The sequence below is a fragment of the Blennius ocellaris genome (assembly GCF_963422515.1).
Source record: "Blennius ocellaris genome assembly, chromosome: 20".
NCBI lineage: Eukaryota > Metazoa > Chordata > Actinopteri > Blenniiformes > Blenniidae > Blennius > Blennius ocellaris.
This window is the reverse complement of record NC_137669.1, coordinates 14748291-14820379: the sequence shown is the minus strand read 5'-3', so window position 1 is coordinate 14820379 and position 72089 is coordinate 14748291. Positions and strand designations below refer to the sequence as shown.

The window sequence follows — 72089 nt, the reverse complement described above, 5'->3', positions numbered from 1 at the left end:
ACCTTCGGCCAATTTAGAATCACTAATTAATCTCAAATGCATGTTTTTGGACTGTGATCAAAAAAACTGGAGTGCCTGGAGAAAATCCACATTTGCACAGGGAGAACATATAAACTCCAGACAGACAAGACCAGCCTGCACTTGAACCCCTTGACCTTCCTGCTACATGACGAACCATTCTGTAGTCCGAGATTATAGCTAATGTGTCATAATAATGGAGTTTGGAAACACTCGGACTGGGTTTCAGAACCATGGACAGCTCATTGGTCACTGCCTGCACTCAGGAGCCTTTTCACTGTCCATGGTTCTGAAGTGTACAGCTACAGTACACTACTGTGGATTAGCACAGCTGAGCTTTTCCTCTGCTTCACTTAACATGTGCACATTAGCCCATTACCTGTACTTCACCAGGGCAGGCAATACACATATTTTCATCCATGCCCCTTTGCACAAAGATTACTTTCTGCTTGCAGCACAGAGGTCCAAAAAACAGGCAATTATTGCAATAGTCTGCAACACATTTCATGTTATTGTTAAACAGGCGTGGGAAGAGAAGAGAATACGCTGCCAGGGGGTAACTGTTCTCCGCATGTGGGAAAAAAAATATGAAAGCCTTTCAAGTCATCAGCTGCAAACCTATTTCATAACAGAGGTATATACAGTTTGACCTCCGCAATTACATCACATGTGATTACAGTCAGTGCAAGGGTGTTGTTTTAAAAACAAGTGTGAATGAGAGCACAAATGGGGATGTAATGCATTTTCTTTATTTAAAATGAGAAAGGAAGTAACACTCGGATGGCCACAGGTGTGAATGATAGCAGCATAGTTCAACGTTTCCCATGCAATAGAAAAGAGCTTTGCGTGAATGATGAATTGTTCAAGTTGGTGTCCAAAATGTGACAAAATACGGGGATTTTTGATGTGGCATCTGGTGACAGCTGAAAGTAATTTTAATCATCTTGTAGAGGATAATGTCAGCATAGGCTGCAGTTTTAAATTAAACCAAGAATTGTATTTGGCCAGGGGAATACACTGTGTAGACCGTTCGTTATCAAAAAGAAGGCATTATACGTGAAAAGAAATATCAGCAGGGCAGACATCCCTGATCCCATTTTCATCTCGCCCTCCCGACAGAATCAATTTCCTTTATCTTGATGAGGGACTTAACGCATGAAGCTGCCATGGATGATATGGCAGAGCTGAACCTCATGGATTCTTAAAACACCGGTCATTCATCACAAGGACAAGCAGCTTCATGTGCACAACTCACAAAGGAATAGCTCCAGCCTCAAATGATCACTGGAGTATTTGTTTTGTTTTTTATTGTTTTGTCTGCCTCGCTGACAAGCACATTATTTAAAAGATTGTTTCCAAATCAGACATCTGGGAACGGAATATTTTCTGTGGATTAGTGGATTAGTGTCACAACTTGTGTCAATAAATATATATATATATATATATATATATATATAACATAATTACATTTTACATTAACAAGTGTCAATCAAGTGGCAAGTACAATGCGCAAGCATATACAGAAGAAGCTATTGAATAGTAGATAACATGTTGTCTGTTGTGTTCTATATATTAATTCACATGACCCTATTTCCATTCCCTTCTTGATAGTTATTCTTTTCTATTCAGAGAAGGCCAGATGAAGAAGTAGGTCAGGTTGTCATCCCATCTGTTTGTTTTGCACTAAACAACATCTTTCCCTGTTCAAAACATTTCTCCAATACCAAGGCAGCCTCAGATGACAAATGTGAGAGGGAAGATAATGGGTGTGAAGCAGAAGAAAACGTTCTGCAGCAAAGTTATAGGTGACAAAACTAGATTTGAGCTACAGAGGAAACACTGGCGAGACGTGTGCTTTATTTACAAAATATTGCATTTTCTTTCATAAGACTAACTACAAGCAATTATAGGTTTGATCCCATAAGGAGAATTTGATGTCAGCATCATTTGTTGTTTTATAAGGCTCAAAACTGACATTGTGTTCTGCTCATTTAGAATGTGTCTGGTTTATCCCTTCTGATGTTTCAAAAATAAAAATGTCCATTTCATTTCAGATTATGAAGTATTCATTAAGCCCTCAATCACTGTCTCACAACCTACATTCCTCACTAAACAACATGTCAGGCTAATATATAACCCCCAATTAGAACTTACTTGTGCAGTATGAAGACACAGTGAAATTAATGTTGATGAATGGATTCAATGACTTGTTGCAATTTATATAGCTTCTTTTCCACCTGCAAGTGTTTATTTGATAATATCGAACCTGTTTATTGCTTGCATTTTACAAGCCAAGAGAAACAAATAGAAAAATGAATTGATTTCATAGAATTATGCAGCCAAACACTGGATGCTCAGTGCACGCACACACACACACACAAGCACGCATGCACACACACACACACACACACACACACACACACACACACACACACACACACACACACACACACACACACACACACACACACACACACACACACACACACACACACACACACACACGGGAGGCTGACATTGTCCCTGTTTAATAGAGATTAATGGGGTGGCCTGAGGACATCCCTCACCAAAACTCAGACAATACGCCACAAGATGCCCTGTGAATTTTAAATGCCTGGTATTCAGAATAGAATAAATTATTCCAAAAAAAAAAACTTTTAAGATGCTGTTATATTTCAGACCTCAAATCTGTATACCAACCAAAGAAAGGCCTGTGGATATCCTTAGTGGCTTCTTTACAGAATAAAAAGGCAACTGAAAGGAATGATGGATAAATAATCAACTTGATTCATCGTTCACAGAAATGCTTCTCTAATCATCATGCTCCATCTCACCAGTCAACTGCTTTGGGTAATATCTCTGTCGCATGAGAAAGGAGGGAGGGCGAATTGATCCTATCATCATTTCACTATTGAGACCGAGCGTAACAATTTGTTTAGTCATTCTCTCAAGTAACCACGTTTCAGCTTCATCTGGAATCAGAGTCCAAGGACGTAAAAAGAACAGCATGACGAAGTCCCAGCGTTCTCTTCTCAGTACCAAAGGTGAGAGGTAGAACAGAACCCCATTCAGCCTAGATCAACACTGAGATTCAAAGTCATGTCACACATGACTGACCTTAAAATACCAGGCCAAGGACACAGGACTTCAACTTGAAACACACAAGTGACACCACCATACAGCAGGGTGCATTTCATTATGGATCTCTGAGATGTTTCTCTCCCTTGTTCTCGACACGCCTGCCCTGCCAGTTACAGTGGCAGCTATTTGAATAATTGCTTTCAGAATCTAGAGTCACAGACCTGCAAATTCCATGCATACCAACAAGTTAGAGGGCAATTCTTCAGCAGAGGCATGTTCCATGCAAGAAGGAGGAAAAATACATGCTTTATGACCGTGGAAAACATGAAAACACTGCAGACTGTCAACTAGAAAATACCCCAAGGAGAGAAGAAAGACCATTCACGTTGGCCATTATTGGACTTCTTGATGCAGAATCGACCTAATGACTTTTTTAATCATAACTTCTTCATGTCACATCTATGAACAGAGAGCAGTCTGCACTGGAATGACTGACTAAATGCTGAAAACATCTTTATCATATCCCTAAACACAGAGTGCAGATGGGCAGATATAAGAATTCTGATTACAATTTAAACATTAGACATTTGAATGTTTTTCAGGACAAATGTGGCAAGATCCTTGTTGTTATGTCATGTTATAAAAGCTTCAGTTTTGTTATTGTATTTAGTGCTGTTTCATGTCAAAACCTGAAATAATTTACCATTACCTGTACATTTCTCACGGTATTTGATTCAAACTCCATTGGAGCTATTGTATGTTATGTATGAGAACTAAATATCCCTATGAATGAACAGTCAACATCAGCTAGTTCTTTATCAAATCATCCAAAACACAAAGAATGGCACAGTTTTGCTGTTTGTTTCACTCTTGTCCCAGCAAAACAATTCAATTTAATTGAACGGAAACAATTATAGAAAAATTGCCTTTAACTGTGATTGTGAGTGATTCTCTGTGTGTCTGTGTCTCCATGTTGGCGACCTGTCCTGTCCCCCGCCTTGACCATTAATCAACTGGGATCAGCTCAAGCACCTTGTGATGCAAAGTTAGATAAACCAGTATAAAAGGTCGGTAGATAGAGGATAAAAGATAAACTGGCAGCAGGACACTGCCTGATTGACTGGGATTAGCATATTCAGTTAAAATCTATGTGTATCCACACAGCTGAAATCAATGATTATAGATTAAATCAATTGGTCCATATTCAAGGTGGATAAATAAGTATTTAAAAAAACAATAACTGTCACTTAATCCTGTGTGGAGTTCAGTTAAAGTAGAGTTGTAAAGGAACCAGAGTTACCTGGTTATAAAGGAATAAAAACAGTTTTACTAATTACTCCACCCTTGAGTTTCATGTCTGATAATGCAATGCAGAAATGGGTGCAAGTGTCAACAATTAATTATTAATTAAGGACAATCAATTCCATTTAATCTTTTAAAGATGTATTTACATGTTTACACTTTCTATGAGATGTCAATGCATTTTCTGCCATGAGTAAAGTTTGTCCAGGCCAACACAGTCAGGTGGGAGTTGCAACTCAAAGCCTGGTGGGATGTCGTCAGTACTTTGCATGTGTTAAATGCACAGACCTGTAAAGTAATGGTACAATAGCAGCCATTTGCCTTTTCAAACATTAACATTAATTATCTGCTCGCTCCACTAAGTGTCCATTAGGCTAATCTATTAAGGCAGCAAACACAATGCACAACACCAGGCTGCACTCAGTCATCATCACTTTTCAAAAACACATTTCCTCTATTTTGTATTTATCACCAAATATGCTTTAGGTTGGCTGAATTTCAGATTTTGGTTGGGATTTTTGTAGATGCAAAATAATGATACTACAGGTTCAGCTCTTTTAGCAAAAAAAAAAAAAAAAAACACTCCTCACGTCTACATTAGTGCAATTTGACTTGAAAAAGCATTTTATAACTACATATCTACACTAGAAGATATAAGTACAGAGTTGTAAAATGCAGACTTATAACAATAGACAATTAAATACATATAAGATGACGCAGCAAGCTTGCTTCAAATATGAAATGTTTTCTTTATTTGTAAATGCAGACAAATTGTCTTTTATGAAAAAGAATTTACACGCACATGTATCCTGTGTTACCTTTTCATTTACTTGTTTTTTTGTTTATCTGAATTTGATTGTCTTGGATAGTGTTCAAGACAATCAAACATTTAAAAAAAATTAATATTACTGCCTTTTAAAGATTGTGGACACATCTAATATTGCTGTTTCCATGTAGAGCTATGATGCTTTTGTTTTCAAATTATCTGATCTTTTCCTTTGTAAGATTCAGTGTCGAGAGTCTGCTCAGCTCCCATACATCTTTAAGACTCATGATATGTGTTCCATTGATCAATCTCTATTTATATACCCCCTTTCTGTAAAGTGATGAAAATGCTTCACAACTGATGCATGTTTATAGGTTCATCAGGTTGTTTCAGTTCAATATTGTTATAATTTAAAAAGAATCTGCACGTTTGTAACTACATTCTATCACAAAGACAGGTGTCATTTCAGGATTTTGTTTGTTTTCAAAGTTGAGGCTTGCTTTGTCAAAACAGTCGATGCAAAGTGAATATTTTTCATTCATTCCAAATAAATGAAATATCAGATACCGTCTACAAACCAGCGGTAGCTGTTGCTTTTGACCTACAGGGGTTTTCAGAGTGTGGCGGCTGTGTCGTTAAGGAAAATTCTCAGCTGTGTGACTCGAATATAATCCTCACAGCGAGAGTGTCAGAGGCAAAAACATGAGCAGCGAAAACTGTGGTGAGCTTCCTGACAGGCGGACAGATGATACTGTAGAAGAAAGAAGCTTCCATTCTGACATGGGCACAGCAGGGTGTTCCCTGTTGTGTGTGGATTCCTCTATGTGTCAGAACATAGAGGGGGGAAGAAAAAAAAAAACCCACGGAATGTTTTTTGATTCAAAGGTTGTCTTCTGCCGTGGACTATGAAGAGATAATCTTGAATGAGCACGCTGCTCTTGGCCTGGTCAAGAGGGGTTATCATAGCCTTTCTCATTCCATTCTGAAATTAAATCAAGAATATGAGAAGAGGCTGCACAAAGTAGGCCACTGCTTTCAAAAGAGCTGCAGTTGCGGCTGTGCTGTGGGAGGACACTATTTTGATTACTGTCAAGTCCTAGTAATAGCAAGAACTGTGTCTTACATAATCACACTTACAATGAACGTTTCCAACGTCATCTACAGCGTAGCTGCTCCACAGCAAGGCTGATCATTTTAACAGCAATTCCACACGCCTGTAGGATGAATGTAACAAGATTAAAAGTGAGAGGATGTTCAGATTGTGGATATCAAGCAAATATAATTTTCACAGATAAGAATAAATATTCCAAAAATGATATTTTTTTTATGTCACTGTGCACTGTTTATTGTTTGCCAAAAGAATACAAGTATAATATAAGCATTGTGTGTGAGTATATTGTATGTGTGATCTTTGCAACAGCCTGTGTTGAGATAAAACAGAAAAATGCCTACGCTTAGACAAGGGACACACCGAAAACACAGATCCACGAAATAGCTTCCTTTTGATGTATACTGTGTGTGATTTATAGTTAGTGCATCCTTTTTATGGTAATCTATGTCAGGGGAAAAAAAATGGAACGCCACTTTTATGGAGGAGGTAAAAATAGGCTGAAAGACGACATCCTCTGTAGAGTTCTGCACATGTATAATCTGATACGGTGAACGATGAAATACATATAAAGACTTGGACACAAGTTTTGTTTCCAGTTCATTTTAAATTCATGAGAAGACAATTTCATGATCTATGTGGTGTTATCAGACATGTTGGAGGAATAGATGGGGGGGAGCAAAGTATAACCTGGGGTTTCAAAGAGGGCCAGTCAGAAGTGACAATATGTCAATGTGTCATCTTTGTTTTAGTGGTCCGATGTCACATCATCGGCTCGATAATTAGGGCCGGAGGTGGCAAGAGAGCACAATAAACGAGCAAGTAAAAAAGCTGGAGACGCGCTATTGCATATTAGCCCTAAACTATTAATACAAACTGTCACTCTAATTAGTGGGTATGAAGAGCCACATGCACACAGAAGCTACCACTAGTCTACTGAGTTACACAAACATGCTCACAGGCTTACTCGCAGCCAAAAAGAGGAAGATCTCAGATGCACTCTCACGCATTCAGCAGATGCAGGGGCCCTGCCTCCGCACATGAAAGCTAAGCTCGAACTGTGATTCTCAAAGTGATTCTTTTCAGGAGGGTGAACGAGAGGAAGAGAGCATGGCAAGGAGAGTGAAAAGTTCAAATCAGGAACTGAGGGGAGTCTTAGATGGAGGACTGAAGAAAAAAAAGATGCATGGAAAAAGAATCTGGAGGCATTTCTCTGGGTAAAGTTAATGACAGATGTGGATGCATGTACACGTGCTGCCCTGCAGCGCACATGCTCAGAGACAGACAGGGCGGACGGCAGAGTTTTCAAGACCTCCCACCTCAACTTACCCCAACAGCATCAATTATACACAACCTCTTTCCATCTACAGAGACAAAGAGGCGTGCGCTCTAAAGAGGTTAAAAGCCATTGGATGATTTATATATGGGTGAGCTGATTGGTGTGGCTGTCTGTGATAAAGGTGGCTCAACGTTGGGAGTGAAAAGCACTTGGGGAAATTGTTTGGAGTTCTCTTTACTGGTGATGATATTAATGGATGCAAAAGATAGGCGAGCTCTCTGAGCACCGTGTATCCCGATCATTGATCGTTTGTGGATTGCAGGTTGACAGCTTCTTTAGTGATGTGAACTGCTAAATGCTGCGTTGTGTCTTCACGCACTCATGCAGAAGCACTGCTTCATCTCCGGAGTCCTGTATGTGTTTTCAAATGAAGCGCAGCCCTTCTGATCTGCACAGAGACAGCTTCCATCCAGAGGCACGCCTTCAAGACCTGCACTGAAATTTGGATTACCAGCAATATGCCACACATGACAAAATCTTCATGACAGCCAATTGGAAGCTTATTTTGAATCGAGCGCTCTCGCATTCCCACTTCATTCAGTATGTGTATAACAGTGGTCAGAAATATACAATGTATCCTTATCTGAAATAAATTTCCATTTGATGATTCAATAATCACATTCCACTTATGCAGACAAAAAAGCTCCAGGGTGGTTTCTTGATTATATCCCAAGTTATATTTATGCATGTTTGATTCTCTGTGGTGTTCTTATATGCACATATTGACAGCTTTATCTCAGGCATTACATAATAAGTATTCAGTGATGTTCTCTTTTTAAATGTAAGAGCTATAACTGGGTATGCAAACATGTTTAAATATAGAACACATACAAAATGTATGCATTCGTATCTCTGTGCTTTCATTTATGCATGAAAAATTATTAAAAGGCAAACAGACGATCATGTACATAAATACATGTGCATGCACACAATCGTACAAATGGAGATAGTATACACAACCAGACACCCACTGAAAATTTTTGAAAAGCACAAGATCACCCACAGATAAACACACTGTGAATTGCATTCACACTCTTAGCACCGTTTTGTGGATGGATGTATTATTCAGTCTTTACCATGATGTCACACAAACAGTGAAAATATTTTTTTAGATATGTATTATATTAATAAGAATAAGAAGAATAAAGACATATTCACAGAGATATTACATCTAAATACCTTGTGAAAGATTACGTTCTCGACACAGTGTAGCATATTCAGATTTTAATAGACTGCCTCCTCATGTTGGAGCACATTATTCACAACAGTAAGAAAAACATCCAAAAATATTTTTCCAGGCAAATAGCTTAACAAATGAAAGCCATGAAAGATAGATGAGGAAGTCGGTGCTTCATTCATATTTGATAGCTGGGCTTAAGATGCATTACCCAACCAACACAACGAGCCACATACTGACAGTCCCAGAAATAATGAGCTGGAAGGAGCATCTGGAATGCCAGAGGTGTGTGTGTGTGTGTGTGTGTGTGTGTGTGTGTGTGTGTGTGTGTGTGTGTGTGTGTGTGTGTGTGTGTGTGTGTGTGTGTGTGTGTGTGTGTGTGTGTGTGTGTGTGTGTGTGTGTGTGTGTGTGTGTGTGTGAAAAGAGGACTACCTTTTATCTGCAAGTTGAGACAAAAGTCCACCGACATGCAGCAGAGGACAGAGTTATTGTCAGACAGCTGTTGTCTCTTCCGCCCCGTCTTTTCATGTGCTGTAACAGCAGAGGTACAACACTAAAGACAAGAGAATCACACCTGTTTAGTGACAAATGGAAGTAAAGAGCGACAAAACAAAGTCTCTTTCTTTGTAAAGTTAAAGGGCTCAACATGCTGCCACAACAACTTCAATACGCCTCAGCATTGCAGTCTGTAAAACGCCACGTGAAAGATGAACAGGCCAAGTATCCGCACATTAGAGATCCAGTGATCTGGTGCTGCTGTTTCCACATAATTGTGTACCACAATAGGTTGTCACATCATGGAATTCGTCATCTGACTTCAAGTAATTTGACAGCTTCATGCACTGCAACCCTTATTTTTTTTGTCTATCTCTCTATGACAATGTTGATCTGAATGTAAGCAACAATTTCGTCACCTGAGGAAAATATAGTCTGATGTTTTTCTGACCTAAATACCACTGGACAGGGATTGTAATCATCCGATGTGTGCTTGTGACCAGTGACGTAGACACACACACACACACACACACACACACACACACACACACACACACACACACACACACACACACACACACACACACACACACACACACACACAGAGTTGAATATCCTGTCCTCTGCGTCGCAACAATGAACCATCATTTTGTCTTGTAATCCTGATGGAAAATCAGAATCAACCAGGAGTGCTCAGCATGTTTACACATCCCGCAAAGCATGATTGGATGTTAATTACTTCAGTGTATCATGTGGTGCACCTGTGAGGAAACACTCGCTCCTTTATTCAATTTTTTTTTTCACAAAATGAACTGCATGTGCACAAATGCTTGGCAGTATATTCCTCCATTACGTTAAGTCACAGTCATTTACATCACTACATATGCAACATTTCCCCTGGATTAGCATGTTTTACAAGGAAGGAGACACATAAATCCTGATGGTTCTGCGTGTGCGTGTGCGCGTGCGTGTGTGTGTGTGTGTGTGTGTGTGTGTGTGTGTGTGTGTGTGTGTGTGTGTGTGTGTGTGTGTGTGTGTGTGTGTGTGTGTGTGTGTGTGTGTGTGTGTGTGTGTGTGTGTGTGTGTGTGTGTGTGTGTGTGTGTGTGTGTGTTGCCCTGAGTGCCCTTTACGGGCTCCCCATTCTGCCAGTCAACCAGGCATCAGATCAGCTGATGTGGGCTGGATCGATAAAGCAGGCAGGCACACTCTTCATTAGGAGTCCCTTGGGCCAGGCCACCTGCCACTCATTCACTGACTCCTCTCTGGCAAGAGCTCCATGGTCTCCCTCTGGTCATTTCCGTTCAATACATGTTGTGTCCCCGCTTCTGTGTCTTTCATGGCATCTTATGAGTGTTTTCGTTTTGGGTTTTTTTCTTGAAAGGATCTTGATCGAGAAAGAAAACCACATGCTGCCTCTGCCAAAGCACTGACACCCATCAAGACTGCTGTTACAGTTTACAGGTGCCAAAGATGCAATAAGAGTCTGAATCCCTGCGGGAAATTGAACACACTGGATACCGTGACATTCAGACTCAAGAAGGCTCAGACAAGTGCTGATTAAAGCAAAGCAAAAAAGAGGGGGAGAGAGAGCAAAAAAAAATTTCAACAAAGAGACAACTGTGGACAACAGAAGTGTTGAGAATGCTGCAGGAGTGTCCACAGGTGGTGAGTAACTCGGTCCATTCAAAAGCACTGAAGAGGGAGATCTAAATTTGTACGTTCATGTGCCTTTACAAGCCGCTGACTCATGTGAGCAACTCTTCTCATTCATTTGATTCATCAGTAACAAAAGACATTTACCATTATAGCATTATGAAGCTCCACTGGAGTTAGACTTACAGATGAGCGGCCTTTTGCTTTGACATCTGTATGTCACGCCACATTTTTGGGGGGGTTGTATGGCAAAGCATATCTCAAGAAAATCATAGCATGAGAATGGACCACATTTACCAAGGCTACATGTTTGAGGCATCAAAATCCTTAAGGCTAATCATCATTTTGAGTATTTAATCAAAGAGCTGCTGTGGGAAGCAGTTTGGAAGTAACCTAGCCAACCACGCTGGCACATTCAACTTCCCCCCCTTCAATGTTGCACAAAGGTCTAATAGCTGTGGCACTTGAGCTTGATGAAAGCAGGCCGATGAAAGCAGAGTTAGGCAGTTTGAGGAGCTGGCCCCGCTCGCTGCCACTCCTCCACATGTCTGCAGGCTCATTACCAGCAAGCGGGCTCAAGAGCGCAGTCCTACATGTAACATTTCCATACCGTTACCCACTGAGCATTGCTCACCTGTCACTTTGGTGTACTGAACTGGGCATTTATACATGGCACTGGAACCACGGACGTTTTTCAAGAGTGAAAGGAAGTCTATCATATACGCTTCCTTCATGTAGCAGATGTTCTTATCAAAGGGGACTGATGTTTTTTATTTGGTTTCTTTCAGCAACACCCAATTATGCCACACTGCAATATTGACAATAAGTTTGTGAAAGTAGTATTATAGGATTCGCTTTTTAAATAGGTCTAAAGTGGCTAGTTGTTTCACAGCGATCTCCATGTGCTTACTGATTTTAGGGTTCCACAACTCAAAACAATGGCGGGCCGGGAGCATTGCAGTGTGCCACAGAGATTCACCCAGCAGGGGTAGATGAGGATAGCGACCACAAGTAATTAGCCACCATCTGACGGTGTGAGTCGTCTGACTGTTGTCTCTCTGCTGAGAGATTTCCGGAGCCCTGCAATGCAAATCCTTATTGATCACCTCACTGAAAAGGTCATTGACTTGGCTTTGTGCCGGAACACCACCCGTCTCCTGGTATTCTCTGGATCTCTGCAGTGCTCTGCTGCCCAGCCAGGGGGGCATTACACATGTAAGATACAGCATCCTGTATTATCCCATAACATTTGCCCCATTGAGGACTGACTTTTAAACCGAGGAGTAAGTCATTATAGATGACAATAAGCCCCAAACTTACAAACTATCACTTGGTGGGGGTAAGTAAGCAGAGATGTGGTTGTGACTTTATTGTTCTTCACTTGAGTTTCACTCTCCATCTGGAGTCGGCGACAACTCTGATTCACTTATATTTTAAAATAGATTGATTTATAACCTATGTAAAACCGTTTTATTCACTATTGGAATAATAGTATGTTTTGTTAACTACAGGAAGGAATTACATCTAAGGGAAAATAAGGGGAAATAAGGGAAAATAAGTAAGATTGGGGGCATATCTTTCCCACCCCTTCAAATTACCCCATAGATGAAGGATTACTTTTGCACGAGAGTTGATTTTTTTGTATGTATGTATGTATGTATGTATTCATTTTCTTTTTGATAATTTTCTAGTTTTTGTGCATCTCAATATTTATTAATGGTCCATTAAATCTGTGAAACTGTTTTATTATAAATCTGGATGCATGCAATTCAAATCAAGTTTGGCTAAACTAGTTGGGTAATTCCTGAAGGAGTTTCAGTCAGTATTGCTGAAAAAGCTTGATTGAGGATTTCCACCAAAACTTTTTTTGTTGACATAAAAGTACAAGCAGATTTTAAAAAAAATAAAGAAATAAACAAGTGAATAAGTGTTATACATTTTACAAAGTTGAGAAATAATTTAAAAAAAAGATCCCGTATGTCAAGACACATCCGCTGATGAATATGTTTTATCATGTCTGAGTAAGGCATCAGCTCAATGATTTACATGATTAACTGTGTGTGTGTGTGTGTGTGTGTGTGTGTGTGTGTGTGTGTGTGTGTGTGTGTGTGTGTGTGTGTGTGTGTGTGTGTGTGTGTGTGTGTGTGTGTGTGTGTGTGTGTCCGTGCGTGCGTGCGTGCGTGCGTGCGTGCGTGCGTGTGAGATGCATCAATCTAAGTTCAATTTCAATTGCCTGGGCAGTTGGTTGTCTCTCTGACCAAGCACATCATCACCACATCAGTAATGAATTATGCAGAGGCAGGAATAGCTTATTTTCTTTCCTCCCCTACCAGACCTGGCAACTGCTAAAGAACTCTGAGTGCCGCTTCTCTTTCAAATGAACATTAGCCAGTTCTCAGATGCTTAAGCGTGGAGCTTGACTGCTTCCTGCTATTTTATTTCTGCCTCTGCACCAACAGATTAGATTAATAGACTACAGTAAAGACTTCCCTGCTTGAAAAATATTTGCCAAACACTTTCATATTCTGAATGAGTCCAACATGCTACTGAACTGCATCTCCGCTATGCTGCTGAGTCAAATAAAAAGAGGCTGATAAAGCGTTTCGGTTGGTGTTTGTTATGCAAACAGTACACCCTTACATGCTTATGTGTACATTCTACACGCGGAAAACCATTGCAATTAACTTACACAGCTGACAAAGCCTCTGCAAAGTGATGAGGCATTTAATTCACACATAGCTAGACTCAAACAGCAAGGGATCTGTTCATTTAACCTGCATCACTGACCCCCCTTTAAGTGCAACAAAAGCCCCTCAAGAGAAGGCAAAATTCTATTTAATCATGCACTGTGAAAAGAAATGTCAATGCCTTTAGCACGCCAAATCAGTTGCATGTCAAGGTGTGGGACCTATTTTTACTCCTGGGAAATTGATGACAACACACATCAGGCACAAAGATCTCACTTCACTATTTCCGAGAAACTCAAGTGATTGCGAGTTCAGTAGTTTCTCTATTGCTTCTCACTTAGGTTGTGAATGGCCGGCCAAATAGGATGGATGGTGCAAGTCTTTCCACTGACTGTAGCTTTGCATTTCTATCCATTCATCCATTTGTCTTAATTTTCATCAGGTTACAGGAGCTGAACCCATCCTCCCCTGACAATGAGTGAAAGGCAGGTTTCACTCTGGAGAGGTCATCAGTCCATCTCGGCAGACTCAGAGAGGCAGGCAATCACATACACACCTGAAAGCCATTCAGAGACACCAATTAGCCTAAGATGCCTGTCTTTTGGATTGTGTGTGTGTGTGTGTGTGTGGGGGGGGGGGGGGGGGGGGGACATGGAAAATTCACAGAAATAACATGAAGACATGAAGAATTAAAAAGGGTTGTATATGTTTACTTTCCTAATTGTGAGCAGAAAAACCAGTGGTCTGTGCAGGTTTGTGCTAAGAAACTAACAGATAGTGGAGAGATGGATGAATAGCCCTGGCTCCATCTATCTTTTAGTTTAAGTATGGTTGGATGCAGGATTCTCCCTGGACACAGATCGACAGACCATACACTGACGTTTACACCTTGGGGGCAATTTTAGGGTCACAAATTCACCAAATGCAAGTTTTGAAAACGAGAGTACCTGGAGAAAGACCATACACACAAACTCTGCATAGAGATGCCCCAAGCACAAACACTAACTGGGGACATTCTTGCTGTGAGGCCAGAGCGCTAACCGCTACATTACGAGGTGGTCCAATGGTTCCCAATTTCATTATTCACCATTTGAAGCTCCGAAAAGGCTTTGGGCCAATATCTGGACCTGGCTATGAAATAGGTTGTTGGAACAAATTAATAATATCTCAAAAACCAGAGGTACACTTGGATGAACTGCGCTCAGACTGATCAAACACAGTATGTGAGAAAAAACCAAAAACAAATCAACACCATTTTATTTTGTCCAAAGGAGATACATACAGTTTATTTCCCTTGGGGGAGAGGCAGTCCATTTAGTAAGCAATCAAGTAATCTGATGAAGTGAAATGAATGGGAGTGCAGTGGAATGGTTAATCGCCTGTGGAAGCATTTTATCTCGTAGGAACACATTAAGAGGTGTTCTGTCAATGTAGGCTATGCTGGGGGAGGCTGTGAAAAATCATAGTCTGCCGGGGTGTGAATTGATGTGACTCTGGTGTTCTCTTTAGCAAAATATATCATTTCTGCCAAATATGATTTGCTCTTAGACAGGCTTCAACATTGCGTTTGACAGGGAGAAAACAGAGCAGGGAGAAATCACAGAAAACACATATCACAGTCTCCAGGGTCCAACTCCGGCACATAGGGAAATGTAAGCAAACCAAAGAATTCATAGTAGTGACTGTTATGTGCACTCCCATTTACATCAGAGTCCTTGTCACCAACAGATATTTCCAAGGTCCACCATGTCTGTTCGCTGTGGGAGCGAGTGGAGTGACAGACTCTCGTTTTCAGTGGACAAGTGTGATATGTGCTGTGACTGTTCTCCTCTCCCTCCCCGTGGAAATGCTTCTCATAATTAAATCCATCTGCAGTGTCACCATAAATATCACACAAGATCTGAATTACGCAACTCTGCTGTTTTACACAGCCAGTAAGAAAAGCTCTGAAATGGCCTTTCAGAACATAGATTTTGACCGCAAAATGTGCAATCATGCAATTGCAAAATGGTAGTGTAGATGTAGTCATAATGACAGTATTGGAACAAAAAGGACATACTTAAAATCACACATATTTCAATGATGTGTGGATTTACTTACAGTAATACTTAACAATAATAATCCTCAAATAAAGTGAATACTTTTTCCATGAGAGGATTTAAAGCCAAACTTCTTTTCTGAAATAATTGTTTCAGGTATATACTTGTTTTCGGTGAAACTCAAAGTGTATTATTCCTAAAAATGCTTTAAAAAAAAAAACTCCCAAGGAATTTTAGCAATAGGAACAAGGGCTAGTCACCTGGGATCAGGTCCTGTGTTGTTGGGTTTTTTTTATTGTATTGAAACTAGATCAGTTAGGTCAGTGGTAAAGATGGCACAATTTGACCTTATATCACTTTTTTTTTTTAAAGACCAAGGGTTAAATGTTTGGTTAAATGTTCCTGGTTATTTCAATACTTCTTATAATTAAATATTTCTGACACAGGTATAGTAACTATAGGCTAAACTGTACTTCACACTGAGAGGCCATACACTTGCAGGTAGAGTTTGGTAAATTTTCCAGGAAAGAGGTTACATTTGTCGGGCATTAAAATTCAGGCCCTGAGCGTCAATTTTGTGGCAATTAATTCATTTTTTTCCAATTCAGTTCCTGCTCAAAAGGCAACATGAGTCATCGCAGGGCACTTTGCATAAAGCTAATAATTCCAACAGAGGGAAGGCAAAATGGCCTCTTGAGTGAGCAAAACCAGTAAAAGAGGCCTTGATAAAGGCCTTGATAAGAGAGGGAAAGACACAAAAAGTGATTTTTGCCCCAATGACCCCAAATAAAATGTGTAAGGAGATATTTACCCTAAAATAACAAGATGCTTTGTGTGTGTGTGTGTGTGTGTGTGTGTGTGTGTGTGTGTGTGTGTGTGTGTGTGTGTGTGTGTGTGTGTGTGTGTGTGTGTGTGTGTGTGTGTGTGTGTGTGTGTGTGTGTGTGTGTGTGTGTGTGTGTGTGTGTGTGTGTGTGTGTGTGTGTGTGTATATACACATAAAAAAATTAAGTTTAGTGGGTTTCAAATGGCACATGCAGAGGTGTTTATATACACTGAGTTTAAAGTGTTTCATCCTTGAAATACCCTTCAATCTAATAATGCTACCCGTATTGAATTATCTCAAGTTTCCTTTTATATATAGAATTTCAGTAAGATTAGAGAAAGAAGAAAAGCAAAAGAGAGGAAAAGAAATAACACTTTAGATATTCCAGTCTTGAACAAAGCGATGGACCAGACATCTGTCGCCATCCCTGCATCCGCTCTGGCAGAGAGGAAAAGAACTCGAGTGTTAAAAGAATCAAGAACTGAAAGAATGTGAGCATGGTGGCTGATCCAGAACCACCTGTTGTCTTTTTCCGCCGGCAACTGAGCGCCTGTGGTCACAATCATCTGTGTAGCAAGTCTGAGTAAGTGACAAGTGACTCATTATCCAGGACTAGTCCATTGATGTCATTACAAAAGCTATGGCCTGTTAATTTGCAGCTTTATCCTGACCGCGGCAATAATTGAAAAACGGAGAAGATATTATCCACAATCACCCTCATTATTAAAGTCAAACATTCCCATCTACATGTTTTAATGATTCACACTTCTGTTCAAACAGTTCAGATTGAAAATGGGATCATAAGAATGTTTAATGAGATAATGAAAACTTGGGAAATTATCAATTAACTCAACTGATGTCTTGGCTGCACTGCAGGAAAAAGTCTCGTCTTCACAGTCGAAATCTGGGATGGGGGAACTTCCTTGACTGAGTTCCTGTTGAGGTCCAACTCCGTCGAAAAAACAGACGGGGGTGATTTCAGGCAAATAAGCAACAAGTAATCCGCCTTTGATGCTGTATTGGCTGGTTTCACAGACATGGATTAGATGAGCTTGATCGTACACTGAAGTAGGCTTTCTGCTGAAAAAAACGCTTTGAATCCAGGCACGCCTGTGTAACCAACCAAACCTCCCCTCCTAAACGCAGTCATTTCCAACAGGGACTCTGGGACCCCATTACAGTTACACATGCTGAATACAACCATAAGGAGACTCGGGGAAACTGACCCAAGAAAGTGTATAAGAAAGTGGGTGTGTCCACATTTGGTGAGAATTAGAGCTTGAAAAAGATGGCCATGCTTTGGTGTCATGGATAACACTCTCACTTCATTATGAGAAGGTCCCTGATGAGAGTTCAGATTGGGCTTCAGAGCCTTTCTGTGCAGTTTCCATCTTCTCTTTTATTTCTTCCCTCAGTCCAAAAACGAGCATTTCAGGTCTAAAATTGTTTGTAGGTGTGAATGTGAGTGTGTGTGATTGCCTATGCCTAAGTGCTGATCTGTGCAGAGTGAACCCTGTCTCTACCTCCAATACCCAATGTTGGACAAATCAGTATAGAAGATGCATGGAGAGATTTGTAAGAGGCATTTTTGAATTCCTGGAGAAAAAGATTGGGGGTTGGGGAATAAAACATTTGGACAAAAATCCTGAAACACTATTTCTTTTGTTAGTTATTGTGCTCAGGGAGTTACTGTGACATTTCTTTTTCCAAATCTTTGTTTGTCATCAAGCATCAAAGCCCTCAGATTTTAAATAAAGCATTAATTGGTTGCATATTCAATATCTGCACTGTTCATCGAGGATTTTGCAGGATTCTCCGGTAAAAACCAGCAAGGTTATTCAACTTGCCACAGAAAATATGCGCTCCATCAAATGCTAATGACATACAATCAAGCAAAAACCTGTAATTTTCTTCTGACATAACCAACTGCATTGTGAGAATGTTGGTTCTGGTCATTACCGATAAAACGACTGAGAGGCTTCTCGGAAACCTTGCTGCTCTCTTCGCCACACAATCTCCCTCATCAGATGCCAGGCGGTGACGGTGAATAAGAAATGTGATTCTATCTCTGTATCTAGGCCTCACATGTTTTCTGCACTGTCTGGAGTCCCTCCTGAAAGTAAAAGTGTGTCATGTAGTGCACGCAGCCAACAGCCATGGCTCTGGCGCTGTGTCCTGGGTATTGCCGATTACATAAACCGAACCGACATGCAGTGTGGAAATGGCTTCCAATCAGTGTGTGCGTGTGTTGCATGTGTTGGTGTGTTTTTGCTCCTCCTATGGTTCCTCTCACTCCCTGACAACTGAAGCCTGAGCATCTCCAAAGACTTGCACCGCAGGGAGCCTTGTTTTGTATTATCATTAAAGACACATATGGGGTGTGAAAGACTGTGGCGCTGCATCTATGCCACGTCGGATCAAAAACTAGGCCTGCACTGTGTGAACGGATTCCCAACAACGGTACACTGAGTTTAAGAATATTTTACAGGAAATCTTGTGATGTGTTTGTACAACAAACGTGTCCAAAATGCAATATGGGAGACATCAGCATCGCGGACCTCTGCAGCTTGTTGGAATGTGAATATGTATTGGCAAGTTTCCCATCAGACCATGTCATCCTGCACGAGAAAAGACACAGGTTGTCATGCGTCATCGACAGCGGGGCACAAAATATTCAGCGCTATTCTTTTTGGCAGCGTGCCGTTTGTTAACTAGAAAGATGCACTTCCCAACATGTCTGGTTGCATCAGTACGTGCGGTCTTTTTTTTTTTTTTTTTTTAAATAGAAATGTGTTTAAAAAGGAAAATCTCATTTATTCTTCATCCTTGCACACCTCTCACACTTGCACAGCACACACTGTGTCCAATGAAACAAACAGCAGAGCATCATCAGTGAGTAATCGGGAGAGACTGTGGGGCAGAGTGTCGGCACCGGAGGAAACGGAGAGACTTGGCTTCAGTGCAGCTTGTCACCAACTCGCCCAGCAGCTGGTGATCAACCCAATCAGATATGGTTGGAAAACTTATTTCCCCCCCCATATCTCTCCTTTTCTCCTCTCATTATCCTCTGTGTGTCTTGATTCATGTCTCCAGCAGTTAAACGTGGATGAAAGTCTGTTTTAATAACTGTGGATGTGGATGAGTCACAGTGTAATTGAAAAACAATTGGTCGCTGTGAGGTGTACAATAATATCAGCATTTTTTTTTTTTTTTTGCATTCTGAATGCATTTACATATATTTGAACAAAAGATTTATGATTATGAACCGCCACAGGAAATACACAGACATCAATTGTGATTTGTTTATTAGAACTAAGAAAGATTAAAAAAAAAAAAAATACTTGTAATTACAGCCTTCAATTTCCCACTAACAATAAGGCCACTGCAGTTACTGACAGCATTAATATACCAGATACAGGTCAGAATTCCAGCATCGTTATTAGTGCATGTTTACCATTTGAATAACTGAACTGCTTCCCATTACAAATAGGAGATATGTGCATGCCATTGTAAAACAGCACTGCATGGTTCATTAAGGCTGGGCGACAATGCAATCAGCCACTTTACAAGTTGAAGTGCTCCAACGGATCCCTGGAAGAATTGACTTTTACAACAGCGGGTTATATTAAAAAAAAAAAAACCTCTGCATGACCTGCCACAGAGATGCCATCCCAGACTGGGAAATATCAGTTTTACTGCCGGCGCGTGTACCATATCAAATTAGCATACAAAATAACACCACAGTAAAAATGTTTTACAATGGAGGACGTGGCTGGAATAACAGATGGCCACACTGGGGGGGGGGGGGGGGGCAATAAATAACGCTTTTTAATAACAGGATAGAATATTTATACTGCACTCAGGCTAAAGACATAAAGTGATGGAAATGGAAAAGCTGTCACTTCTTAAGTGTTCAATACATAAAGCATGAGCACTGCATTAAAAGGGCAATTTCACTTGATGTTGGTGATACTGGTCTGTCATGGATGATGCACACTGAAGTCCTAGCACAGAGGACAAGAGACAAGCATCTGTGAGCTACCTGGTTACTTTCTTTAGACGGACTGCTCCAAACCAGAATCGGCCCTTTTTAGCCTCACCACCCATTACAAAGTCATGACAAAGATGCGCCTTCACTCCTTTTTGTGAAACCCTCAATCTCCCCACTGGGCATTTGGTCCATTTCACTTATTACCTTTCACTGCACGCCTCAATGTTTTGCTATTCATATCCCAAACAAAAAGCCTTTATGGGCGACTGGAAACTTAAAGGCAGGAATTAAGTCCATATTTCAAAACGCTTTCTTCCATCTCTCTCAATATCTCATGCTACCATTTTCCAACCTCTGCACAGGATTATAAAAAAAAAATCTTAAAATACTGAAAGAGGCAAAGAAATGTGTCTTGTATAATGTGAGTTCAGTTGTTACCAGGATCTAGCAATGTCTCCATCACTTTCACTACATTTGGCAAACCAAGTGATTGTAATTCTGCTTCATTTCCAGTGCAAGTTGCTGGAAAAATCTTATTTTTCTGTCTCCCATTCATGGTACTGTGAGTTTACGCTGTGAATCGGTGAAAATCTATTTCAGCACAATCGTCCCCTCACATCAATTCCTAGCGGAGCTCCTTTGAGACCGATGGGTCCACAGCCTGTGAAGGTTAATGGCAAGGAAGAGGTCACAAATTGCTTCATTCACTCTCCTCCATTATCAGCTTCTGCTGTCAAAAACTGTGCTCTCAATGACTTCCGGTTATAAATCAAACCTCAAACACGTGCATGAACAAGTGCTCGTCTGAGGAACATTTGGCTGCCGAGAGTACCAACGGACGAGTCCTCCACCCCACACCTTCGACACAGGAAGGAAGAGGAGGTGATGGAGAATTGGGAAAAGACCAGAAAATCAATCAGGGAGCCATCTGGCATCCCAGCGCTCTGGAGACACAGACAACTGTTAACTCCTCCGCCGTGTTTTTCTCTGCAGAGCCTGAGGGACGACCACACAAGTGACCGCAGCGCCGACGCGCCGGGATCTACAGCTGTCTGATTCTGATGGAGGGACAAAGAAGCCACACAATCGGAGCAACCCACCAGAGTAAACGCCGACCCTCAAGTGCACAACTTGCCACCTGTGGTTGTCCACACGGTGCCGACGCTGTCGCACGGAGACATAAAGGTGATATAGGAGTATACAGCCAGCATTCTTCATTGATTCCTAAATCATGTTATGAAACGTGGCGTTTTTCAAATATCAGGCACTTTCGAAAAGCTCCAAGTAGATAAATAATACGAGGGACAAGAAAGCATTCTTGAGATTTCAGTGTCAAAGCTTTCAACAAAATTAAAGGGGATCCATTAAGCTTTTCAATAAATTGTGACGCATCAGTTTACCGTGACTGTGATTTTGTGATTGGAATAAGTAATGTAAATTAAATAAAACTGAAGTTTTTAAGGGCTCGCAATTTTTCAAAACCAAAGCAATGTCACACCTTCAGAGGTCCTTGTGGGAAGGCCACCGTGATAACACAGAATGGTTTTCACGGCTTTCTCAAGGACAGTGAGGAACAACTGGGTTGCAGATTGTGGCATCATGTTTGCTACAGATGAAGTTTACATGTTCTTTGTTATTATGTTCTGGTTTAAGGGGGATAGGTTGTTTTTTAGTTAATTTTTTTAATATACATTACAATTTGACTAGTTTAAGATCATTTAAAAATGCAATATTGAGTAACTTTTTATTTTGAAAATTGACCATTGCATCAAGGATTGATTGCAATCTGGACAAGATGACCGGACTCAAACCTGAGTTTCCCCAAGCCTGCTGTGTATTCCTATATGATCAGGACAATGATGTTGGTGTCAAATTACAAGCACTAGATGCTCCAGCTGTGCAGATTCAGCATAAATGAAAGGGGAGGCTTGCTGAAGTAGACTAATCAGACCAGATCAGACACATACAGACAAGACAAGATATTTTGAAATGTAATAGTTGTAATAAATGAAATAGTCCCTCATTATTAAAAAAATATAAAATTAAAAATTAAATAAAATTGAGCCTAATAAATCCTCTTTTGTGGATAATATCCCACTAATGTATGGCTGGAGTTGACATATATCTGTAAGAAAACTCATAACATAAATTGTTTGCATCTATGAAACACTAAAAAGAAAGTTGATACCACATACATTCATAAAATATGGCTATGAATTAGTCTTTTCAAACTGCATATCACTTAAAAAGCAAACAGATTTGTACTATCATAAAAAAAATAAAATTAAAAAAAAACCTACATTCAAAAACGACTACAAAAGCCAGCTGAAGGAAGCAGGTCGTTTCATGTACAGAGCATTGCATTGCTCGGTTCATTCAGAACACAGTAAGACTGGGGAACGTCTTTCCTTCAGTAGTAACATGATTATTGAAGAGGTACGCAGTATTTGCATAATGCCTGAAATCTATGGCTTTTTTTTTTTTTTTTTTTTTTTTTTAAATAAGTCACTTTTACGAGGAGTCAGCAAGTGCTCACAATGTTCTAAAAAGATTCTCAATAAAAATACCTGAAGATTTGTCCCACTTCTTAACACACACACACAGCATTCAGTGAGAGAGAGATTTATTGAGGAGCGTTGGCGCCCTCTGCAGGAGGAGAGTGACGCCTCCTGACATGGTTCTGAAATCTCACTGGAATGCCAGCCACCATCATAAGAGGCTCCGAGTTTGTTGACAGATTTATGAAGCAGTTGCTTTCTTTCAATGCTAATGTTTCTGGGCCTCTCGGTTGCCGTTTTCCCGACAGCGCGGAGCTGATCTCTCTTTCAAAAGACTGCATGACTGGTGGAGTGGGTGAATGAAAAAAAAAAAAAAAAAGAAGTGGAACGCCAGCATGTAGTTCTAGTTGTGCAGATAAGCTCTAATTCGCCACAATCTCCTTGGCTAGAAAAATAATGCGTATTGCCGTCTGCCCTGGTCTCCCAGCAACATTAACTCTCTGTAGAAAGTCCTTCGCATAACAAGTATAACTCCAGTTTTCAATTGGTCCATTATGTCAAGCTGGCAATGAAATGTGCACAAGTCGATGTTGGAAGGAATCGCACAAATGTCCTCCGTGGAGCCACTTCTAGGGCAGGTAAACATTTAAAAATCCACGAACATCGCTCCACAGCATTAAAGGCACTTGGATGAAAAAAAAAGCGAGTTTGTACAGTTACATTCTCTCTTCAAAAAACCACTTTTGACGCAGACTGTCGGAGCAGGGTCGGAGGCAGGGGGCTGGAGTCCCGTTGTCCGTGTTGTCCACTGCCTCCACACACTTCTGGCTCTGGACGTGGTAAAAACTCCCATCCTGGAAACAACATATTACACTTCAATTGTATCAATCTGGAATACCTAAGCCCTGTAAGAAACAAAGACTGTCTTGTGATATACTTTACACTTCACCTCTCGGAGGACAAATTTCTGGTCTGCAGGTACAGATTGTCCTCGTTTCTTGCAGAGCTGTATAGTCAGGTAGGTGCTGATGTTGTCACCCACGACACACCCAGCAGGCTCTCTTGTGTTATAGCAGATCTCGCCGTCCACAGAATACTCGAAAAACTGGGGAGTAATAAAAGTGGAGGAGTTTCTATATGAGTCTTTTGTCCAATTCAAAGAGTAAAATCAATATCCAAAGTAGCAGTGTTTTCTAATCAGGGAATCTGTACTTGCAGGTGTATGCAATTCAGACAAATACAAAGCAGCAAAAAAAAAAAAGCACAGACATGCTGCTCGGATAGGAGTCGCCAACATGTGCTTGTAGGTGTTTGTTGACACACACAAATAAATGCTGCCACTGTGTGTGTGCAGGCGATGAATGAAAGTGTACAATGTGATTCTGCTGCATGCAGAGCACTCTCCTAAGGTAGTCGGCACAGGCACTGCAGAGCCCATTTTCTACAAAGACGACCCCAGTGTGTGTCCACAGACAGGTTCTGGAATAACAATGTTAAACGTCACAGTGCTTTCTGGATTATAGAGAGCCAGGTAGAAAAGGCACCGAGAAATGCTGCCCTCCCTTTGTATCAACAAGGCCGACGTCTCATTTTACCACCTGGGATAAGCAAACAACTCCATTATCTTCAGGTTAGTACCACAACAAGCCCTCGCAGTCTACAAGGGGAAAAATATTATGTCCTCACTCTGAGGAAATATGAGAAGCTATATTTGGCCGTTTTGTTTTGGGTCTGAGAAAAAAACTAGTGATGAAGAATAAAGAGAAGAGAGGATCCTTTTTGTTTTAAGGAAAATCCAACAAAAACTGGATCCAACACGGAAGAGGAGGGCATAAATAGACGGCGAGATAACGGGAGAGATTAATATTTCAGGAAACAGCTCAAATACATTGCTGACAGATAAGGTGAAGACATTCAACTTTCAAAACTGAGAAAACTAACTAGAAATATGTACGTATATAAATGGGTAATAATAGAATAAGTACATACATTTATGTTCAATGGTAGATTTCTGTTTGACAAAGTCAAATGATGGATACCAATAATGTTTCTCTTGGATAAACAGAATCACACAGAGGCTTTCTGTGTGAAAAGAGCATGTTGTCCAGGTGCTTAGGTTAAGTTTATCGACAGCAACATCATCCTCCCATAATTTAAATACTTGTCAGGTTGGGTTGATTTGTCATTGCAAATTGCTCATAACTGTGAATTAATTCATTCTGCGCTAGCCCTGAGATAGACTGGAAACCTGTCACCTGCCCTGTGTGGGCTGGGAGTGACTCCAACCCCCCGTGACCTCGGTGTGAATACAGCAGCAATATGAGATTGATGGATGGTGTTGGTTTGTATTATTTAAACTATGGGAGGCAGGATGATGGAGTGTGTCCATATCGGGTGGAGGTTTTCCAGACTGTTATCTGTACAGAATGTGAAACGCAAGTCAACAAACAAGCGCTGCGGCCAAAACTTCATAAGCAGAGAAAGGCTTGCTGCCAAAACAGTGGCCTGTTAGCTGACCTGAGTAATATTTATTTACATCCTACCTGGTTCTGGCCCATGCCATGACATGGGTAGAGGATGACTCTTTGGCCCACAAGCTTGTGCTCGTCTAGAGGGTTGTAGTCAAAACAGAAGTTGGTCTTGCCTCGATTCTTCAGCTACCCAAAAAAAAAAAAAAAAGATCATTTCAGATGTTAAGGAAATGTCAAGTTCATGTTTTGATTGAATGTAGTAAATATAAATAATTTGGCTTGCTCAATATTCATGAAAGAATCAAACGTCCTCTCACCATTCCAAACATGCCCGGTCGATCTTGTGGGATGGAAATATCGGGGTAAATATGATCAAGATACCAGCGGAAGTTCTTACAGCCCAGTTTGTTTCTCAACTTCTTTCGTTCCGTCACATCTCCAAACGCCTCCTAGAAACAAAGACCAGAGATAAAAGTTGTGCACTTCTTTTCAGCTCCCCTTTTCTCCCTTCGTGAGATTCAAAGCACCATGAAATCAAACAGTATGGCTGCAATCTATATGCTGACTGATTTGATGCATCAGCCACTGGCATGTTATGTTAACATTAAAATATGCGAGCGCTCTCGTGTAGCCGTCGTTTTGCTGTCAGCAGATGCCTTCCTATCATAGAAACGGTGAAATGGAACGTCTACGATTCTTACATCACTTTCAACTGTTTAATAGACGAGCCGCAGAACAAGAGTGCTTTGAACAGTAAAACACACTTATGTGCTTGTCAAACAAAACCAACAGAATATAACTGCATCTTTTACGGTCCATTTGTATGCAAATAAGAATTGTTTACACATCCCACGAAGATCCAGACCTGCCAGTCGCCTTGAGGGCGACTGGCCCGAGGTTGATTTGAGAGTGAGCATATGCTCACCACACCTTCCCTGCTGGAACGACGGCTCAGTAGCACTGGAGGATGATGGATGCTGGTGGTTTTCCTGCACACGGCTCTAATTGGCTTTTCAAGAGTGTATTTAGTAATGAGGTTGATTCCCAAAAGAGACGGATCGGTGTCCATGAGCGAATGCTCCGAGAGACGGTCTGATTCGAACTTTATTTCAGTTTATCAGCTGCGACACGATGCAATGTGTGATTTCAAAGAAAATTGGATACGACAGTAAATCTAACTGCACGATGTCACTCTCCACTGAATCAGAGGTGACAACCGCGATGACGCACTTCACCATGCAAAAATAATTTTATCCTGTATGTCAGTTACATACGCCACCATTGCGTATAGGAAATAAGTAACACAGCTAAAAGAGAATGGTGCAGTTGTTCTAGTGGCATTAAAACGTGGAAAAAAATACAGTTTGTAATGGATGGAAATATAGCAAGCTCTTCTTTCATACAAATAAGACTTAAAATATGCAAAGCGTGTATGTGTGTGTCCTGTGTCTGAAACAGTAAAAGGTCCTCACTGGAAAAAAACCTAAAAAAAAAAAACACCAGAACCCAAAAACAGCATTTAGCTAAACATTATAAACACACTTGCAAATTAATTTGAGAGTCACTGATTCACTATCGTCTGCACCATCCCTGAAATGGATACAGTGCTGCATCCTGAATCAAGTTTATTAAAATTTCATACCACCTTATTATTAATTAATCGCAAACTGTAAACATAACTCACATGGACTGACAAGTAACTCATCAGCTCGACAGTTTCAGTGACCCATCATCATCCTGTGAACTCTTAATACGCCGTTTTTGTCTCTGGGGGTTAGGTTTACAGGGTTGTCGGCTGACCAGAGCGACAACAAATGGACACATTAAAAATTAACTGCATTTTGGAAAAACTCTTGCTTAGTCACATCAAATCATAACTATTTACCGAAATTTGTTCCTGGCTTTATCTGGTGAGAAAGTCCTGGAAATATGCAAGAAGTTAAAGCATTGAGTTCTTCATGCAATTCAACAAAAAAACATCTGGTAGGCAGAAAATCATCAAATAGCAGCGAACAGAAAGGGAAACAAGGCTGGTAAACTAATAAGTGAAAGTGTAGGCGTATTTAACGAGTCAAATACTGAATGGTTTCTCCCTGCATGTTCAAAGAGAATTGGAGCGGCGGTCTGCATGGAAGCTGTAGTGAATTACCTTTTGGCAAGGCCGCCTCCTCTCAGGGAGATGAGCGCCACCTGATCTTTGTTTAGAAAGCTTCTCCTCTTAACTACACCGTCACACTCTGGACCACACTAAGGCAGTGCAAACCCCCCCCCCCCCGTCAAGGACAGGTGGGTGACACCCGCTGGCACCAAGTGACACGGAAAGGTGGTAATCACACACCGGAGTGCCCTCACGCCCCTGTCACCTTGGGTGTCTACTGCTCATGTATCCCCAGTGTCACTTAATCAGGGGAGCTTTTTAACGCCACAGCGGGAGAGCAGTGTGTGTTTGTTTCAATCAGACAATGTTGTGATGACTGCAGCTGCACAGAGCCGACTCACTTCCACGCTTTAAAACAAATCAGTCCAAAAAAAATGTGCCAGATTGCTTGCTTTAATAATAGAGTTGGTTCCATTTGCTAAAACTAAAACACACACACACTGGGACCATCTGTGCCGACTCACCAGTCGTGCGTGGGGGTTCCGATGGTAGTAGACCTCCTTGTATTCATCCATCCAGACCTCCGCAGCTCGCACACTGTTTGCCAGCGCTTTGCTCCGCGAGTAAGGGGCCTTTTTAGGGAACACATGGCCGACGTGGGAGCACGGGTGGATCTCCAGGCTACCGCCGCACTGCCAGATCTAAAATTCATACAAAAAAACCAGACCACCATGAGGTTATTGTTAGTCCCTCGGATGTTCCAATCAGAAGACACGACACGCAGCTTTGTGGCTGAGAAAAAAACCGAAATGGGCTGTTATGCTACCATTTGTTTTTTCTCCTCCTCTTGAGATGGTTGTAGTTTATTCATTTATCTATTTATCCTTTGTTTAACCAGGAGAACCACATTAAGATTACTACTATACAGAAGTGACGATTCAAATATGAAGCTCCTTGCACAATTTCATTCTCGGTTTGGCTGTAATGCTTTCATTGGGATTTCTGCAGAACAATAAAAAAGTTACATAGTCTTTGATAAATGTAAATGTTGTGTACTGAGGCTTCGAGCTAAAAGCAATATATGTCTACTCTCTTCAAACCTTGCAGAAGTCAAACACTGTACAGTACATGAACACAGACAGAGTTTCTCACCCTGAAGGAGAATTCCAGGTTCTCACCGCCCCACACCTCCATCCCTGTGTCATATGTCCCCAGGTAAAGGAAGTACTTCTTGCTTACAGAAAACAGACCACCGGCCATCGTAGGAGACCTTCATTCACAAAGGAATAAACAATCCGTGAACTGGGACAAGAAGGACGGCGTCTCAACATTTTCGCCTTCAAACACACCTGATGACATCAGTGGGCGAGCGACGGCGGTTCTGCTCAGCCTGCGGGACGGGGTGCCAGGTGAAGACCAACCGCCAATCAAAACCCCCAATTTGAGGTTCCCCCGAGTTACCCAAATACTGGAAGGTGTTCCAGTCAATCACGTCGATGACGGGACACACCACAGCCGAGGGCTCCTCTTTAATTCTGGTGCAGAAACAAAAGAAAAGACTGTTGACAGGAGGGAGGAGGCTTCAATACAAAGCGGGCGATTTGTTCATCTCAGATGTCTGGGCAAACGCTTTTTTTGTGTGGCCTCGCTGTTCAAAAGGGAGAGTATTGAGCTGCAGGGTCTGAGTCAGCAAAAAAGAAAACCAGCCTTGAGAAAACCAGTGTTTTCTAAAGGCTGGTTTTCTTTTCTGCCACATTGTGACAAAATGCTTCAAAGGGGGAAAGAGTTCACTCACCTGTGGAGCAGAGGCTCCAACCAGCCCTCGTGGCACTCGCAGTGACAATCCAAGAAAGTCAGCACATCGCCGGTGGTGATGGAAGCCCCCAGCAAACGGGCCCGCACGAGGCCTTCCCGCTTTGTGGCACGGATCAGCCGCACCTTCCTCAAACCCGAGATGTAATTTTCTAATGGCTCTTTCAGATGGTCTTCATTAACATAAAAAGATGAGCACATAAATCAAATTAAGCCTTTGAGGAATGAGTCATTTTTGAAATTTGCATGAAGAATACAATTGCACAAGGAAGAGTTATGGCTTCTATTATAAAGAGGAAAAACTGAATAAGAACAAGAGGCAAAGCAGGGCAAACAAATACGACTTCCAAATGTTAATCTGCAGATAATAACTGATGAGATATATTCACTTTTGATTATGGTAACAAAAAAAACATTCCATGTGAATAATTACGACAAGGTTTGCTTTTCCTTTCAGCTGACGTCTATTTATCCATCTACTTATCTATCTCAACTCATCTCATCTATCCGAGGGCCATAAGCTGCTGGAGCGCATCCACACTGCCCATGGGCGAGGGCAGGTTACTTCCTGGACAAGTCACCAGTCCGCCACAAGGCAAACACACGAGAGATAATATCTCACTCACAGGCACATCTCAAGGGAATTTATAGTCATACATTAACCAGGAACGCATGTTTGTAGACTGTGGGGAGAAACGAGCACGCCAACACCAAACTGCTACGCCACTACGCAGTCTCCTGAAACAATTAAATGAAAGCACTCTGTGAGATCATGTTTATTTCTTTGCCTGTGTGACCAGCCTGCGTTCGGGCAAAAGGGAGAGGCAGGAATTACTTCAGTCAGGGCCGTGACCCAGGAGGTTTTAGGACAACTCTCTTTGCTGTTTAATAAACATCATTCTGTCCAGAGATGAAGAAAGAGTCTATTTAGACTAGAACACACTAATAGTTCAAGAAATTCCCCTTACTATACAAAACAAAAGACACTCACATATGACAAATATTGATGTTGCATTTAACCCACATTAGATTATCTGCACCTTTCAAAAGAATGTGCCCATGCAACAATACCCATACAAGACTTCCATGCATCTACATTTTAGTTTTGACTCTCACTGCCTGTGTCTCTCTGACCTCTTCTAATGGCACCATGTCAGTGTGTCCTCCTCCTTCTCTGCACAATACCTACGACAGCATTCTGTTCGTCATCCCGATCAACTAATCACCCAGTCATTCACCTGCACACCCCCGCCCCGCAAAGAAAAATGTCCACACCTTTGTCGCTGTAGTCGTCCACCAGCACCACCTCGTTGAGCAGGATGTCCGGGGAGGTCTCCAGCACGCTGTGGACAGTCCGCAGCAGCGTGGACCACGCCTCGTTGTAGAAGGCGATCACAACAGAGGTCGTCGGCAAGGAACTGTAATCGTACTGAAGGTCTCTGCAACTGTGGCGTAAGCAGCAAAAAAAAAAAATTGGGTCAAAATATGGAGAGATAAGATAAATCTGGGCGACTTGGTTCGTTATTATGATAAACTCAAACATTCACGTGAAAAAAAACAGGAATGCTTGTGTCACATACAAAACAGATTTAGTCTGGTGTCAATGCTGCTCGTAAACTTCTAATAATTTCTTTAATACGTAAGAGCTTAAGCGTGAGAGTCTTACTTTTGCTTGTCCTTAATCTCGACAACAAATTAATTTCAGGAGTTAGTTTAGACGGGGGTGGGTCGGCTGCTCTTGCAACTTGGCTTTTATTGCAAAGTGGACATGAAATAAATTAGTTTTGACTCTATGGGAAACTTTTTTTAAAAATTACTACGTAAGAAGGCAAGGTAGACATCCATACACACACACACAAACACAATTTAAAGTTGGACTGTGGGAGGAAGAACATGCAAAAAACATGCATGAGATGGTTTGGTGACACCAAATTGCCTTCAGATGTTTGTGTTTGTGTGTGTAGTTGTCTGTCTTTGTGTGTTTGTCCTGGGATGGACTGGCGACCTGTGCAGGGTGTCTCCTGCCCTCGGTGAAGGGAAGCCGGGATGGATGGATGGATGGATGGATGGATGGATGGAGGCTGGCTTTCATGGCAGCATCATCTATATCTCAGTTCATGTCCGCTACTCTTAAGAGATTTGTTTAAATTTGCATGTTGGTTTGTCGGCCGGATTGGAGCCTCTGGCCAGCCTCTCTGGCCCACGGGCCTTACATTTAACACCCCTGCTTTACATCACATTACACAAAAGTGAACAACCAGTTCAGATATGATGGTCTAATAACTCCTGCTATGTCGTACTACACCACCATTGTGACTTTGACTGTTTACATTAAAAAAAACAACAACAACAACATTTGAGTCACTCACAGCTGGTTCCACCTCTCCGGCAGCCTGCGGTGCAGAGACACTTTGTCACTAACATAAACGTTGATCTGGTGTCGCTGGATGCTTTCCTCTTGTTTCCGCCTCTCGTCCTCGTTCAGAATGAGTTTCACGGCTCTGCCCATTTCCCCGGGGGCATTTAAATCCAGCGGGGGCTTCTCGTACACGGGCTTCTTCGGGTCCCCGCCGACCACCTCGCGCTCAACGGGGGCGTCGCGTCGGCGCGTGGCGTTCACATCCCCCGAGTTGTGTCGGAAAAATATAAGGTACCCCAACAGTGTGGCACCAAAGAGGAAAGACAGCAACTTGGGTCTGTTTCTCCTTCCGCATGCTGCCATCGTGTCGGTGTGACGAATCTCATAAGGCTCTTTGAGGCTGCAGCCGATGAGTTGCCCTGCAACTTTGCAGGAAGTGAAACTTCACCAGCATCAACAGGTTGATCGGGTCCAGTAATAACGCAGTGAGTGATCATTAAAAAACTATTTCAAGCAGCCCAACAGGTTTTAATTGAAGAACGTGACCGGGGCAAAGGTAGTGTAAACACCTCTTCAACTCTTCTCAAGGGATCAGTAACACTCTAGGATTAAGATTGACTAACCCCGTTATCTCGTCGGATTAGTTTGCTGCACAACCTGAAGAAGACATAACACAAACTAGGTCAAGGCTAAACAACTTCAGCTTTCAGCGAGACACTTTAAAATAAGCACGCACTCACCTGGCTGTGACTGATACTCAAGTTTGCAGGGTTTCCCAGGAAAATGTCGACAAATAGGGTAAAAAGTTTTCCTTCGGTCTACTAGAGAATGAAGTTGAAGTTTACGGGGACATTCTTAAATCTGGTCACGGCACTTCCGGTTTAAGAGTATCGAAATAAAACGTTCGTCGTGAGACTTGAGAGCTCAATCCTACACTAATTCACTCGTGTTGATATCGAAAGAGGAGTTCACCTAACAGCCTTACGCTGTTGGGTAAAAAAAAAAAAAATATGCAAATACAAAGAAATGGTACAGCATCATCTATTGACGACCAATTTTAACAAATTTACTTTTAACTTGAAGGGGAAACGGATGCAGTTTTGAAACGGGATGTGTAACTTGTAAAAGTAAGGTTTTGAGCGGTCGTGAAATCGTGCCTCCAGGCTGCGGTTAAACTTCATCTTCAGTGCGTTTTTCCCATGTCATAGAACTATTTACTGACTCCTTTAACTTCCTGTGTTTCAGGGTAAAATACATGCGCTTTCACAACCAAAACTTGACCAACTGCAGCAAGCACAGCCACAGTGACCCTGAAATAATTCAGACTCTTAATTCAAACTCCTATAATCACAGGAGGCCATTTGTGACGCACATGAAACTGACATGAAAACTCTTGACACCCCAGAAAAAAAAAATCAATAATTAAATCAATCATAATTAAACTACAACGAGACATGGGACACTGACAGTTAGAGGTCACTTACACTATTGAGCTTGTTCATTATACAATTTGTAAAAAGAGGACAATACAAGTCTGACCAGATTTGTAATAATTAACTAATGATCTATACTCATGTACACTGCCCCCACTTAAATACTGAAAGAAGCTTTACTCAAATAAAAGAATAATGAAGGCCTCTTCATGTGAAACCTGCACATCCTTCCTGTGATACAATATGGTTGACCTCAAATAATCATTGTTTTCGTGCTTAGATATGGCACTTTTTTAACCTAAAGGAAGGTAGAAAGTTTGTGTATTTTGTATAAAATGCCACATGCTTAGCATCCATGTGTGAAAACATAAAAGTACCATGGCTGAATATAAATTAGGCGGATATGGAAACTCTATAGAGCAACTTTAATGAGCACTCGGTCAAGCGCATACCTTCATCAACGTCACATGTGTTTGCAGATATTTGTGAGCTCATATCGATAAGTAGGCAGGTCAGGAAACTACATCACTGCATGAAACACTGAGCAGTGAGCATCTCCATGGCAACAGAGGCTAATCTCCTTGAATCTCCTCAATGAGGTACTTCTCATCTGCTTTGTATGGGAAATTTTTTCGCAGTTTTGGGAACTTGCAAACGGATAGCTGTTAACATCCCAAAATCTCATCGATTGGTCCGAGGATGATGATAAATCACTGAATTTCATGCAATTTGGGGGAGTAGTTTTTGCAAAAAGTTGGTAAAATACATACAATCTAATAAATAAATAAATACATGCCGACGAAAACGTAACCTTCTCAGCCAACTTTGGTTGGTGAATGTAATTAGCCAAACGTTTAGTGGTAGAGGAAAAACTATTTATCCTTACAAAGTAGTATTTTCCTCAGAGAGTGGATAACCTTTTAGAACTTATTTCAAATGGCACAACGGGAGGATTTATTAACTGACAGCTGGAAACCATTAAAGTGCTTTAACTCACTGTAAATATCACAGGCTTTATAATGTCAAAAGATAAACAGAGCATATTGGTATAGTGGTCAATATTTTCTACAAACTGGTTTTAGGGCATTTCTGTGAAGATTTTCATTGTTTTCCCTGTGTATAGGGAGTTTCTGTTGATATAGAAGTGGGACATTAGATAAAACACTTGACTTCCAATAATCTAAGAAAAAGAAAGTTTAGGTTTCTTTTATCCAAAGTCATTCAAGGTATCACAAATTAGTTCGCAATAACCAGAGATAGAAGAATAGCACATTCAAGTAAGAAAACAAACACAAAGTTTACACTTTCTCAGTCTTTATTCCGAAATACAATTGACCGCCACTGAAATGTAGTTTCAAAATGTAGACCCAAATGCTATTTCAGTTTTCATGGCTTCATCCTTCCATGGCCACCACTTCACAAAACAGCTTTTTCCTCTATTGTTCTAAACAGAATATAATCCATATTTTTAATTGTACCCATGTTCCGTACTTTTCTGTGTATGTCTCAGAGAGCAAGAGGCAGTCAGCGTATTTCCTCTTGCTACCAGGAGGTGGTGCTAAATGACTATGTATACTGTTATCCTGGTTTGAAGGAACAGTGCATCATTTTTGCACTGGTCGCTTTTCAGTGTTGTCTGTCAAAACAATTTTTAGACTATGCAATGATCAAAGCATACCAAAACCTGGTAAAAAATAACACACGTATATTTGTGGTTAGTTTTTGTTTTTATTTTACCAACCATTTCAACAGATTTACTCTTAGAAAATCCATTCATCATGCTTTTCTCTTCTTCATATCAAGTAATCACCTTCCCTTTTGCATTGTCAGTAGTTTTACAGGTGAATTAAATGAGCCCTGCACCCTTTGGTCCTTTGAGCCAAACAATATTTACAATAGTAATACAAAACAGGAGTCATCGTACATGCTTACCTAACGTGTCCAATGATGCATCCGAATATCTCATATTCATGAATTCAAAGGACCATAGAGCGAGCACTGCTCGGTGGTATTCAGGCTTTGACAAATAAAGCTGCTGTTCAGAAACAGTTCAATAGTTACACGGCATCTCTTTGTCCTTGAAAACACAGCAGATGCACCATCTTCAGTTTCAAGTACAGTTTACACACAGGTGTCTGAACAAAACAGTGGCACATCGGCGCTCCCTTAAAGGCTTTTATGACTGAGCAAAATAAAGTGTCCAAAAATGGTGCTGCTGGTTTAATTTTTAGCATATCAAATGAGTTTTAAAAACCCGCTGGCATGTTTTATTTTGGCACACACAAGACTTTTTGGATGACAGGTTTTCGAAGGCAAAGTGACAGGCGAGTTTAGAAGGTATTCTTAATTATACACAACAGGGAAGAATAGATTACAGCACTCCTGTCAACCCACAAAGCCCTCTGGGCCAAAATACACTTAGTTCAAATGCTTAATGAATTCTTCAAGTCTTGTTCAGGCAATATTCTTCTGTGAAACTGGCTTCATGGACCAGAGACAGAATAGAAGAGCAGTGTAGTATGACCACAGCATTCTCTTTCCATGTTTCCTCCCACATGATGGAACATGTTCAGGACCGACTTGTTTGGAGCACAATGCTGGTGACCTTACAGTCCTGGCACATAGTTTAGCAGCAGTCCACTTTTACACTTTTTACACAAGGATTTCACAATAATAATTACTATTAATTGCACAATGTGGTAGCTTTCTGTAGTGCAACAGGACTTCTGTAGCCTGTTTCGAAGCAAAGTGTCTTTAATGTCTTTGAAGGCACTTGTTTATGAGCAGGACAGTCAAAACCAGTTTCACTGCATTCTAATGTTGCAAAAATGCACAAAAATAACGACACATCAGTTTGGGCAGTGTAATCCATTTTGGTTGCAAAGGCACTTGGATGAAAGCACAATAAAGACAACACTTTTGAATTCAGTCCATCTCCTTAAACAGACCAGAACCTCTTCAATCTGCACCGATGCAGCTGTTTAAATGGATAGAAAGGCAGTGAACTGGGGAAATCATTGGCAAGTGACTTTTCGCTTGTCCCTCCAATTCAAACGAAGTCCTGGCCTGGAGAACGAGAGAATCGAGACCTCGGCCTAAGTAATTGCACTCCGATCACAAAGTCCTTTAAAGTCTCCAGATAGCTTCTTAATTCCTCCTTCTACCATTCAAACTTCCAATGCTGCATTTTGTCTCCCGGGTTGCACTGCCGCATCTGCGCGTCTCCACGGCCCTCTGCCGTCCGGTAAACTGTCACACACAGGCTGGAGTGAGGATGGTAGATGGTCCCATCCTGAGAGAAGGGAGAAGCAAGAATTAATTGATCAGATATTGATGCATGTGCAAAGGCACCCCCCCTTTGGGTTTGCTCTCAAGGGAGCACATTTGCATGTGAAGTGAACACTTTACCTCTCTGAACTCCCAGAGGACGCTGGGAGGCTTCTGCTCTTTGTCACGAGGGCAGTGCCTCATCCCAATGGAGGTCTGTCCGTCAAGCACTTCGGCACACAGCTCGGTCACAGAATTGAAACGGAACTCCTTCTGAGATGTATATTCGAAGTACTAAAGCAGAGAAGAAACGTGGACTAAATTAGGTATGTTTTTTTTTTTAAACATCTCAACAGGATAATTATCAGTCAATCCTTTATTTAACTCCGTTAAAAAAAAAAAATGTCTATAAGCCACCTTGCCAAGACAGCAGCACAAACACAGAGTTCTAAAAATACACACAAACAAAAACAGTCAGTCCCACATTACAAGAGAACAATAGTAATATTATACAACGGGGGGATTACAAATTCCAAGAGATCTCATATGTTTATCCATTTGAATTGTTTTGAATGTCCCCAGGGTGATAAGTTCTAAATGTTTCAAGTCTTTTTGCATCTCAATCCAGTCAGAGGACCAGAAGAATTAACCCCTTTAACCCAGCTCTGACTCTTGGGACCGCTATCTCTACAATATATTGAGAGTGTGGGCCATGACGGTTGAATTTTCTTCACATGAACAAGGACAGATATGTAGGAAGAAGCACAAGAACAGATAAAAGTCAAGTGAGTTCATGGACAGATACAGATGAACAGTTTGCCATACATATTTCAGTGGTATACACCGTAGCTGTACCCAGTGATTAAAATGCAAAGCACTTAAGCACTAGTTAGGTGTTCATGACAAGCATATGTTCATAGCTTTAAATGAGCAACTTCCCATATTGCTTAACAAGAAACTTAATGTAATTTTTCAGCTTTGAAATTGGTTAATAAACATGCAATTTTAAAAGACAGATTAAATAGATCAGAACAAGGTTACTTTTTTTCCTTTCAAAGGACATGGCGGCATATCTCTTTTATCACAAGGACTTGCTAAATCTAAATAATGAATGCAATGTGGCCTTTTACTCCACTTAGATAAGAGGCAGTTCTTCTCTGCCATGGCAGCGTGTTCTTTCTCAGCCAGCGTGGCACGGAGTAAATGCACGTGTCGAGGGATCTCATCAGTAGAAGACGGGAGCCTTGGCCTTCTCAATCAAGCAGACATGAACACAAACCTAACCCTTCCACTGCCGGTGTCACTTCCATATCCTGGCCCAGGTGGACAAAAGATGCAACGCTCCCTGGGCTACCGGTAAAACGGCGGGTCAGGTAATCAATCTTCATACTTCCCCATCGTTCTCTTTGCATCTCATACATCTTTCAGATGCAATGGGTCCGGTAATAGCCGTTACCAATAAAAGGCTCACTCAGGGCCACTGTCTCTGCCGTCGAACTTATTTACCCCGGCCCTGCAATTCACTCTGCCTGCCAGGCTCATGTATCTTTCAAATGGAACGTGGTTCCTATGTGTGGAACTATACGGTGGGGAGGGGGGGGGGATTTGTTTCACCAGACAGACATCCAAACATTGATTTTCATTCACACACGTCACTCTTTGTGAGTCAGTGCACCAGTGGGGTTATCAGAGATATCTGCAGGATGGCAATGCAAAGAAGACTCTGACCAGTCATTAAAAATACATCTTCATTGACAAATAATCTGCTCCTCACTAAATCATCCATCAGTGGCATTGGCACTCATTCAGAGTGAAAATACCCAAGATTCAACTGCACAATTTCTGCAGATGTATTTAGTTTTCACATCATTGAGGTAAAGTCATGCAGGAATACACCAGCAGAAGGCAGATTTGTGGTTCAAATCGATTGTTGCAGCTTGTTTTAATGGGTTAGTCGAAAGCGTTGACTTGGAGAAGGCGCAAAGAGAGAATCTGTACTCGAGAGGGATAGGAAACGACTAACACGGAGAGCGGCTGATGTACCTGGTTGCCTCCCTGGCCGTGGCAGCCAAACACAGAAAGGTGTGCCCCTGTGGGATTGTGGTCGGGAGCATTGTAGTCAAGGCACTCCGAATGTATCCCAGAGCTACGCACCTGGCAGGAGAAGACAAATAATTATCAATAACAATTTAAGAAATGCACCCTGGGTATTGTTAATAATTACAGGTTGACTCATCATGCTTTAAAGGAAATGCAAATTAAATTGGGTTTGTTCTTCAGAAGCAAATAGATTACTGAATGTCGAACTGTAGTAATACCTAGTTCAGTGTATCAAGTGGTCCTCCAAGTCCAGAAGGTGGCAACATTGACCATGATCTGGGCCACAAAAATGTTGCCCTCACTGTCGGGGCAGATTGCCACAAAATTGTTCTACCACAAGGATGTTGAAATGATGAACGCTCCTCTTATCAAACTTCAATTTAATATTGAAACTCCAAAGTTTTACTGGTAAATGAGGTTCAAATAGGATTCAAATGACCTTCCTCCTCTATAAAGCTGTGAAATCAATAATGTATTAATTTTTGGCAAGTGTCTTGCAAGCTGTAATAAAACATTTTTTTTTTAAAATAGGGATGGGAGCCATATTTCGCCCGTGGGCCTGCTGCCAATTGTCAATGTCTGCCCTGGTCTATAGTGAGTCATTGATTTCATCATAAATACCTGGATGTTGCGATACGTTATGCAAATGCTGTGGGTGTTCAGAGCACCTGCGTTGCACTGTGTCACAATCTTGAGCGAACAAGATTCACAATATTCTTTAGTTTGAGTGCTTGACAAAGGCCCTCAATCACAGGTATTCCCGGAAGAAGCACGTGGCATCACTGAACAAGGGGTTAACAGAGAGGGGAAGGAAACTGCTGTCTGTCTTGTCGCCGAGTGTCGCCTTGGACACTGTGCAGACTGAAACCCAAAGAGTCTGGAGCTGAGCACTGACAGTAGAGCTTTTCCAAAGTGCAGCTTACCCACATTCCTTCCCATGCCAAAATCAGAAAGTGAAAAGCCATGCAGACAAAGAGCTTTCTGCTAATAACAGCTGCATGTACTGTAAACATTGTATTAACCTCCATGAGATGACAGTCGCTGTTATCGTACCAAACAGAACATCTATTTCCCCCAGACTTCCTCTTCCTGTCCTGATATCTGTTGCTTAGGTCAGCAGTACAGTCCCAACAATTACATCAAGTGACACCGTGTGCTTATAGTAAAATTATAGCTGCTATCCCACATCACAATGATAATTGATCTATATATGTAAAATCTGATATATCAAACATGCACAGCTGCTTTATGGAGCATGCATCTTAAAGCTCATAGTTGTAGACATCATAAGAATCTAACGCTTTAATTTCTGATTTACATGGGCTTTAAAGCCAAATTCAAATTAAGGTTTCATTACTCTCCAAACAGAAGTTTAATGTGTGACATCTAAAATAAAATGCAAACACTGCAGGAAGATGGATGGATGGACGATTAGCAGACACTTACAGCCCCGTGCCACCCTGCCCTGTCCTGTGGTACATATAGGTCGGGATAGATGTTCTTCAGATACCAGTCGAAACTGTTGCATTGAAGCCTCTTCCTCAGCAGCTTCCGCTCTGAAATATCTCCATAGTTCTCCTGCAATATAAGTGGATAATGCAAATGAATCAATAGTTGGCATTAAAAATATGCATCTATATTAACAAGACAGACAAATGACATATCACTTTACTCTCAGGCTTTAACTTCGGGTTTTACTGTAATACTTGTGGCAGTTTGTGATGGGTGTAGTCTAAAATTAACCTAACATATCCCGAGTCTTGTCAGGAGTCCAAGGTAACAGTGAGCAAAAGGCAGGGCACACCCTGAACATTACACAAGACCACTGTGGGGTTAAGAAAGACAAACATCCAGTCAGACACACTCACTCAACCCCATTCACACAGACTGGTCATTTAGAGTTACTAAAGCATGTAACCGTTTGATCATGAAAAGCACATTACATTTATAAATTTCATCATGTATATGACATCTAAATCCTGTACATTTACCTGCCATAATTATGTGAGACTAGCAGTAAGCCTGACCACAAGTGACTGTGTGCCAATTGCACAAATAGATGTTTGCTAAGGTAACTCCACCCTGAGCCTCGACCAGGAGTGACGAGAGTCGTGCTTTTTATTACCTGGGAAACTCAACAGCTGTCAAGAGAAATATATATTTAATAGAAAAAAAACATACATTCAATATTCCCTTAAAAATGTAATTTATTGTTTGATCAAAGGTCCCTGACAATATTGCACAATAAGTAAAAAGTAGCTGGATGAATGGACCACTGGATAAAAAGTAAGAAATAGTGTTCAGTAGATAATTTCTTTGTTGTAAAAATGCCCCTATTTTGAATATATAGACAAAATAGATAAGAAAGAAATGATTGACCCAATATCAAAAATATTTGTATTTATATCAACAATTTAGAATTATGTAATAATGAAAAAAGGCAAAAAAAATCTTAAGGAAAAAACAAAAAAATAATCAAATATAACTATAAAACATTAATGTAACTGAAATACTATAAGATATTATTATTGAATGAAATATAAAAACAAAAACCCAAAGATTATTTAAACAAGATTATTGAAAAGATTTATATGTCTACACATATATATTAACAATGAAAATATACCCAGAAAGCCAAAAGAACACATTATTTCCTTTTCAAACAACGTCACATTTATAAGCAACATGTATTTGCAGAATGAGCAGCAGAGCGGATTTTGTGGATTCGATGAGCTCCACCCACATACTCGGCTCATACTCCAAATGAGTGTTCCTTACAAATGTGGCACTGTTTCAAATTGAAATAATCAATGTTTCCAATGCAGTGTTAATAAAATTGCTAACCAGCATTCTTTATACCAAAGTAAAGGAACAAAAACACATTTCCTTACTCTTTGTGCGTAGTTTAGATTTGTTTGAAAAAAAACATTTCTTCATTTGTAAGTGTCCTACCTTCCTAGCAGGGGGGTTTCTGTTATAGAAGTGTTGTTTATAGGAGTCCATCCAAACCTCCGCAGCCCGGACAGTGTTCTGGAGGAAGTTGGGTCGTGCATAAGGGGCCTTTTTAGGGAAGACGTGCCCGACGTGAGAGCAGGGATGGATCTCCAGACTTCCCCCACACTGCCACACCTGAGGGAGACCCACAAAATCACACATTAGATTCCACTGTCAGTCAACTTTGTTCTTATATAATACTTCCTTCAGCAGTTTTACTTTCATACAGCAACATTTTTCACTGATGGCGACTATTTTAACTTTTACAACTACAACTACTTTAAATGAAGCTTAAAGCTCTGAATGCTTGGGAACAAGACAATGGACATTAGATCATGTTTTTCTAGTGATTTGAAACACTGACATAACCACAATGTAAAAAGGAAGTAGTAGTTGATTATTAAGCTGAGTGACTCACATGCAAACTCATTTGATAACACGTCAATAACACTGAACTCTTTAAACAATAACTTTTTTGGGATCGTTCCACTTTTTTTTTGTCTTCAGGCTCTTTGTTCATTTGTCATTAAGTTCATAAAGCTGCATTGCAGTTTTTTGGTTTTTAAGTATATTTAACCTACTATGTGTGTGAAATCAAACCATTTCAAATCACTATACACTGATTTTGAAGTATTAATATGTGGATAACAGGTCTTAGAAACCCAGACTGCTGCCATTTAACCTAATGTGGGGATGCCTTTTATTTAAGTTTGACAACACGGGGGTTATTATCATAAATACCATTTTTTTCTTAAAACAGAAATCCTACATTGAAAGGAGGGCAATCAGATGAGGTGGACACAAATATTAAACTTTGAGTCAAAAGAAACTACACCTCATCTGAGTAATTCTGTCGGATGGAGTACAGACTGAAGAAGTCTGCTGTGGAACGTTTCATGACCACGACCCCATTGAATTTAGCATGAGATGCAAACTTGTGGCAAGCCTCAAAAACAGAAGAAACTGATTGCAGTTCTCTAAAACAGGAAAAAAAAAAAAAGAATCCACAGAATTTGGTTCCAGACATCGACCCAAAGAAACTTATGGAAATACTGAAAAAAAAAAAGGGAAGCAGAGAAAAAAGACCAGCCTGTGACACATGGCATTACTTCATACGTCAATCATGGGACGCAGCGCTACCGTTAAAGGTTTGGACATGTGAGACACGTGGAAATGGCAAGATGAATGCAAACGTGTTGGAGAGCACAGGCTCAACCTAAAATCATTCAACTTTTCACAAACTTTCAATATTCTCTGCAAAGTCTGACTTTATCTGCACTACTTTGACCGAGCTTCATTTCACTTGGTAAAGACCAGACTGAAGGCAGCAAGACAAGAAGAGACAAGAAGCAACTGCGGTAAATCCCCAGCAGACAATTAGTTGAGAGGAAACAAAACCTGTGGTGATGTCTAGAAGTGATGTTCTGCTGAATATTCATTTGATGGCCACAAATAAAAGTAAGTGCATCTGCACTGCCTGCTATCTCTTCATGATTTTTGGACTTTGTTTATTTTTTTATGCTGTTCAAATTAAAGGACGGTGATTGGAGATGGATGAGGTAAGTTTGGAGTCGGAGGCTTTTTGTTCTCTGCATTCATGAATCCTCTCGTTGAATCACGGCCTAATTGCCTCAGCACTGCAATCAGATACAAAGTTGAATTCAGACCCAAGCAGTTAACATAAATTTAACTAAAGCTATATCCAACCACAAATCTGAGCCAGTTTGATTGACACAAACGAAGGAAAAGTGACACCAGTGTCACAACAAGGTATCAGCCAATATCAGAGTGCAGCTTTAGATACCACAGCTGACTGAGATCAAACACAGACGCACGTCTCTCTCACACCAACTCCACATCCCCTGTCGCCGTTACACTGGCGAGTGACGGGGCTTAAATGAAGAAAACTTCCTGCTGGTAATGAGATGCCAATAAACCCAAAACCCCCAGTTCGATTTATTTATTACTGCCACTAACAAGCCGAGTCAAAGGATGCTCTGTCTGGAAACAGGAGATTTGGTTCCAAAGGAGGTCAGACTCTCCAATTATTTTTTAAAAAGCAGCACTGTGGTCTCATGTTGCAAAGTGGCCCTGCAGTGGCGATACAGGGACGTCACTTTGTGAGTCTGAGTGATGGTAAACTGAACCCACCCTGAAGGAGAGCTCCAGGTTTTCTCCTCCCCACACCTCCATGCCTGTGTCATACGTGCCGAGGTACTCAAAGTAGGCCTTGCTCACAGCAAATAATCCACCTGCCATCGTGGGGGACCTGTGAAGACATAGTGGGTGCATGTGAAGGGAAATTATGCATAATTAAGTTCTCACCGTTTCTGAAATCAATCACATGGTAATAAGGTGTAATAAAAGTAGAACAAGTGCATCACATGTAACTGCACACTTAGTGACACATTACCAGCCAGAGGTGTGTAATTAGGGTAATATTGAGGTGTACAGCTTTGACAGCATTGGTAGGAGCCCATCTGATACAGCGATCTCTCACGTGAGCAGACTTCACAAAGTGTCGCACGGTTACCTGATGGGGTCACTGCGAGACTGTCGCCTCTTGCGTTCCACTTCGGGGACCGCGTGCCACTGAAAGGTCAGTCTCCAGTCAAAGCCTCCGATCATCGGCTCCTCTGATTGCATGTAAAACTCGAAGGTGTTCCAGTCGATGGTATCGATGACGGGGCACACGATGGTACTCGCATTCTCGCCGATCCTAAAGACGAAGCCGGTAAAATGGAGGGAGCAAACAAGGGTACAGATTTTGTTCATTTCAAGACAGTTTCTTCATATTATGATTCCTACGGAAGAGTATCATAGCCACTGAAGAAAAAAACATTTCGAAGGTTAAAAAAAAAAATCCTTAAACACTTCGAGAAATGTTGTTTTTTTTTTAAACAAATTCGAAACGTCCATCTCCTCTGGTCCATCCCTCATTATTTGCTCATGGATGCTGAAATAGTCACATTAAATCACTAAAAATGATCAATTCTGACTATATATATATAGGGTTGCTTACTGCTTCTGAACATCTGATTTTACACAGGGTTATCTTGTTTAACAATACATTTTATAAGCACCGTGGGATCCATGACCAAGTCCCTCGTTCTCTGTCAGAAGTCAGTGTGGAGCGACAGAGAGCTGCACTGTCTCTTCAAAGCCATAATACTGATAACTGCACTGTGTCAATGCGCTAAATCCTGTTCTGAAGTAGAGTTTCACCATTTCATCCAACTGTCTGCACTGGCATGTGGATGGACCAGAGGAAACGTACATTTCCAATTTGTATGTAAAATTAAAAAAAAAAAACCTCAACATTGAATTTTGAGTTTTTTCTTGAAGTGCATGGGGATTGGTTTTTTGTTTGGTTTTTTTAACCCACTAAATGTTTTTCTTCTTCAGTGGCCCTAATACTCTTCCATAGAGTTCAAGGCGGCTTGTTTGGTCACCTTTCCAGCAGAGGCTCAATCCAGCCGGGGACGCACTCGCAGTGGCAGTCGAGAAAGGTCAGCACATCCCCAGTGGCATAGGTGGCGCCAACGAGACGCGCACGGACCAACCCCTCCCTTCTTTGGGTGCGGATGAGCCGCACACGCTGCAGGTTACTGATGTAGGTAGGGAGCTTATTCTTTAGGTAGTCTATCAACAAAAAACAAAAAAAAGGTAAAAATGTTCTTCTTAAAAGGTGCGATTATACAAAGAATTTTTTTCCCCTGAGTACTGGCGAGCTACTGGACACAGCAACACATTGAAAGCAAGCAAAGTAAAAGCTACATATGCTTGAAATGATCAAATAAGCGTTGGTACAAAACAATTACAACAGTTGCAATAAAACAGGCTTACCAGTCATTTTAAATTAAGACAATAATAATTTATGTAATTGCTTGTGTCGACACTGCTCATTGTTAACAGCTTTTAACACAATTCTTACACACTTTGAAAGTTGCTACATCAGTGACTGACGAGAAGGACGCCTTAATCCATGTTCACACATGGCGCCAGATGTGTCATGCACTGAGCAAGTAGACCGACGTCCCTATGAGGTCTCAGTTCGCTGCCAAACAACACTCACACTGTTTTATTTACACCAAACGCATGTTTCGTCTGAACAGTCCAAACATTGGAACATCTGTCACTGGCATAAGCAACCGTTCAATTCCTGCTGCTGTTTTGACCCCTTTAAGCATTTCTTAATGTCTGTAGAATTTCCTGTCTTGACTGAAATTACCCTTTTAAAAGGTTGAAATCCTCCAAGTTTGATAGTTAACTATATTTTTTATTCACTTTTTTGCATAGCTGGCTTGATTAGTGCATTACAAATCCATGCCAATGTTCATCTTAGCATGTGTATGTGATTAGTATGGACAAACTGAGCTAAGTTCAGATCAAGGCTTGCCGTACTTGATCCACGTTAAAACATCTTAATCACTGTCTGGGATTCCACATGGTCAGGGTGGTTAGGAGAGGAAATTATGTCATCGCATCTCACTGTGCAATGAAGTCCTTATTATGGTGTAATGTCTCTGACACACATTAAAAGTCATTGCTTATTCCATTAGTGCAGCTGGACTTGGGGGGGAATGTCTTTCCACTCACTGTGCAATATGGTTAAAACTGTAAGCAGACTGACCTTGTCCCATTTCATACTAAACTTTGTCTTTGTTACAGCGCAATCATAAAACGGACTGGAATCTGCTATCAAAACCAAAGCCCACACGAGCATGACTGATAACAAATGAGACAAGCAGGGACCTTGAAGAAAATCAAACAACGTGCAGTCGCTTCACCAAAAGGATCTACTCAGATCCCTGCGTTTCCCTGGGCCGCACGCTGCACCCGGCTGTCATCACATAAATGTGTCCCGACATGTTTCCAAGGATGTGATTTTCTAATTGACTTTGGCACCGATTCAAAGGTGATCAGAATTCAATGCTCTATAGATAGCATCTCTTTTCTTCTATATATAGCAGAGTTCCTTTCCGCTTGTTCCATTTTTATGCCATCACTGTGACAAAGTCGAAACGCACAACTGAAGTTGAGATAGCGCTGCCTTGCAAAACTAGGACGCGACTGTCACTTCTTATTGATCCCCTCCCCCTTTTTAAAGAGCTCTGCTCCACCAGTTTTCCTCAGACAGAGAGAGACAGAATTAGATATGGTTCAGTGCAGCGTGTCAGACCTCGGTCACTGTAGTCGTCAATGAGGATGATCTCTTTCAGGAGGACGGCAGGCGTGGTCCCCAGCACGCTGTGGATCGTCCTCAGCAGGGTGGACCAGGCCTCGTTGTAGAAGGCGATGATCACAGAGGTGGTCGGTAGACGACGGTAGTTGAACTTCTTACTCCGGCATCTGAAATATGTCAGAGTGTTTGTTTATGCGAGAGACGAGGGAGACACGGTTGAGGAGCATCAGTATACATGTGCAGAATGTATTTATAAAAGACCAACAACGCTCTAAATGAATTCATATGAGCAAGGAATTACTTTTCAAATAGCCAGAGCAGCGTTGTCAGATAGTGTGGCAGCAAGAGGTGTCTGTTTTTAATGGGAGTCATTAAAACAATAAAAAATGGTGGAGAAATATGGCTTGGGGGGGGGGGGGGTGTCACACCAATGGGCAACATACCACAGCAGTTCTCCAAGAGAGGCTACAGACACAGGCAAGAGGAGAAAAAAGCAGAAAGAGAGGAGGGCTGGAGAAAATTGAAAAAAAAATATTGAAAAACTCAAAATTAAACACCAGAGAATAAGAATATGCAAAAAAAACAAAACAATAAAAATAGACAAGGAAGCAAAATGAAAAACCAAGAGGGCAAGCCTTCTCTGTAGGCTCCATTCTTTGATGTAGGAGACTGCAAGAGCATAACCACTGGCACACTACAGGATAAATGACTTATGGTAATTTCACGGCTGGAGACTGAACTCACAACTATGTGACACTGCTGGTATTGAATTGGAGTTGGAGCAAATGGGTGCCTCTCTGTATGTGAATCACATCCATTTCAATCAGCTTCATTATTTATTTATTTTTACCTTTCTTTGAAAGCATTGTATTTCTAAGACTGTAGTTTCATCGAGAGACAGCAGCAGTACAAACATGCCACAATGAATACTGCCTGGAAGAAAGTCAAAAGAAATTATGGAGCAGGCGCCCAAACACATGCACACGCGCGCACACCCCATTGCACTACAATAAGCAAATCTGAGAGGACAGAAAACCATTTTCTTTCTCTGTTACTGGGCCTAAAGCCAAAAAAGAAAACTCGGCTGACATTAGGAATCCACCCTTTTACTAATATATTCAAAGAATCCAGTCAAATGAAAGAGCCTGGATTGCATGTGCCATTACGGTACTTAACCCTAACCCATGATGACTGGCAACTTTTCAGTTATGTGTAATTCTTTGCAAAGTTTGCAGCTATGGGTATTGAGTTTCAAAGTAGTATCAACAGAAATGTCATCTACAAGTTAATACATATTAGCTTTAAAAAAAAAAGAGAGAGAGAGAGACCAAACAATTTTGACTTTTGATCTTGTCTGTACATGATAGCATGAACCACGACTCCAGAAATTCACACTGCTGCAATCCAGCTAACTTCCTCCTGACAGTGTCTCGTTTCTACACACTCATCAAAGCGTCAAAAGGTGACAGACAGAGGAGGGGGAAGAAAGTGCATGTCAAAATGTCACTCGGCAAGTGCAGATGGCAAGTTTACTTACTGATAACAGCTGCCAAGGAAAGTTACTGTGGTGTGTGGTCTTCTTTACTGTGTCAATTAACAAAGTACCCTGACAGGTTTCTTAGATAAACCGAACAACGCATCATATCCTAAAACGGTTCCAATTTCATTGATGAGATTAGATTTGGCCTTTTGCCGTTGAAGGTCAGTCCAGGAGTTCAAGCATAATCATGCTTGAGTCAGTGACAAATAAGCAATGAATGAATGATGGATGGTAATGATTTATGTCATCTGCCATTACATTTCAATAAACGGTATTAGCCTATTTTATCATTTGTATGTTTTCATTGTCATTCCAGATTACTCGTGTAAAAATTCAAAGAAAATTGTAAATTGTGCTCATCCTGCACTAATCTTTTGTCACTACCAGTTTAATGAAATATAAAGTGCCCATCTAAAAGAAACAAGGGAGTTCAACATGCTTCATACACAATCAAGTAAATGGCTCAGTCCACGCCAACACTGATGCTACATCTGGATTTCATTAGAATGGGAGCTACTGCCAGCAAGGGATAAGGCACAGCGGAAGGAGAAACTACTAATAAAAGACATCACACACTGCGTTTCATCACAGTGGCGTGGCCCAGAATAGCTGTGGACAACAACTGTGGAAGGAATAAATCCATTCAGGCGGGAGAGGAGCTTTCACCAGCTTCAATAAGCCCTGCAATGCATCGCGAGAGCCTTCATCCTCGTAGCGAACTGTCAGTGGAAAACTGATTCCAGTAAAGAGTTCAACTTAATCGCTGCTGAGTAATTTATCCCTCTTACAGTTTCAGTGTGCCAGCAGTTCCAGGCAATACTAAACATGGTAGGCAAGAGATGTTTTCACTGCAACCTCAAGGAAAATAAAGCGCACTTAAAAAGCAGCAGTGATCTCTTGAAGAACAACTGCTATCGCAGCACATTGCTCTCAAAGTGACTAATGGGTCATTCTTGGAGTTTTTTTTTTTTTTTTTTTTCTCTACTTACTCGTTCAACCTGTGGTCCTGAATATGCCGTTGCAGGGAGATCTTGTCACTGACATAAATATTGATGGCATAGTGTTCAATGCTCTCCTGCTCCTGTTTCTTCTCCTCGGCGTTGAGGCTGAGTTTTGTGGCTCGACCCCATTCCCCCGGTGCATTGGTGTCCGGCAGCGGCTTCGCATAGAGGGGCTGAGCCAGCCGCCCGTCAATCCCGCTCTCCTCCTCAGACAGCCGTTGCGCCAGCACACTCTGCTTCCCGTCATTTTCTTCTACGCCGGCTGACGAAGAGGAGCGCGCCAATAAAAGATAACCCAGCCAAAGTATCCACACCAAGAAGCCGGCCTTGGCCAGCAGGCTTACTTTTCGAGAGTAGCGCCCCCTCATGATGGTACGCACAAAGGGGGCACTATGACTGGCTGAGTCCCAGCTGCCCTATCGGATACAAGTGCCTGTGGAGAAAAAAGCAATAAGATCACATTTCAGAAACTCGCCACACAGAGTGAACACATCTGAAGTCACCCCAGGAAATAAATAATACCGAAACACTTCCCAGCAGGTTACAACCAATGACAGGCAAACGATTTAGTCAAAAGTCTACTCAAAGGGTGGAGTTTTATTTAACTAAGCAACAGCCAAAAGAGATCGTGGTCACCTCTTTCACAACTTGTCTGAAGTCATCAACACCAACATTACAAATTTAGCGACACTGAGTCTTCAATGAGGAGGAGTTTTACTCAAATCATACCGCTGTGAGGTTCAGATCTTGCAGCTTTTACATGTGAGAATTATGATTTTAAAAACATATGACTAAATATGATTAAATTAGATAAAGCTAAATATCTAAATAATTTGACAACGTGAAAACTTAGGACGAAAAATAGGCCCTCAATGTAGGATTTAAATTAATCTTTAAAAGACTTCCTCATTTTGTAATTTCTGTTCTCCTTCACCTACTGGAAAATAGTTTGCCTGAAAATACGGGAGCAGAAAATACTTTTTTACTGCTAGAATTCAAATTTTGTGCACTAAAAAAAACAAAACAAATACATTTATTCTTTTTCACACCTAAGAGAACTACTATAAGAGAACTACAGTGCTTTCGCTATATATTACAACTGAAATTTAGACCAAACTGCTAAATTGTAGGAAACATAAAAGCATCTTAAGACTCAAAACATATACACACACCCATCATCTTATTATCTACTCTTTCACAGTGTCATTTTGTGATCGATTTCAACCAACACGTGGAGGTATAAAAGTTAATAGTGCACATGTTTCTCTCAAATGCTCCGTCGTCCTCCCCCAAGGTCAAGTGGTGATATAAATGTGTTTTGTAGCCAAGTTTTGAGTGATTGGCTGTCTCTCAGTATTAGCCCTGTTATAGATGGAGGACTTGTCCAGAATATACTCTGCCGTTACTCCAGTCAGTTGACTTCTAGCTCCCCGCACCATGCGGGTACAAAAGATGGTTAGATTGATGAGGAGTTTCATTGTAGAATTTCACCAGATATGTGCTTTACAGTAGCAATAAGCTGTACTCGGAATTATTATTAAGTGTATGTGGTGAAAACTGTTGACACAGTAAAATGCACATATCTGCAACCTTGGACGTAACCACTACAACCCGTTTAGGTCATCTTTGATTGAAAGTGAATGCGGCTTTGCTGAAATAAAACATGGAATAGACAGATGGACATGCACATAACCTGACGGCCATCACTGGGTGGAGGCACAAAAACAGGATTAGCCTGGATTTGTTTACTGGCTGATAGATTCACTAAACAAGCAAGACAAGACTCAGTGACACCTAATAATGCAATCACATAATTGGGAGTCATTATCTGAAGAGTGTCAACCCTTGTCTGTTTGGATTAGTGGAATCACTGAGGCATACACACACAATCATCCACACCACAACACTGCTTCTTTTTCACAAGCACTAAAGCCCAGATTATTTCCCAATCCTGAATGAAAGACAAACCTGCAAATTCTGTCACTGGTTTGCCTTCATGTAGCCTCAGAGAAAATGTTAAATTAAACAGAACAGTAAGGGCAGCTGCACCATGACACTCTATAGATCTATGCTACAAAGTCAAAGGCAACTTGATTTCCACTGTGGGTTCTTCAAGGCAGTAGCAAAGCCTTTTCACTCCAATCTGGGCTCCGGCCAGCCGACTCAGGGAGTCCTGAGGTTTCAGAATGGAGATGCCTGCAGACAAAACCCTCTTTTATTGGATGTCCATCACACCTTCCACTCTCTCTGAATCTGATAGCCTTTCAGGGGAGCCGTTTGGTGTGAGCTGGAGGGGACAGATTGCTAAGGCGCAGCTTTAATCCTGAGCCAGTTTTTGGTTAGGAGACAATGAAGGTGAGAAGAGAAAAATATGCATGGGGTACTCCTTTAGAATTTGTGTAGCGTGGTCTGCAACAGGATCAGTGCAGAGGATGAACATGCAAAGTCATGCACATGACACAAAGAAGGCGTGATGGTGGGGTCTGCATGCTGATCTGACGTTTCCTGTGAGGTTAACAAGTGTTGCATCATTAAAGTCGACACGCCTAGGCTTTTCGAGTGAGGAGCTCGAGACAGGCACACACACACATACCAAAATAGATGTCACTTGCAATAAACTTGCCTCACCAGTGAAACAGGTTTACACAACACCACATTTGCATTGACTAAAGTGTTCTTTTTCATAATCAAAAATCCTACAAGATAAGACGAATGACTCATTTTAATTATACAATACTGCACTGAGTTGATTGCAGTTCAGTATAATAAATGACAGCGTGTGTTTTCTTGGAATGTGATGAGTGACGATAAGCCGCGATAGAAAACCCGAATGAAGAGTTTGTCATTAGACACAAGCACATAAACCAAAAACTATCTGAGACGCACATTTTGACCAAAAATACACAAGTAGAAAGCAAAAGCAAAACCACTCACTGGCCAGGGATTTTTATCAAGGTTATTAAGAGGTAGAAGGTGCTTTAGTGAGTACAGAGTGCATGCCCAGCAACAGGTCAGTCAGGCTAAATTAATGTGAAGATCACAGAGCGTGTGAAAGCTTCGTTCGCGTTCCTCAATAAGGTTGCGTTCAGTAAATGCAGAGAAATCTCAACTTTTATTTCCCACCGAGGCGTCCAAGACGCACGACGAGTTCAGCCGCTGCGTGACAGCCTTTAAAAGCCTTCATTGTGAAAGTATCACACTGCGTTGCCTGAGGGTTCTTTCTGAGTTAAGTGAGAAACACGGATGAAGTTGTCGGCTACAGGGGAGGGGAAAGTGCGCTCGGAGCGAACCGTGCGTAACAGTCGGCGCAGAGACGCGCCGTGCGTCGGAGCCACTTTACCTTTGTGCCGGGTTACATGTCGCGGAGTTTCTTCGTCGTCTGTCAGCCGGGCTGCTGTCGTCTTCCAGTCAAACCTCTGGCTCGCAGATGTCAGCAGAGCCACATCCTCCCGTCTCTCCACATTGGAGCCGCTGACCTGCTCGTCAAAGCAGCAATCACAAGGACCACGCTGCTTCTGGTGCGACCTTTCACAATAACAGCACAGACATCACGGGGCAAAGTCCAGCCCGGTGTCTCATGGGAGGACTCATGCGTTCATTCATTCATTCATTACTTTCAAAAGAGGAACAGGAAACTGAAATCGCTACAAGCCTAAAAATGTATATATCGACATTTGTGATCTCATAATGAGTAAATAGTAATAAAGTCTTCTTCCTCATGATCTTCTCATTGGTTAGCCTTAAAGATTAAATGAATGATTTACTCACTTGTTTTCATCTTGATTTATTTCTTCTTCAAAGATATCCAAAATGTTCCAGGTTGCTTTTTGCTTCATTGATTGTAACATGTCCATGTATCTTCCAAACAGTTTTATCCAGTTTATTGCCAAGGTGTGCCAGACCAAATCCTCCCACTGACAATTTGTAAATGTGGGGTCATCAGCCCACCAAAGAGAAAACACAGAAAGACAAGCACTCACACAGTCATACCTACGAGCAATTTTGAGTCAGTTAACCTCAAATACCTGTTTTTGAGACAAACAGTGTACCAAGGGAAATCCTTGTATAGAGATACGACACAAAAGCCAACACAGGTAGGCATCCAACTGAACTCAAACTGGGATTTTTCTCATTGGGAGGCAAGAGCGCTAATCACTTCTCCACTGTGTGGCCTATAAATGATATATGAATGAAAAAATATACTGCAATCACATGATTTCTCTGTTATTCTGAGCTGTTGACATGACTTTACTTGGAGCTTCCTCACACATACTTTAACCATGAAATAGGACAGAATGACAGGATAGGACTTTTATTTACTTCAGGTGTTACTTCAATTAACATGACGTACCTCTCTGTGCTCGTCTGTTAGGTTTTACAAGCCTTGTGCAGTAATTTCCGCTCAAAAGATATTTGATGACTTCTTTTCTTCAACTTCATCCTCTGTGCCAAATGGTGATACTATTATTATGGAATATTTCCTCATAGACTGGCATTGAATCCCAAAATAGTTGCTAGGATTTTTTTGTTTATTTTACAAGGGCAAACAAAACTGACCCCTGAGTTGTTCATTACTTAAAAATCCCTGGTCTGGAAATTATTTTAAAGTGATGCTGTGGAAGCAGCAGTGAAGTCTTACTCAAAACATCATAGGAATGGATTTCTTGTGTTTTCCACTGCTTTCGCAGAATACGGCTTTACATTGTTAATCGCATTACTCTTTTTCTCAGACACACGCACACACATATTGACAGCTCGTCATGCAGCAGTGCTCAACCCATCCAATATCAGCACTTTTAGGGTTCAATATCTCAGACAAGTGGCCATATGGACAGAGGGAGATATGGGATTGATGCCGATTGAGAGACAACTTACTCTATCAACCATCGCCACCCCTGAGCCAGAGCTGCCGTTAACGACAGTGTCGCTGTTAATGAAGGTCATTCTTTCATTGGTTGAAGCTTCTGAAGTCCATGAAAGTTTACTTTACTGCATCACACTTCTCCACGAATAATATCAGCTGAGTGATTATTTGTGTGTCTGGACTATTTTGTCACTGTATAAACTCTTTGTGGATTATCAGCAAATCTTTATAAACTTACTAACATTGCAACACGTCAACAAAACTTTCAGTGCAGTCGCCAGGAGGTTAACAATGCATGAATGCAGGGAATAAAGATTACCCAATAGATTCAGAGTATAGTTTATGATAGAAAAGCAAATGAAGCATGAGACGTTTGTTTTCTGTTTATTAATTTATTTATATATTTTTGGGTGAGAGGAGGGACTTGAACTCCAGAGATTTTATTCTTTGTGAGTGAATGATTAATAGTCTGTGTAGATTTTCTGTCTTTGATCTGGGGAGAGCTTTGACATCATTTAAAATCAGAAACCGTCTCGATTCTTGTCTTGCTCGAAGATCCATTTGTTCACTGTATTAATGCACAGTGCGCCACATAGGCACTCTCATGCATGCACAAACAGCCTTCCCCTCTCTGTGTTTGCCATTACAGGCTTGGTTTGTTTTCTCATAGTCTTTAAGTCCTGCTCAGGCCGGACTACACTTGCCTAGAGTGTGCAATGCGCTGGTGCGGCCTGTTGTTGGGCAAACACCTGCACCACTTGGGAGCTTGCCAATATCCTTTATCCTTCCCCACTCTCTCTCTCTCTCTCTCTCTCTCTCTCTCTCTCTCTCTCTCTCTCTTTGCTTTTCCTTTCCTCCTCCTTTTCTTCTCCCCAGTTGAAACCAATTGACACCTCTCTCTGTGAGGGTCATGTGCCCCCATCCAGAACTGAAAAGGGTGCCTTTTCCATGATAGGGATCTGGGACTTTCACAGCAACAAGAAGAGCTGCTGTGCAGGCCTTGCAACACACAGATACAATGCTCATCTCATTTTTTGCAATCCAGAGCAATGTCCACATTTTCCTGGAGTTGCTTTACTTGTTGATCACATCAAGATGACACTGTCCTTGAAGATTATCTGCATTTGGAGACCACTCAATTGTTGTGGAGCTTATGATTGAAGTATATTCCATTTGACAGATTTGAGGGCCATAAGCCGAGGAGATTTGAAGATCAGCAAGAGTCACTATTTAACCTGGTGTCACAGCCAGCAAGATCAGATGGAACAACTCCAGTGAACACCGCCATCTAGCGACCAGATGACACGATATTCGGTGTAATTCAGTTTCAATCTGCAGGGATGAATTGGCTCTTAACAGAAAGTAATGGTGTGATCGAAGCCAGTTGCGTTAATTTGAGTAAATAGAAATGGATGAGTGCCTGACTGAGATTCCTTGATGGTTAAACCCTCCAAAAGAATTGATCAGCAAAATTCTGGAACACTTTCGCTGCCCTATTTTGTGCATCACTCAATATCCTTCAACTATATAAAGCAATGAAGAGGAAGATAATTTTAGCATCTATTTTTAGCATCCAAGATCTGTAGGTGGACTAATCTATTTGGATCGAGGTTTATATCTAAAGCCAGTGTGACACTGATGTATCACTTTGACATATTCAGTTTTTTTGTTTCCACTAATTAATGTCAGTTTTTGTTAACATGTTCTTCTGCTTAAGATAGAGACACAAAGCTAACTCACTTCACAAGACTGTCAACTAATAAATTGTTGGACCTACACAATGCCATATCAAAAATGCCTGTCTGGGCTTATTTTTCTTTCTATTCAATTACAGCTCTATTCACATCGCAACTAACTTAACTGTTGGTCCAATGATTTCATTAGCTAGATGTCCTTTGTACTTGATGTTCATTTACTCTGTTCATGCTATAAATCATCATGAATAGAGGTCACATTGTGGTAGCAGTCTTCTTTAATCTAATGGAGATGGATTCCAGCCCACACTCTCCCTTGGCTTATTAGCCTCCCTATGGAGAAGAAGACACAATGACCTTCAGCCATAAGGACAGGATACAGTTAACAATTAGTGATCTGCTCGAGAACGTTTGCCCTCTCTTGTGATCTTGGGCCAGATCGGAGCAAATAGACTTACTGTATGTCTGCAAATAGCATTGATCCATAGGTGGTGTCAGTAAAATGCTAAATTACCAAGAAGATATACATCAATTTATTATGTGGACCACCATGCAAGACTGTAGTTTCTTTAGAATAATGGCTGTATTCAAAAGCGCTTGAGAGGGAGACACATCCAGTAAGAGAAATAGATATAAAGGCAAAGAAGAAAAAGAGATAAGAAATTCCAAAGGAGAAAATCCACACAACTCAGAGGCTGTTGTTAAGCTGAGACTTTTGACCTTTCAAGGAGAGTTGTGCAAAGCATTATAGAGGTGGGAACAGCCAAAGGCAGAGTGGTTGGCACTCTCTTTTTGATATGGTTGCCTTTGTGTGCATGTGCATGTGCATGTGCATGTGCATGTGCATGTGCATGTGCATGTGCATGTGCATGTGCATGTGCATGTGCATGTGCATGTGCATGTGCATGCATCCCCCCTGTGCCTAATGAATGTGTGTGGTCTCTTAAAGATCTAATTATTAAAGAAAAGTTAAATTAGTGATTTAGAAAATGTGAAAGAAAGAACATTTCCCCTTTACAGCTTCTTCTTTTTGAACATCCATTTTCAGTACATAGCTATATGACCATTGCAGCCTTGTTTCACTTTCTTACAAAAATGAGCCCCCCAGTGAAAATCTCATAATACACAGCTCAACCTTTGACCAGTGCCAAACTCTAAACCATAATTGACCCTTTTTTTCCCTTTGAACATTTGAAATGTAAACTACTATCTCACTGCCAGTTTCTCTCCCTGCTATCCTCAGTCTTTCTTTCATCGTCCTCTTTCCCTATCCACACACGTAAACTATTTTCCTCCCACTCACCTCCAATCCCCTCCTCTATGATGCAAACGCACAACTTATACAGGTTCTGCTCCCCACTCTCACTCCAGATCACTTCGTCTTCTGATAATATTACAGTTCATGAATAAACATCATGACACAATGATATGCGGCATCACTCAACTTCAGATGAGCCTGGTTAACTCTAAACGCTCAGAAATGCTCATGTGAAACACTAACATCTCTCAGCTGTTAAGACTGAAAGTACACAGGAGCTGAGGGCACTTCAATAGCGTCAGCTTTTTTCTAAGTTGCAATCTTTTTTGGTCTGTTCTTCCTTTTTGATATGGTTTTTCACGAAAATAGTGCATACATAAAGAGCTTGATGATTATGATAAAAGAGAGCTTGATGATTTGCTGTTCCAAATGTGCAATAATCTAATTTCTGTGTGCAAAAGCACAAGTAAAGGGAGTTCCTATAAACATAAACACTTAATAGAAGTTTAGTTAAGTTAAGTCGAGCATATTGCAAGCGGCCCCTTCAGAATTGACTCATATTCAGATGTACTCCAGTTTAACAGAGATCATTTTAAAAATAAGATCTTTCTCAAGTGCTTGTTAGTTCATTTCTGTTAGAAGGTGTTCATTATTCACATCAAAGTGCTGTTTTACTGCTGTGCTGGTTGTAATTCCAGCAATGTCGGTATCAGTTTTTCTTTCAGATACAGTTTGACCTGTCACTGTAAAAAGAGAGGAACATGACAGATAGATAAAGACAAGATGCCATAGGTCCATAAAGCCTTTGTATTTGGTATTTGTAAGCCGTGTGCTATTCCAGTGATAACAGGTCAGTAGAGTTTGTGTGGAAAAAGCTCTATCATAGTGTCATATATCAGAGCATGTCGACCTGAGAACTGCAAAATGAAGTTTATTCAATCTTAAACCCCACATTAGTCCTTCCACTCGTGCTTCACTGTTCTCTCCCTGCTCTGAGCTACAAATCATAAGGTCAAAGTGTCCAACTGCGATCCTCCCACATGCTGATTGCGTATGTAGAAGACACAAGGACAAGTGTGTCATTCTTCCAGGCGGCAGCCAACTGAGACTGACAGTGTGTGCATGCGTATCTCTTTGTCGTAGTGTGTATGTTGGATGACCACACCAAGGTTGCGGGACGAAGCAGCATCCACTTGTTTATGCAGCTGAAGTCGAACCAGAGCACAACGTATCATCAGCATTGCACAGTGAGGGAGGAGAGAGAGAGAGAGAGAGAGAGGAGAGAGAGAGAGAGACGAGAGAGAGAGAGAGAGGAGAGAGAGAGAGAGGAGAGGAGAGAGAGAGAGAGAGAGAGAGAGAGAGAGAGAGAGAGAGAGAGAGAGAGAGAGAGAGAGAGAGAGAGAGAGAGAGAGAGAGAGAGAGAGAGAGAGAGAGAGAGAGAGAGGTTGTCCGTGTGCCAGTTCGCCCACTCGGCAGTTAGTTCTCGCCAGCAGGGGGGGTCAGTGGGAGTGTCCTAAAGATACACACACACACACACACACACACACACACACACACACACACACACACACACCATCCGTTTTCATACCTTTCAGGGACTTGGAATTGACTTTCATTAATCCTACAGACTTACTCTAAACTATGCATCTACAAGTTGGTTAACCTTTGTCTGACCTTAAACTACTTGTTTTTTGGGGGTTTTTTTTAACTAAAAACTGTGAAACTTATCATAGGGGTACTAGATTGATGTTCACAATTATGGTGATTTCCATTAGTGGGAGTGTGTAACCCCCCCCCCCCCCACACACACACACACACACACACACACACACACAGCCACCTCCTCACTTTTCTCCAGTCTCTCAACCAGCACCAGACTCCTCAGGCAAGTCCTTCCGTCACCCAGGCAACGCATCACATTCAGTCCAGTGAGCATCGAACTTGTTTGTTTCACTTCTGATTCACAATTGGAGAGGACAGGGTGGTCAGAAGGAGACTGAGCAAGAAGAACAGGGTGAGAGAGAAGACGATCGAGGAGGAGGGCGGCATGCAAACGAGGCCGTTTCACCAGAAAGGGGCACCAAGTTCTGGATAATAGGCAGAGTGCCAATGTGTGCTCCTTTGAAATGGGATCTGCTCAGAAATGACTGAGATAGTTCAAATTAGCATTGGGATGCTTTGCTTTTAGAATAAATAAAAAAAATTGCGATTAATAAAGTGAAAGGATGTGTCCATCCTCATTTATAGGGAAACTGTGTAGTGTTTGTAATTAGAAGCAAGACATAATCGTCATGGGGAAATATCACTCAGCTGCCATAGATTAGAAAAAATGCATGACAAGACTCTAAATTATGGCAATTTTTGCTGTTGCTCTGTATTCAAAGAAAGTCCAAAATCATGTAAATATCAAAGTTTTCATTCAAAATCAAAATATTGACATCATCTAGGCTTAGCTGTAACATGTTGCAAAATTGGATTGTTGTCAGAGGCAGCTGGTAAAACTAATGGTTTTTGTGGTATAAGGTCAAACCAATCAGCAGCTAAGTGCAATGCAAGAGAGATTCTCAATCATGGAGTAAACACACAAACACAATTCCCTCCAGAACAGCTGTGACAACAAGCACATGTTTGTAAAGAAAGACATGACCCACAGCAGACGCTAGCGGTCGAGCTGTGGGAATCACAGCCAGGCAGTGCAGGGGGGTCACTGATGGGGCCCCTGCAGAGCCACGGGGCCCTTGTATTCCTCTGTTTGCTCCTGATAACACTGCTGGAATTGTTCCTCAGCCACCCTGCACATTAATCAAAAGCAACAGGACAATACTATTGTTCGGAGCGAGCCTGCACAGTGGTGCTTTCATGGCTACTGACCCCATAAAAGCTTCCTCACCCAACCACTGACACGTCATGTATATCATCGGTGGCTGCAGCACCAAAGTCCTGCTCCCGAATGAGTGTCTGGCAACTGCTGTCTCATGGCTGACGATTTGTAATAGCTTCCTTTCCACTCCAGTGGTATCAGCCATCACATCACAGCTCCTTATTGGGTTCAGCTTTTTAGAAGTTCCTGTGACTATTCAACACCTGTCACACTTTTTTAATGAGATGTGCTTCATTTCTAGCTCGATGAGTTACATTTTCTGTTCTTTTTTTTTTTTTTTTTTTGAGGCTCGGTGTCTTGTGAGGTGAATCTATAAAACTGGTGATAAACCCAAAATGCAGCGATAATGGAATGGGAAAATTGTGTCAAGATGGTAAATTAAAAGGGGGGAAAAAACATTTCTTTACCCTCCAGTTGGAACCTGAGCACATTAAATTCACATTTTACTAATATATAACAGTTGTTATGTGTTTCAGTGAAAAAGCAGGCTCTGTTGAAAGCACATTAGCCCAGACAGTCTGGAAATAGAGCAATCCGTCATGTCAGTCTTTGTTTTAGCCCATTTTAAAGCTCTGTCCCTTTAAGGAGCGCTTTCATAATGGGTCTCCCTTCCTTTCTGACTGAATCAGATCGGATGTCAACATTTCCACGCCCCTTGTCGCAGTTGGTGACATTTTCCTCACAGAATGTATATTGCAGCACTTTTTCCATTTTGGAAAAAGAGAGGATTACTGTATGCCTGATTTATGATTGCCCTGCAGGGAACCTCTTTACCCTTTAAAGTTTTTTTCTTCTATGAATCCAGATTGAATGAATAAACCATAATGACAGTGTACCAGTGGGAGTAAAGGGGGGCTGAAAGTGAACACCTGTCACTGTCAGCAGTCTGCAGCTTCCTGCCACCAACTGGCTGATTGGAGAAGGTCACCTTGTGTCTGTAGGACCTGAGCAGAGACTGGCAACTGATAACTCAGCACTGGACTATACTCCCACTGAGGATAGAGAAGGGGACACTTATCATAACTGACCCCTATCTGTTGTCAACTAGAGATTCATTTCTCATCTTTTGAAGGTGTAATCAGTCTCTCTGTGTCCTCCGCTTCTCCTCCCATGTCCTGCTTCCTGCTACTTGTATTTCTCACGTTTGGCACTTGGAGATCTTCCTCTTCTCCTCTTCATCTCTCTCATAGACTCACTCACAGAAGTTACTACTTTTCTTTCATACAGTTTGTTTTGTCTGTCTTTTTATGTTTTTCTGGTTTTTAATTGCATTTGCCAGTTACTCTCAGACACATTAAATTGCTCTTGTTTTAATCACTTCTTACTTTTCTTCTTCTTACCTGCCTGACTGCCTGCCTGTCTATGAGCGATAACTTTCTGTTTTTATGTAAGTTTAGTTTATTCTCCATCATCCTGGCGAAGAGCCTGTCTTTTCTTTTCTGTCTTCTCGAGCACACACACACTCACACACACACACACACACACACACACACACACACACACACACACACACACACACACACACACACACACACACACACACACACACACACACACACACACACACACACACACACACACACACACACACACACACACACACACACACACACACACACACACACACACACACACAGACAAACAAAATGAGCCCTGGAGCAGGAAGCTGGAACAGTCATCCTCAGGGGACGTGACATGAAGAGAAGCCGTTGAAGCCGTTGTCTCTCAATCCATCACAAAGCACACGAGAAAGAACATTTTCCTCTGATCCAGTTTCTCTCTGCAGTTGCCATTCTGCTGAAAATATGCCACCCGAATGAATTGATTTGTTTTTTATTCACTTTGGGTAAATTGCTTCAGCCTGGCAAATGAAGTTCATGTCAATTCATTTTCACTGCAGAGAGATATCCCCTGAAATACAGTGTGGTTTTTCAATCCTCGCCCCATAGCTGAAAAATGGTGATAAAATACAGGAATTCATTGAAGTCACTCACAAATTTAGCCAAACTGCCAACCATCAGCCCAGCGATGCTTAGCATATGTTGATGTTTGCATTATCAAACTCACACTCCAGCAGCTTGAAAGTGCGTCCAGAGGCATCCCGAAACATCTGACTGGCAGTTTCTGCAACACAGCTCTGGATTTACACAAAACCTGTGATCCAAATCACTCTGTCGATTCAATGAACCTTTCAGGCTTCAAGGGCATGCAATAGTAAAAGCACCCACACATTCACATGTATGTCAGGCAGCTGAAACCAAACACTTCCTTTCAAATCCACTCATCTGGGCTTGGATATGCATTTAGATTGTTATCCTCTTTAAATCCACAGCCTGACTAACAGTACTATTTGGCATATTCATTTAGTAACTGCAATAAATGTGAATTCATGTACCAGAAACTTTCCCCCCTTTTGAACTCTCTCAAGTCATTTCTTTGAACACTTAAATCAAAGTGCACTGAGTGCTTTCACATCTTACAAATGCTACCATTCAACCTGGCATGACCTTCCTGTGTTGTAGTTTTTATAATTCTTGGTGCATTACTGATAGAATCTGGGAACATTGTGGGTTTTCTCTTTTTGGAAAGACCTCTCAGCCGCAGGAGCCTCACAATGTGATAGTGGTAATGGTTGTTTTGTGTGCTGCTGATGCTGCAGTGAGCAACAATGTATTTTATTCATGTTTCGTTTCAAACTGCATTTCAGAATTGCTTGCTATCATTGGGGTTTTTGTCGATGCTTGCTCTGCATTGGAAAACAGATCTAAAATTGAAAACCCACAGAGGAAAGAAAATTGATTTTTTTTTCATTTTATTTACCTCTCTTATCTTGTTTAAAAAAAAACACCATGTGAGATGTTTCAAGATATACTTCTGTCTTTTCTGGATATCTCTGACTTCAGGGACACTCACAGGCTGATAATCAAGCATTACGTTGAGCTTCTTTTTGTTTTTCTTAAACACTTGAGCAAAGTTTTTAGTTGCATTGACTGACAAGTCGCTACCACTTGCCTTGTCTGAAAGTCGGTGGAAAGTGGCAGATATCTCTGAAGTGTTGCCTCATTCAGTTTTAATAAATCATCCCCAGCCACTCCATTCTCCAATCTCTCACTAAGAATGGCGAGCCTCCCTCTCAAGCTTTGTCCATTTCACTACTTATCTAAGCCTGCTGCCACTCCTTCCTCACTCTGTATCTCTGTTTTGCCCATCCTCTATCCCTCCCTTCACTTTACCTTCTCTGCTTGTTTTTATCTCTCTCCACTGCCAATCTCTTCCTTCCTCCCTTACCATCACTGGCTGCTCTGCTTCAATACTTTGTTTCTTTTCTCCTTCTATTACTTTCTCATTTTCAATCTCTCTCCAGAAGCTCTTATCTTTTCTAAGTTCCTCTTAAAATTAAAAAAAAGAAAAGACTCCCCGTGTCATCTCCACTGTGAGCACATGCATACTGAGCTGGTTGTAAAAGCTCTGGATCCTTGGACAAAGTCCAGTGTACTGTGGCTTCCCAACAAAGTAGTGGGAGAGGCATGGTATAATTAATAGAAATGTATCTCTCTGCAGAGGGTTCTGCTCTTTTTCTGATCTACATCTACTCTTGTTTCGCTATTTAGGGCAATAGGATATGTACAAAAGCATGACATATATTAAGACTTTGTGTGTTTGAATAGATTTGCTGCACTTGGAATATTGATTATTTTGCCACACACTCCATCTTGTAAATAAGCCTGATCTTTATTGCCGATCCTTCATCACTGTAAAAGCAAGCTTGACTTTACAAGGCCTTGCTATCCACTCATTTGTCATTTATTACCTCTTACATGATGTAATTATTTTCAAAATATCCAATTATATCAACAAGTACTCCTATTTTGTCTTAAACCTACATTTAGCAATTGCCAAGGACATGTAGATTAGTTAATTAGCCCAGAAATGCTGTTAACCTGATATCTCAGATGTCAGTCTTGTTATTCCCAGTGCATTGCTGCTCGGAGTCTATTTCCTTTCACTCAGAGCACAGCGCTGATTCTATTTCACCTCATGTCATCATCAAACAAACGTCGGTCTCTTAACCTGCTGCCATGACATACAGCCTTGGGTGTATGCACAACCACACACAAATAACCAACATTACGCAAAGTGACAAGACACCTGTGACAAGACTCTCCCACTCCCAAATCTGCCGTCAGTGCCTGTCTCCATGTCCTCTGCTGTAAACTGAATAAATTCCATGATATTGTTCCGGTAGCATTACCATAGAAGTGAGACTGACGGAGGGGGAGTTTCGACCACAGGAAGAAGGGAGATGGCTCTCTCCCTCAATCTGTAACTGCTGATTGGAGACACAAAGTCACTGGTGTAGAAAAATATGCAGTACAGCAAATCCTTGCTAAGATCCAGCTATCTGTTAGATGTCAGACTGACTGGTGCTCTTCACTTATCTTAGTGAAAGATGCAGATGGTTCACTTAGTCATTTTGAGTCTCCCTGGTGTTTGACTGGGGTTTTAGACATTACAGTGGGATTACAAACTTCAACCAGCTTATCTTAGGGTTCTTTAGCGTCAATACCAAAAACTATTGGAAACAACCAGACCGAGCCCAAATTAAATCTTAATATTGTTCTTAGACCTTGAGAAGAACAGTAAAATATACAATGTTACGTGCCAAAGGTGATCTGCCCATGAAGTCTAAAGGAAACTACCACCCACTCAGTCAATTTTACAAAATAAAATGTTTCTTTATGAAAATCAAATAACTTTGCCACCATAATTTTCTTGAAGATATATTCTGATTCACGATGGTCTATAGTGCATTCCAGTAAATATATAGTGTGTGATGATGGTTTAGCACTACCAGCATAAACCACCAACACCAAAATTTTTCTATGACAATTTCTCAGCAGGATGGAAGCTTTAAATAGCAAGTCAGTGGACTTGTATGTATGTATATATATTGTATGTCTATTAAATTCTAAATGCTATTTGCAAAATGTTACATGAAACTTTTAGGAAATGATTGCGCACACAATGAAACTCAGCGAAACATGTCAAAAACAGTTAATCATTTTATTATTCTTCATTAATATGTCGGATAAACCTTAACAGAAAAATAGTTGTAAGTTTGCACGTGCATAGATCAATTTACAGGTTTCCAGTGACATGAAGAAGTAAAGATACATCATTCATCATACAGTTTGTATTGTTCTCAGTCTTCATTTAATTCAGAGACCAAAAAACAAATCAGATGTACTTACTGATGTTTTTCAACTGTGAACATTCAGACCAAGTAATGGAGGAAGTGTTTGTATTGAAAAAAGATGGCCTGGAGGGGCAATCCTACACAGGTCAAGCAAGAATACGGTCTCATCATATCATGGGATTTCAGAGCCGTTTGACTATGAGCCTACTTCAAACTCAGGTCACAGGAGATTTGTCATAAAAATATTTGGCAACACTTGATGCAATATACTGGCAAACAAATAATATTGCTTCTGAGACATCCGCAACGGCACTGGCTAAAGCCAATATCAGCTCCCACAGCATTCAGCACACAGCCTCCTTTCAATCCCTCTGGTAAACAATCCGGGTGGGGGGAGATTGAAAACAGCAAGCACCTGCACCAAGATTTACATTCCAATCAAGTGACACCCGTGTCAGAAGATGGCTTCATTTTCTCTGCACCAAAACACATACACACCCCACTAATACAAAGTTGACCGTACAATGTAAGAATTCCCGCTATGTACAAACACCCCTCCATCACTATCCAACCATGCTACTGACACACAGAAACTCCTGATCAAGTATGAACAACAATGAAATGCAGTGATTGGTCACATATGGAAGCACAATTCATCATAGAATATGTTCTCTTCTGTTCTCTTTCCTTTCTCTCTACTCTCCTCCATGTTCGTCCTTGTTATTGAGCTGAACAGCTGATATTCTCTACTGATTTTGTGTCCCTTTGCATGCTACAACAGTGTGTATGTGTGTGCGTGCATGTGTTTTCTCTAAGTCAATAAGAAGCTACTTTGCTTGCTTTCTGCATTATTTTTTAAAGAGCTTACAATATCCAGTGTTGCTAACCAAGCTTTAGACGCCAAGTTGTAAATGCCAACTGGAGAGCTGTTTGCTGCGGGCTTCGTCTGATGGGACGTGACCTACAACGTGTCTTCACCTGGGAACTCCGAACGTGTCCCAAGACATTTCAAAGCAAATCATTCTTTAACCTCCACTGTCATTCTTAAAAATACAACAAGTATAAAATTGTCTCCTGAGTACTTTATTGCCCTTTAGAATAACAGAGGACAGAATTTCGATATTGAAAACTACGTACAAATGACTGCAATTAGACACGGGCCAGCAGTGGGGGAAGGCTCTACGTCGGCAAGTTCGAGGGTGATATGATCCATCTATTCCGGGAGCTCCATCCATCAGCGGTGGGCAGGCAGAGACGCAGACAGGCGGCTCCACTGGCTGCAACACAAGACACGAGCGGGGAGGAGAGGCAAGACCCATGTCCTGTGTTGCAGCCGTCGGCCCAGCCAACAAGTCACCTTCAGCTCTTGCCAGCAACAGCTGATCCACTGTGAGGAGGAAAAGAGGGAGACAGGGAAGGGGAGGGAGAGGAAGGCAGATAAAGTCAGTCACAACAGATTCTGTGGGACAGACAGAGAGAGCAGATGGGAGAAAATGAGCGCACAAGAGTGACTGAGAGTGTTGGGACATGAGAATGGAGCAGTGAGCTGAGGGGGAAATGAATGGGTGTGATAGACAGAAGGGAAATACTAATGGGAGGTGAAGGAAAGCAGGAAAAAGAGAGCCAAAAGGGTGATGCACCTCCATGGACACAAAATTCATCACACAGCCAATGAAAAAAGTATTTTCCACCCTGTGAAGAGGGTGTTGGCCTACATCTCATATCCACCAAGCCCGATTTCCACGGAAAAAAACTCCCATGGCCTAAATAGCCTGACAAGAAGGTTAATGACTACCAGTACCTTAGGTCCACAGGAAAATATCAGTCTGTAATGTCCTCATATAGATGCCCTGCGATGGAATTGGAGTTTGGGATTGGAAATAAATGGACTCATTCATTATGAAAATTGTGCAATGGGCAAAAAGAAATAAGATCTATTGGGGGTCATTTTGGCAAAAAAAAAAGGGAAATTTATAGAAGCAAACTAATGTTTATACTGTCTTGTGGTCTCATGGGTCAGCAGTTTGTCATCTAATGAGGAGAAGGCAGGCAATCAATTCTCAAGCCACCCGCAAGCCTGAGTTATTCCCATTCATTCTCTACTTGTCTCTCTCAGGGAGTCTGCGATGTAACAGGCATTAAAAGGTCGAAGCTGAGTGAACTCCTGGCTTCGTGTATCACAAACAATGGTCTGAAAATGTCACAGTTTCACAGACATTTCCTCATATCTGCAAAAGGAACACCAATGGGCAAAACAAGGGAAATAATAAATCACGTATTTTTTTCTGTCTGACATGAATTTGGGAATTTGTACCGTAGCTTATTCATGTCAGGTTTACTCTCCAGCCTGCCAGCATGTTCAGAGCACCTTACATCAGCCTCACGAGTTAAACAAGACTCCTTCTCTTGTGATGCAGTACAGAAGGGAAATTACATGACTATCGTTGTCTCACCTCGTTCTGCAGATGAAAATGGGTCCAACCTAGATTTGAGACTAGAGGGATATGAACTCAAGAGGACAGATGAAACGAGCTGAAGGACAAATCAGAGAAAAGAGAAAGTGGTTGAATGCCGGGGGCAAAATTCAATTCATTTGACCTTTTTTCTATTCTGAAAAACTAAACTTGTAAAAGAACATAATTTGGGGGGCAAAAAAAAGCATGAGCCAGCTGGGATTTTCAAAAGGTTTACGGTCAGAGGGAAATTTTGGGATTTGGAAAGTTTTGAAGGTAAAAATGACAGATCAAATTGCACTGATACTTTTTGAAGGAAGAGCACAAAGGCTTTCTTTAACTTGGGATCAATCCTTTTGATATGTGCTGTCAGAAAGAAAAGCTGATCTACGTCAAGTGTGTGAGGCATTACAGCTCCTTTTGCAATCAGGTTCGTGCGGTCCTTCATATAGAACATTTGCAAAAAAAAAAAATCTGTAACTAATAATAAATGACATACTGGAAACGGCTCAAGGCAAATTGGCTGTGGGGAGAAAGAGGCCACCCGGATTCTACTTATAATCTTTTATGTAGACCGTCTTTAATAACAATGGTTCTTGATACAATTGGTAAGATAATGCCAGACGAATAAGCTTCAGACACAGAGGAGTTAATGGGATTTGTAATTAAACTATTGATTCTGACTAACAAATCCATCTTGCGGCTCCAAAACAGGACGATCATCACACAGAGTGTCACGGATATGCGACGGGCATTCCTCCACCAAAACCTTATCGCTCAAAGACACCCAAACCTATTCAGCGACTCGCACAAAAGAGGGCTCTATAATGGTGCATTGTGCCAACTGTAACAATGGTCTGGCTTCTCTGATCGCTGTGTGAGATGAAAGAAGAGCTGCGGCAGGCAGATCATGAGGACCAAGAGGAAAAACTCTACAATGTGATTTATCATTATTGTGACGTTATCTCACCCTTGCGCTGCATGTTTTTTTTTGTGTTTTTTTTTATTATTATCTTGATTTTAAAAATTGGGTTTATAAAATGTAAAATTCAAATCTGCAATCAAATGCTGTCTCAGTTCAGTATTACATCATAAAAAGGTATCTCGGAATAATTTTAAACTGAGGGCTATAGAACTTTGTGTGTACCCTGCATGTATATTATGTGAGTGAATGTACAGTATGTATGCATTAAATAGGCCAGTGTGCTCAAAGCCGTTGATCCCACAAATTGGCTCTGGAACAATGAGTTTGCTGTACGAGCTTTGAGTTAGAAAGGAAAGAAAAAGTCTTGTCTTGCAGCCACTTTGGATTTGAGACTGTGTGCTCATTTATTTACTGTTTTAAGCCGAGCTGCAAACAAACACTCCAACTTTGATACATATTGCAACCGTTTGAACTTCTCTTTTATATGCAACTGGCAACTTTTAATGATAACCTTAAATGACCATGAACCTCAAATTTGCTCCTCTAAAATCCATTATATTCGGTTCAATGTCAGACATTTATGTAAACGGAGGATTACCTGTTTGATGTGTGGTAAACATAGCAGTACATTCTGATTATACATGCATTATTCTAATAGGTTTCCTAACAGCTGTTTTCTTGTATATGACAGGTTTTCAGCATTTTCCATGGAATGTCCTTCAACAATTACCCTCCACCAGTTACCTCATTTCATAGTGAAAAGCCAACAGATTGTTATTCTTTCCGATATCCTCACCATTTTTATTCTCAAGAGAGGTTTTAAAGGGACCTCTGCCAGTCCGGCACTGGATCCCTTTCTTTATGGTCTGGTGAATGACCCACTGTTCTCTTGGGTTTGGGATGCCGGGATCATCCTGATCCAAACAAACCCTGTTTGTGGAAAATCTTTGTTCCACTCAACCAGATTATGCATGGTGTAGTGATCTGCACCAGCAGCTCTGGCTCTGGCTCTCAAGTGCACACATACACCAGCTTGTGTGTATAAAAGCATGACACACACACTATCAGCGCCATACTCAGGCTACCATTTTCAGGGACACAAAGGCACACATGCTCTTGTTTTCTAAAAAGGACTTCCCAAATGGTTATGCTGCAAGACATTTGTTTAAGGGGGAAAAAAATTATGAAGGAAAGAACATAATTCAGGAACCCGATCACCTCTATTTGTACTTTCTCCATCAAGAAGCCATGTATTATTTCCATGAAGGTTTGTAGAACATATTGCAATAGAGAAAAGAAGTCTTTTGTTTGTCCGTACATACACAGCTCCCAGTAATAGTTAAGTGACTCATTCCTCTTCACAAATAATTTCCACTGAGACAGTAACCGCTTGAAATGTTCACTATAAAATCATCTTTCATTCGCAGCTTTGTGAAAGAACATTTCAAAGCAGATTGCTGATTGTAGATGACGCACAAGGTGAGCGTTGTTGTCCTTGAAGTAGTGGTGCATACATTGGAGTGTGATAATTCACAGAAATAAAGACAACATCAAACCTGCATAGAGTGCAAATTCTATATGAGACAAACTGTGTCACTTACTCCATGTTCTCGCATCCAACTATTCAGTGATGTTGTGGATTGTGATAAATTCATCCCAGGCTTGGCGTGTTTCGAGAGCTCACTCTCTGAATGATGCATTTAAAGGACAAATGATTCCAGAACAGAGAGGCAGAGGTCTGGACAATCTGTGCTCACACAGGCATGTGTATGTTTGCACTGACTCACAGTTAGACCGGCTGATTATACAGTAGTAAATAAGATCAGGATTAGCAAGACTGCACTAACAAGATGATTACACCCAGCAGAGGGACGCAAATGTAGTCAGTTATCAGAACACATAAAACCTGATTGACTCTATGACCTTAACAGTATTAATTATTCATTCAAGTAGATAATTACACTCGTTAGAGAATATAGACTGTTAAATTCAGCAATGTCCAAGCTTGTCATATATAGTTCTACAGGGAGCTGACTTCAGATAGCAGCAATTTGTAGCTACGACTCATATCCGCGTGCAGGGGAAATGTGATTGAAGTGGGCCCTCCAGTTGCTGTAGTTGCATCACGCCTGTAAGAAGTCTTTACAAAGAGGTATAACACTCAACACGAAGGATAATTACATATGAGCACATACACACTCTTCCCCACACAGCAGCAGAGAACAATGTGTGCTATTACTCTTGAGCTTTTTCAGCACTATTGGACTTGGAGTTGCATTTCAGAAGTGATAGCCAGCTCGATTGTGCGACTGTGGCTGCTGCTACTGTGGATTGGCTTTTCCCTTTAGATGCTGACAGGACACTATGGTTTATCTGCACTCCTCCTTTGAGGTCCCCTGTTGGTGAAAGACGAGTCCTGCTGGCATCCTCACCACAGCATAATAGAGACAGGTGTGGTCTTACATGGCACAGTGAATACTGTATTACTGTCGGGGCTGCAAGATCCATCCTGTGTGAGTCAGCAGAGCAAAGTAGTACTCATTTTGGGGCTTGAGAAACCACTGATAGCACTTATTCTGAACATGTATGGATTCATAAAGGTGCAAAAATATAATTCCATATGATATTGAGTGATATAGTGTGAAAGCCCTTTCAGGCAGCCTTCAGAGATTTATTAACACTCCTGATCTGTTGTGTGATCAAACTATTTGGGCTTCTAATGCACTGTGTCCAACCATTTTCTTTGTCATGTCATACCAACTCATTGTGGTGGAGGGATGACTCCATCCCAGCTAACTATGGGTGAAGTCGGGTGACCGGGTGGGTTATATGTACTCTTCTTTTGGATTCCACAAATATTTGATCATCCCGGGTGCATTTTATAATGTTCATGTATGGCAATTTGCTGCAATGCCTTTGTGTCTCTGAAAAGAAAAGCAAATTGCATCTTATTAACCAACGTTTCATTTCAGCTGCAGGCCAACCAAGCCAGTTTTCGGAAGTGGTCGTACTTTGCGCACCACATCACCATGGCCATGTCTGTCTGTCTGACGCCTCCCGGTAGGTCACTTCAGACTTTAGTGTCGGAGGTGAGGAAGAATCCGTTTATCCTCAGATTCCAGGATGGACGCGTCGCTTGGCCGCTTCGATCTTGCGCACTATGCGCGCGCGCCTGACATCGTCTGATAAAGTGAAGATTTACTGGCGGACAAAGTGGGAAGCAATCCCTCACACTTTAGCTTACTCCATCAGTTTCTGTAAGCTCTATGTCCCAGTGATTTAATATCTCCTCGGTGTACGGGAGCATACCCCCTCATTCCGTTCAACAACGAACAAACGCGCGCACAGACACGCACGCACACAATTCAAAGAAATGAGTAAAGCCTAAATAACAAATAATAACATATGCTATTTAGGCTATTTATCTTGTATTCTAAAGTTACAAAAGGAGATGATGGTGAACACCACTTATTAATTGGAAGCATTGCGTCAGGGATGATTTTCCACAGGTAAAGATTGCAATATAACCATAAATGTCAATGGCAATACAACATTGTCTTTATTCGACTATAATCAT

The 72089-nt window shown here is 41.3% G+C and overlaps 2 protein-coding genes across 2 annotated transcripts; both read right to left on the bottom strand.

Annotated features, from left to right (window-relative positions):
* Window positions 1-22670: 22670 nt before the first annotated feature.
* galnt12 (UDP-N-acetyl-alpha-D-galactosamine:polypeptide N-acetylgalactosaminyltransferase 12) lies at window positions 22671-32565 on the bottom strand. The gene is made up of 11 exons (XM_080515488.1): window positions 32461-32565; window positions 31731-32377; window positions 30637-30806; window positions 29345-29534; window positions 28899-29084; window positions 28702-28819; window positions 28074-28250; window positions 25769-25900; window positions 25524-25637; window positions 23930-24085; window positions 22671-23834 (listed from the first exon to the last, which is right to left on the bottom strand). The coding sequence occupies exons 2-11, from the start codon at window positions 32081-32083 to the stop codon at window positions 23697-23699; spliced, it is 1734 nt and encodes a 577-aa protein (XP_080371614.1). The 5' UTR covers window positions 32084-32377; window positions 32461-32565; the 3' UTR covers window positions 22671-23696.
* Window positions 32566-34499: 1934 nt separating this feature from the next.
* On the bottom strand, window positions 34500-52684 carry poc1bl (POC1 centriolar protein homolog B (Chlamydomonas), like). The gene is made up of 11 exons (XM_080516475.1): window positions 52581-52684; window positions 49229-49673; window positions 46697-46866; window positions 44967-45156; window positions 44048-44233; window positions 43666-43783; window positions 41473-41649; window positions 39967-40098; window positions 38464-38574; window positions 36562-36714; window positions 34500-36445 (listed from the first exon to the last, which is right to left on the bottom strand). The coding sequence occupies exons 2-11, from the start codon at window positions 49606-49608 to the stop codon at window positions 36314-36316; spliced, it is 1749 nt and encodes a 582-aa protein (XP_080372601.1). The 5' UTR covers window positions 49609-49673; window positions 52581-52684; the 3' UTR covers window positions 34500-36313.
* Window positions 52685-72089: the final 19405 nt, after the last annotated feature.

What these genes read in the sequence shown, in the direction of transcription:
- galnt12 (XM_080515488.1), bottom strand. Translation starts at nt 32,083, where the DNA reads ATGGCAGCATGCGGAAGGAGAAACAGACCCAAGTTGCTGTCTTTCCTC. An exon ending in ATGGCATGGGCCAGAACCAG is followed by an intron (nt 24,086 to 25,523) that starts GTAGGATGTAAA and finishes ATTACTCCCCAG; the next exon opens with TTTTTCGAGTATTCTGTGGA. An exon ending in AGAAATTTGTCCTCCGAGAG is followed by an intron (nt 23,835 to 23,929) that starts GTGAAGTGTAAA and finishes TGTTGTTTCCAG; the next exon opens with GATGGGAGTTTTTACCACGT.
- poc1bl (XM_080516475.1), bottom strand. Translation starts at nt 49,608, where the DNA reads ATGAGGGGGCGCTACTCTCGAAAAGTAAGCCTGCTGGCCAAGGCCGGC. An exon ending in ATTGAGCCTCTGCTGGAAAG is followed by an intron (nt 44,234 to 44,966) that starts GTGACCAAACAA and finishes CTTCGTCTTTAG; the next exon opens with GATCGGCGAGAATGCGAGTA. An exon ending in ACCTGGAGCTCTCCTTCAGG is followed by an intron (nt 41,650 to 43,665) that starts GTGGGTTCAGTT and finishes GGTCTCCCTCAG; the next exon opens with GTGTGGCAGTGTGGGGGAAG.